Below are 58,256 nucleotides of genomic sequence, written 5' to 3'. Positions count from 1 at the left end.
CAAGAAGCAACAGTTAGAACCAGATGTGGAACAACAGACTGGTTCCAAGTAGGGAAAGGAGTACATCAGGCTGTATGCTGTCACCCCGTATTTAACTTATATGTACAGTACATCATGCAAAATGCTCGGCTGCATGAAGGTCAAGCTGGCAAGATTGCAGGGAGACATAGCAGCAACCTCAGATATGCAGATAACACCACCCTTATGACAGACAGCAAAGAGGAAAATAAAAAGCCTCTTGATAAAGGTGAAAGAGGAGAGTGAAAAAGCTGAACTAAAACTCAACATTCAGAAAACTAAGATCATGGCATCCGGTCCCATCACGTCATTGGAAATAGATGGGGAAACAATAGAAACAGTGACAGACTATTTTGGGGGGCTCCAAAATCACTGCAGATATGAAATTAAAGATGCTTGCTCCTTGGAAGAAAAGCTATGACAAACTTAGCATATTAAAAACCAGAGACATTACTTTGCCAACAAAGGTCCATCTAGTCAAGGCTATGGTTTTTCCAGTGGTCATGTATGGATATGAGAGTTGGACCACAAAGAAGGCTCAGCGCTGAAGAAATGATGCTTTTGAACTGTGGTGTTGGAGAAGACTCTTGAGAGTCCCTTGGGCTGCAAGGAGATCAAACCAGTCAATTATAAAGGAAATCATTCCTGAATATTCATTGGAAGGACTGATGATGAAGTTGAAACTCCAATTTCTGGCCACCTAATGTGAAGAGTGAACTCATTGGAAAAGACCCTGATGCTGGGAAAGATTGAAGGCAGGAGAAGAAGGGGATGACAGAGGATGAGATGGCTGGATGGCATCACTGACTCAATGGATATGAGTTTGAGCAAGCTCCGGGAGATGATGAAGGATAGGGAGGCCTGGTGTGCTGTGGTCCATGGGGTCGCAGAGTCTGACACAACCGAGCAACTGAACAACAGCAACAAACTGTGTGAAGCAGCACCTGATAGAAAGCACTGGAAGGAAATTTACCAACAGTTTAGCAAACAGTGTCTCTAAGTGGTGGGATTTGAAAAAAAAACGAAAAATGTTTTTTTATTTTACTTTACAGCTTCCTATATGTTCTATGACAGAATAGATCACTTTAATAATAAGGAAGTGGCAGTAAATTCTAAAGTTTTTAACCTGTGAGTTTACAGTTGAGAGGGACACATTTTCTTTGGAAGAATCAGTCCGAGACTGAGGACCGCAGTGTTCACTCGTGGGACGAGCAGCCTTGCAGTGCGGTTAGTCATGTGGACGCGGGCATCACACCCTCCTGAGAGACACACAGAGGCAAAGACGTCGGGAAGGGCGAGAACACGTGTGATTAGAAAGTCATGATTGATCTCTCGAGGACGAGAATTTAAAGCCCACTAGACCACTTTCCAATTGATCTCATAAGCATAGTAATTACGTTGGCCATTTTCACGTCTGGGGGAAGAGCAGAGAGGAGGCGAGAGAACGCAGACGGCACTGGCCGGAGGGCACGGAGGGGGGCAGTCACACCACCCGCCAGGAAGCCCACCCCACACGCAGAGCACGTCTGCTGATCCAAGAGAGTGGCCCCGGGAAGACAAGCTACAGACAGCAGGTACTGGGTGAGCCCGTCCGCATGCGACGGGTGGTTATGTAACAGCGACTTCCCGTTTCACTGCGCCTTCCTGTGTTTCCCGTTTGTTATGCACTGAGATGATATCAGACTGGCAATGAGACAAAATCTGAGACTCCTCTGTAAGAAAACAAACCCGTGCCTGGGAAAATGAGCATCGATTTCTCCTAATCCTTTGAGCTGTGTGTTATCAGAGTGATGGCACAAGTGTCGGGGGTGGGGGGGTTGTGGCAGCAGAAGGCGAGGGTGGCGGGGATGAGGCGGCTGCACTGACCGCCCCCCCGCCCCCAGGCTCTGCCGGGAGGGTGAGGAGAGGGACACAAACTCAGGACCACGGCATCACTGCCCCTGGTCCAGGCGTGGGGAGGAGCGCAAGCCAGGGGCCACGCGTCCTAACAGCAGCTATCCAAGTTGCCTTCGAAGCAAATCTGAAAGATCCGATGTAACTGTCATTTTCCCCGAAAACTAGCTGAGCTCCTCTCAGCTCCGTGTAGAGACATGTGATGCCCACACAGACACACGTGTGCACACACTTTCCATATCTACTAGCTCATCATCACATGAGGGCTTTTTAAAAAAATCTTTTATTGAAATACAGTTGGTTTACACTGCTGTGCAAAAACCTGCCATACAGCAAAGTGACCCAGGTATACAGACATGTGTTCTTTTCCACACTCTTTCCGTATGGTTTATTATGGAATGCTGGAGACAGCTCCCTGAGCTCTACGGTAGGACCTGCTTGTTTATCCGTCCTGTCTGTAACAGCTGGCGTCTGCTAACCCCAAGCTCCCAGGCCATCCGTCCCCCGGCCTCCCCAACCCCTGGGCAACCGAAGGCCTGCTCTCTCTGTCTGCTTCGTCTGTGTCGTCCTCTAGATCCCACACGTGGGTGACAGCATGTGGTGCTTGTCTCTGACTTGTTTCACTTAGTGTGGTCATCTCTGGGTCCGTCTGTGCAGCTGCATAAACAGCGTGCTGCAGTCCATGGGGTCACAAAGAGTCGGACACGGCTGAGTGACTGAACTGAAGATTACGCTGCGGCCCAAATGTGGTTAAGGCAGGAGAAGACTTTTACAAAACGTTGGTAGCTGCCGCCCTGCTCACACATCGTCCAGACTCCAAGCTCCCGTGTGGATCCTCAGTCTAGAAGGAGAAAGGGGGCCCTGGCTGAATGCTGCTGCTGCTGCTAAGTCGCTTCAGTCGTGTCTGACTCTGTGCGACCCCATAGACGGCAGCCCACCAGGCTCCCCCGCCCCTGGGATCCTCCAGGCAAGAACACTGGAGTGGGTTGCCATTTCCTTCTCCAATGCATGAAAGTGAAAAGTGAAAGTGAAGTCACTCAGTCGTGTCCGACTCTTCGCAACCCCGTGGACTGCAGCCTACCAGGCTCCTCCACCCATGGGATTTTCCAGGCAAGAGTACTGGAGTGGGGTACCATTCACCCAACCCCTCGGTGAAGCCCCTTCTGGTGAGTTTCCCCAGGTGTGAGGGCTCCTCCAACAAGCGCAGAACCCCAGAGGTGACGCCCCTTCTCCCTGCCTTTCCTCCATGTGGCACGGCTTCCAGAGACCTTCGTTCACTCATACATGGAAATTTCGACAGCGGCATGGGGTCCCTGCCAAAACCTGAGTCCTGCAGGGACCCTGGCCAGAGCCGCCCTCTGGGAGCCTGTCCCCCGTGGACCAAATCTGCTCACTGGCACGGGCACCACAGAAGGGTTTCTGGGGTTCACATGCTGGGACAGAAGGAAATGTCGCAAGAAAAGCACAGAGTCCTGTAAAGCAAATTTATCACGTTCTGTATATTTGACTCTTTCTTTACCAAACGCAAAGGAGAAAAGGAAAGATACACCCATCTGAATGCAGAGTTCTCAATAATAGCAAGGAGAGATAAGAAAGCCTTCCTCAGCAATCAATGCAAAGCAATAGAGGAAAACAACAGAATGGGAAAGACTAGAGATCGCTTCAGGAAAATTAGAGATACCATGGGAACATTTCATGCAAAGATGGGCTCAAGAGGTAGCAAGAATACACAGAAGAACTATACAAAAAATATCTTCACGACCCAGATAATCACGAAGGTGTGATCACTCACACTCACCTAGAGCCAGACATCCCGGAATGTGAAGTCAAGTGGGCCTTAGAAAGCATCACTACGAACAAAGCTAGTGGAGGTGATGGAACTCCAGTTGAGCTATTTCAAATCCTGGAAGATGATGCTGTGAAAGTGCACTCAATATGCCAGCAAATTTGGAAAACTCAGCAGTGGCCACAGGACTGGAAAAGGTCGGTTTTCATTCCAATCCCAAAGAAAGGCAATGCCAAAGAATGCTCAAACTACCACACAATTGCACTTATTTCACATGCTAGCAAAGTAATGCTCAAAATTCTCCAAGCCAGGCTTCAACAGTATGTAAACTTCCAGACATTCAAGCTGGATTTAGAAAAGGTAGAGGAACCAGGGATCAAATTGCCAACATCCATTGGATCATAGATAAATAAGAGAGTTCCAGAAAAACATCTGTTTCTGCTTTATTGCCTATACCAAAGCCTTTGACTGTGCAGATCACAACAAACTTCTTAAAGGACAATACCATCTTCCAGAAGTAAGGAGAACACACCAGTATGCTGAGAAAAAGAAGCAGAATTTTTTTTTTACTCTATAACTTTGATTTTTTATATTTAAAAGGAAACATGTAATTACTTATATATTATATAAATAATTATATTTTAAAATACATAATTATTTTCCTTTTATATTTAAAAAGAAAATACATAATTATTAATGTTTATGTTACCTATTGAGCTAGAATACTTACAATTTAGAAAGTTTTGGTATACTGTGAATATGCACTTAAGGGGTAGTAGCTTTTAAGGTCTCTCCAAGTTTTCAATGCATTGAAATGATTTAATCCATTTCTTTCCTGCGTTTGTGTAACTTCTGTCCCTCAGCAGTTGAGTAAGGGCCAGCTTTCCTGGGCGTCACCATGAACCACAGCATCTCTGGAGATGAGCTGGTGGTCTCCAGCCAGCCCTCAGCTGGAACGAACACATCCTCTCGTGTCCCTGGAGGCGTCGCTGGAGGTACCAGGGGGTACGTTTCTGCAATTGCAAAAGCTTAGACGACTCTCCAAATGCACCTTCTTAGGAAATAAGAGGCAGGCAAACCTGCATGATGCAGAGAAGGAAGAATGTGTGGGCTGGTGGTCCAGCTGGAAAGGAAAACCGGATAAAATTAAAGCAAGAAGGAATACAAGTCAAATTGCCTGAAAAGTCGCGCAGTCACGCGGCGGCTTGCTGAGACCTGGACTTTCCACACACACAGGAGTGAGGCTGCTGCAGGCGTGCACGCCGTGGGCAGTGTGGCTGAGACGCGGGCTCTGGGGCAAGCGGGGCGGGGAGCACCCGGCCCCTGCCGCTCACCGCCCGGTGACCTGGAATGAGTGGCCTCGCCTCTCTGAGCCACCGCGCCTCCATCCACAATGCAGGGCTTAGGCCTGTACCTTCTGCAGCTCAAAGCAGTAACAGGTGCGCGCACGACAGCGCCTGAAACACGGAGAACACACCGCAGCTAGGAATCCTCACTGTTGGAAAACCCCCTGAAGCTTCCAGCTTAGGCCTCAGCAACGAAGGTGTCATAGCACATGGAACTGAAGTCAGGTGTGGAATTGTATCACTGCGTTGGGAGAAAAGAGTTTTGTTAGCAGTTTAAGCCCTGGATGGAGGTTAATGACGACTGCAGCACCCGTGTCCGGCGCCGGTGATGTCCCAGATAACGGTGCACAGCGCCGCGCGTGTAAGAGTCTCAGACACAGGGACCCGGCACGCAGGTGTCCTCACATGCACCCCGCAGAGCTGCTAAGTGGGGAAGCCAGATGGAACTAAACTCTATTTGACTCCAAAGCTCAAACCAGGCTGAACAGGGACTTCCCTAGTGATAGAGCGGTAAGAACTTCACACTGCCATTGCAGGGCGCACAGGTTCAATCCCTGATCAGAGAACTAAGATCCTGCATGTCATGAAGTCAAAACAGAAAGAAAAAAAATTCAGGCTGAACAGAAACAGGGAGAATCAGGGTGAACTGCAGGCCAAGACCCAGGTGAACTAGGATCAGGATGGGTCGGAACGACGGGTTCACCAATGTTTAGTTTTTGATTCTGCTTGTGTGTGAGGCACACAGAGCGTCACCAGCGCGCGTCCCTGGGCTCGTGGACCGGACATGCTGGCGGAGTCTGTGCACCCAGACCCATCCCTGAGCTTACTCTGCTTTCCAAGCCCGTGGAGACCCGGGGGTGTGGGTCCCCAGGTGGGGAGCGTGGGAGGGGAGGGGGGGGAGGGTCTTCTCCTCAACAGAAGATCAGCTCTGATGAAATGAAAGGACAAGTGAAAGCGGGGAACCGTCGACTGGCCGGGTCGTCCACGTCCTCTTCTCGGGGATCGCAGCCCCGGGTCTGGCTGTCGGAAGACAGTGCAAACTCTAGAACAGTCTGTTCCCACCATTATCTTAACTTTATAACATCTTCCTGAACTTCCCAAGCCCCTCAGGGGCCACACACAGACCCTCAGGATAAAGTGCTGGATTTAACACAGGACGACAGGAAGTGAAACACAATTTCCCCTTTTTCAGGGCAAAACAAAACTGCAAGGGTTTTTTCCCTCTGCTCCTGATCCTCTTTCCCCAAACAAACTTCACTTTGTCTTTGGCTTCATCCGGATGCTGTCAGTGTGCCGTCCGTCCTGGCGGGAACCAGCACAGCCTTGGGCTCCGTCCCTGCCTTCTGCTCCCGGAGCCTCAGCCCCCTAGACGGACGGACGGCGGGACTCGCGACATGCTGCCGCCCAACTGCTCGGAGCACAGCCGTGCGGCAGAGGTGGCCACGGCCTCGCTGCTGCTGCTGGAGTGCGGGCTGGGCACGCTGGGCAACGCCGTGGCGCTCTGGACCTTCTTCTTCCGTCTGAAGGTGTGGAAGCCCTACGCCGTCTACCTGCTCAACCTGGTGCTCGCGGACCTCCTGCTGGCCGGCTGCCTGCCCTTCCACGCCGCCTTCTACCTGCGGCGCAAGAGCTGGGACCTGGGGCGCGCGTCCTGCCAGGCGCTGCTCTTCCTGCGCGCCCTGTGCCGCGGGGCGGGCGTGGCCTTCCTCACCGCCGTCACCCTGGACCGCTACCTGCGGGTGGTCCACTCCAGGCTCAGGGTCAACGCGCTGTCCCTGCGGGCGGCCTGGGGCATCTCGGCCCTCGTGTGGCTGCTCATGGCCGCGCTCAACCACCAGAGCGCGCTCCCCTCGGAGGCGGACTGCCCCGGCCCCGAGCCCCGGGAAGAGTCCTTCCGCCACCGCTGGCGGGAGGCGTTCTTCTTCGTCCAGTTCATCCTGCCCTTCGGCCTCATCCTGTTCTGCAGCGTGGGCATCCTCAGGACCCTGCGGAAGCGGCTGCGGGAGCCGGACAAGCAGCCCAAGCTGCGGCGGGCGCAGGCGCTGGTGGGCGCGGTGGTCGTGCTGTTCGCACTGTGCTTTCTGCCCTGCTTCGTGGCCCGCGTCCTGCTGGCCGCCGCGCGGGCCTGCGGGCTCCGGAGCGCGGCGGTCCACGCGGCCGACGTGACCGGCAGCCTCACCTACCTGCAGGGCGTGCTGAATCCCGTGGTCTACTGCTTCTCTAGCCCCGCCTTCCGGCACTCCTACCGCAAGCTCTTCTATACCCTCACCCTGCGGACCCGCCGGCAGCACACAGAGGCCCCGGGCTGGGACCTCAGAGACTCGGACTCCTGAGGACCACCCGCCCTTCCCCGTCTCCAGGACGACTTCCCCAGGGGCGAGCAAGCAGGATGGGAAGTCAGGATTAGGCACTACACACTCCCCACCGTGTTCACCGGGATTTCCTCCAGCGATGGAGCCTCAGGGAGCCGCTACTCAAAACTGAGCCAGTAGCATCTCCGTGACACAATTCTGAGACAGGCTGAATGGCTCAGTTATGGCCCCACACTCACAGCTGAGGAAAGATGCTCTGGTGTCCAGTGAAGGAGGGGGAGGAGGAGGAAGGCGGCATGGCTGGTGTGGTTCTGACTCTTTGGCGCTGGCAAATCACTTTAATTCCTATGCTGGTTTGTAAATGAAAACTGCCCTTTTGCACCTACTGTGCAGACTGTGGTAACCGACATGGGGAAGTGGGGCTTCAGAGCTGAAACCAGGTTCCGCCGGGTGTAAGCGTCCCATGCTCAGCTCTGCTTAGCTCACCACGGTTTGATAAACTCAAGCTTCACTTGCATAAATTATAGGTCACACCCAAGACAGCAAGGTCAGTGCCTACCTTTATTATTATGAGTGCTTTCTTACTAAACCTCTCAAAAGTGCTTGTAGAACTCTCTAAGGTTTGAACGGCTATGTGCTTCTGAGATCCGTCTGCTTCCCCTGCTCTGTTTGAGCCTCCTGGGAGAAGAACTAGGAGTGAGACAGCGCTTTGCGTGTGAGAGCGTGCTTTCCACCCAATGCCCACAACGTGGAAGTCTTGAGCAAGGCGGCTGGGGCCCCGCCAGGAGCAAGGCCACCGCAGAGGAGGTGGGCAGAGCCCCTGGACACCGGCAACGACGGCCTCGTCTCCTCTTTCTCTTAAATGATGTCCCAGATTTGCAGCCCACGCTGCTGACAGAGGACTTAGAATGTCACCTTCATATCTGCCTCATCTCCCGTTCTCTGTTCAAGACGGTGGTGCCGCCCCAGAGAGACTCTAAGATGCTTAGACGAGGCCTGTGGCCCTGGTCCTGGGGTCCACCTGTAGGGCTGGGTCCCGGGGGTCCACTTGGAGCACTGGGTCCGGGATCCGCCTGTAGCACTCGGTCCCAGGATCCACCTGTAGCACTGGGTCCCGGGATCCACTTGGAGCAATGGTTTCCGGGATCCACCTGGAGCACTGGGTCCCGGGATCCACCTGGAGCACTAGGTCCCGGGATCTGCCTGTAGCACTCGGTCCCAGGATCCACTTGGAGCAATGGTTCCCGGGGTCCACCTGTAGGGCTGGGTCCCGGGGTCCACTTGGAGCACTTGGTCCCAGGATCCACTTGGAGCAATGGTTTCCGGGATCCACCTGGAGCACTGGGTCCCGGGATCCACCTGGAGCACTCGGTCCCGGGATCCACCTGGAGCACTCGGTCCTGGGATCCACCTGGAGCTCTGGGTCCGGGATCCGCCTGGAGCACTCAGTCCCAGGGTCTGCCTGTAGCCCTGGGCCCCATGCAGCCCTCACTGGGGCCTCACAAGACCTTTACCTGTACCGCCCCCAGAGAGAGGCTTCTGCTTTTCCCAGAAGGTGGCTCTATGATTGCTGCAGGATTTAAGGTTAGAACTGCTGGAATTAGACAACAGAAAATGGCAAAGCTACCTCCTCTCCCATCTGTATGCCTCCCACGTAGGCTCCTTGCCAGAACCAGACTTGAAATGTGGGCGTGGCCTTTCTACTGCACCCCTGAAGGACGCAGGCCACAGTACGAGGCACCCAGTGTGCCCAGGGGTCCCGGGGAACGCGGGTCCCCCAGCAACACCGCTTTCTTTTCGGAGTTCAGTTCCTCCCGAGTGAACAGAATTTCAAAGGACTTAGGAGGGAAACAGGACCAGATGAGGTGTGATGCTGCTGAGTAAACTCTCTGATGTGGATTCTAAACTGTGTTTCTTCTGTCTCAGAGCAAAGAATTATCTCCATTTTTCTTCCTTTGATGTTACTGCATATACAATTTTAAACGCTGCTTTAAAGAAACAGGGAAGCCTGGCGTGCTGCAGGCCATGGGGTCGCAGAGTCAGACACAGATGAGCAACAGAACTGAACTTAAAGAAACTAACGTTCGATGTAAGCATTTCCCATGTTATGATAAGTTCCCCATAAGCCTTATTGATAACCCAGTTAGGGTTATGGTTAAGAAACTAACCGTCCTTGTGCTGATGACATTTATGTCCCTACACAGGTAAATCCACACCCTTCAAACATGTAGCCATCGAGACATCAGGTACCCTCGGGTGGGGGTGGGCAAAGCCAGCCCACGTGACCGTCCGGACAGGCTTGCTGGCCCACACTGGGCACTGCCTGCTTCCCACACACCGTCCTGCCAGGCACCCTCCACAACGCTGGGGCCAGTGGCTCTGCCCAAACCCGGGGGGCCAAACAGGGAGGTCTCATCACAGAACTTCTGCTCCTCAGGGTCCTGATGACCATCTCCTAGACTCGCTGTGGTATCAGTTCGGGAACTTTTGAAATCTGGATGCCTCAGCTCACCCCGGGGGTTCTGACTCACTTGGTCTGGGAGGCATGGGTAGGTTTGAAGCCCCCTCTTGAATTTCCTCGGGTTTCCCAGGTGGCTCCAGGGTAAAGAACCCGCCTGCCAATGCAGAAGATGCAAGAGACCCTGGTTTGATCCCTGGGTCAGGAAGATCCCTGGAGAAGGCAATGGCGACCCACTCCAGTATTCTTTCTGGAGAAGCCCATGGACAGAGGAGCCTGGAGGGCTGCAGCCCACGGGGTCGTAGAGTCGGACGCGACTGAGCAACAGCGTCAGTCCTGTCGCCGTGCAGTCAGGCTGAGAGTCCCGGGGTCAGCGGTCATGCCTGGGGCCCCTTGACAGCATGCTTCTCCATGACTTCCTTGCCTTGTGACCTGGGACAGCTCATCCAACTGCTCTGAACTTTCCCCTCCTGTCAAACGGGGACAGTAGAGACAGACCACACGGGGCCGTCACGTGGCTGAAACAAGACATGAAACTGTGGGCACAGAGCCTGGCCCAGGACTCGGCCCACAGCAGGGGCTGCCTGGCCGTCTCCACGTGACCTGTTCAGTCGGCAAGCTCTGCTCATGTCCCCACAAGCCTGGGGTCCCTTTGGGGACTCAGCCATTCACCTACATACCCTCAACACAGCCTCCTGAGCCAGGTGTCCAGCAGCTCTGCTAAATCAGAGCTTTATTGCTATTCTCTCCTTCCAGTAATTCCTTTCTGGGTATTTTCTAAGGATCCTGTGAAATGGGACAAACTTTTGTGTGTGGAAGGTTCAGGATCTTCCAGGCATCTCTGAGGATGTTTTGGCCGCCTGGTCCTGCCTCTTCCGTCGGACGCCAGCTCTGCACTCGGACGGGCCCTTTCTTTAAAGACAGCGCACGGAGGCTGTCTTCCCCAGAGTATCTTCCCTGAGTAAGGAAATGACTCAGAATGAAAGTGTGAGTAGACGGTGTGCGACGGAGTCGGAACCACAGCTTTTCTGCTGCCAGGGGCAGGTTTTGGTTTCTCTTCTCCCGTGACTCGCTTCTTGTAACGCGGCGGGTCCCCAGCCTTGCTGTGCGTCTTGCAAATCTCAGCCCTGCCTCAGCTCTGACCCAGATTTCCCTATGAGAGATGAATTTCTTTCTCTGCTCAGATCATGCCGTCGCGCTTTGAAACTCCCAGCCACCTTCTCCTTCCTCTTTCCAGACTGTAGCAGCCGCTGTGCCCGCCTGGGTCACACGGGCTGCAGGTGCAGGCTCCGGCCTGGGACGCTCCCGACTCTGTCCCAGGAGCCCCTCCCCGCTGCCCCTGCCCGCGGCCTGCCTCGCCCTGGCCCGCAGGCCTCCGTGGGCCTCCTGTCTGCGCTCCCCACCCTGGAGGCTCCTTGCACCAGGCCTGGCGCACAGTAGATGCGTAATAAATCTGCAGAATAAATACCTACACAAATCAACCTGATTTTAAAGTTTAAAAATTCACTTTATTCATCGTTTAACAGGGATCTTTTTACAATGGGTAGAGGCCGTCCCCGCAGAGGAATGCTGGACCCCGTGACTCCAGGTCGAGCTGTCTGAGGATTCCCCACAGTGTATCCACAGTGCCTGCACCGTTTTACATTCCTGCCAGCAGTGCACGAGGGTTCCAGTTCCTCCACCTCCTTGCCAGCCCTCATCATTTTCTGGTTGCTTGTTTGCTTTTATAGTAGCCCTCCCAAGGGATGTGCAGGGGAGAAACGTTTCTTTGAAAATCAGGAAACACTTGATGACTTCAGAGACGGAGAAGAAGGTGAGAACCAGGCCCTCAGCGGGTTTGTTCTGAGGCCACCCTGCTCTGTAATCCACAGAGATCTCAGACAGCTTCCACATCTAAGCGGGTTTGTTCTGAGGCCACCCTGCTCTGTAATCCACAGAGATCTCAGACAGCTTCCATGTCTAAGCGGGTTCGTTCTGAGGCCACCCTGCTCTGTAATCCACGGAGATCTCAGACAGCTTCCACGTCTCAGTCTCTTTCTCACTGGAACCGTAGGCCGGAAGACACATGTCCTGAAGGTGGTCAGAGAAGCCACTCCCTGGATGCGAGCTGAGGGCCCCCCGTGCCCAGCCTCAGTCATGAGACCCCCGGGAGCCTGGAGTCAGGGCGGGACGGGCTGCTGTCCCCAGGAGTGCTCCGGCCTCAGCTGGAGGTTCAGCCCCACTGGCCTTCGGCCGGGGAAACTCGAACCCATCACCAGGTGGGGCCCACGTCTCCATCCAGAAAGAGAGATGACCGTTCACTGGAAGGACGGCTGGGAGGGCAGCCAGCCCCCCGGAACCCCGTCCTGACCCGAGCACACCGGACGCCTGGGGTCTTCACTGCACGGTGCCCTGCAGAGCAGCCGTCTGCCGACTGCAGTCAGACAACGGGAGACTGGGAGCTGAGGCGCAGGCCCTTTTCACACCATCCCCCGCCGCCCCCCGGTACCCAGGCTGACACCCCAAGTTCACCAGCCCCGCCGCCTCCCTGGGCACTCCCTGCCCCAGGCTGGGCCGTTGGGGACTTGATGGGAGCTTCTCTCCGTCAGTCCAGCCCCTGGACAGGCGGCACAGATGGTTTCCACGTTCACATTCAATGGGATAGTTTGCTTAACGTGCCAGTCTTTGTCCTGTGACTACACTGTACCTCCCTGTAGGGGAGAGCAGAGTGGACACCATGCCCCAGGGCGTTCCTGGTCCTGCATGAGGCTCAGAGGGCAGAAGACAGAGATGTGAGTGTGCTGCACAGGGCGTGAAAGACGGAGGGGGAGAGAGGGTCCTGGTTCAACCTGTGAGGCCCTGCACAGCCCTGCATGGCCACCTGGCATGTATCGGCCAGCTGGCGTGCACCCCGACACCTGGCTGTGCACCCCGCCGCCTGGCTGTGCACCCCGCTGCCTGGCTGTGCACCCCGCCGCCTGGCTGTGCACTGCACCATCACAGCACCCACCTGGCCACCCAGGGGGGCAGGAGGGGCCTCCCCAGGCTGCCGCTGTGTCTGGTTTGTTAAATCCTTGTCCATCTCAGAATTCTAACAGCTGCCCAAAGACTGCATTCCACCCACAGAAGGCTTCTGGTTGACTCACAAGTAATTTTAACTTGCCTTATACTATAGGTAGTTAAGAAGACCCAAGACTCTACATTTTTAAAAGTCTAGATTTTCACCTCTTCTTTGAAAACTGGCAGACGTGCCAGCCCTGGGCACAGACCGCCCCGCCCCAGGGCCCGCCCCAGGCCCCGCCCCAGGCCTTGGTGGGGGTGGAGCCCCGCCCTGGAGTGGACTTCCCTGCCGGTCCGTCCTGGCCACTGGGTGGCCCTCCTGGTCCCTGCGAGCAGCTATGCCTTCGTGGACTCCAGTCTGCACCTCTCTGCCGCTGCCTGTGTGCTCAGTCATGTCCGACACCATGGACTGCAGCCCGCCAGGCTCCTCTGTCCCTGGGATTCTCCAGGCAAGAATACTTGAGTGGGTTGCCATGCCCTCCTCCAGGGGATCTTCCTGATTCAGGGGCTGAACCTGCCTCTCCACGTCACCTTCATTGGCAGGCAGATATTTTCACCACTGAGCCAGCTGGGAAGCCCATATGATCCAGGCACATCGCTGCCAGGATAGTCCCCTTCATCGTAGTAAACGAACACGGAAATGGCTTCATTGACCTGTGGTGGTGGTGATTTGGTCGCTAAGTCGTGTCTAACTCTTGCGACCCCATGGACTGTTGCCTGCCAGTCTCCTCTGTCCATGGGATTCTCCAGGCAAGAATACTGGAGTAGGTTGCCACTTCTTTCTCCAGGGGATCTTCCTGACCCAGGGATCGAACCCAGGTCTGCCGCATTTCGGGCAGATTCTTTGGCAACTGAGCTCTGAGCAGCAGGCTCACTGACGGACCCTTACCCTAAAGCACTGACCACCTGGGCAGCCCGACCTACGCCTCACTGAGTTTCAAATGCATTTTTTAGTTTCCCTTCTTCGGTCAGTGTGATGGTTACTTGTCTGTGTCCACACGGCCAGACCTGGGTGCCCAGTGACTCATCAGACCCCAATCCAGGCGCTGTGTGGAGGCCTCTGTGGACGGGTCAGCACCTGCCTGTGAGGAGAGGAGCTCACCCTTCCTGATGGGGTGGGCCTCGTCTGATCAGGAGGGGGCCTTGGAGGCAGAACCCTGGGTTTCCTGGAGATTGAGGCATTCTGCGCTCAGACCCGAAGGCAGAAACCCGCCGCAGCCTGTAGCTCACGGGTGTAGAAGGCTTTAAATGAACCCTGCACCTGTGCACACACCTGCCTGCTGCTCAGGGAGGAGCGCCCTCCGCCACTCTCGCTCCCCCTCCGGGTGCTGCAGTGGTGATTTCAGCTCGGCTGTCAGGGCAGGTCGTCCAGAGGTCTGCTTTTGGCGCTTTATTTCCGTTTCCGCTGCCCCTTTGCTCGCCTCTCCTCCACGCCCCCAGCGTCAGCTTCCCCTGGGCCTCCGTTCCCTCCCGTCCGCAGTGCCCTCCTGTCCTCGGAGGTCCTCGCTTCTCCCCGACACATGTTACCCCCACCCCTGCTCTGCTCTGCCATCTTCCTGTGCCCGCGACAGGGACAGTCCGGAGTCCCCAGAGCGCGTGCATTTGGTTTCCGTTTAACGTGAAACTGAACAGTTCTTGGTTAGATTCAGCTCCTATCGGATCGGGCTGTGTGTTCGCACAGCCCCGTTAGACACACGGGCGTTCAGTGCAGAGGACAGGCTTGTTTCTCAGCTCAGTTCAGTTCAGTCGCTCAGTCGTGTCCGACTCTTTGTGACCCCACGGACCGCAGCACGCCAGGCCTCCCTGTCCATCACCAACTCCCGGAGCTTACTCAAACTCATGTCCATCGAGTAGGTGATGCCATCCAACCATCTCATCCTCTGTCGTCCCCTTCTTCTCCCACCTTCAATCTTTCCCAGCTTGAGAGTCTTTTCAAATGAGTCAGTTCTTCGCATCAGGTGGCCAAAGTATTGGCGCTTCAGCTTCAACATCAGTCTTTCCAATGAATATTCAGGACTGAGTGCCTTCAGGATGGACTGGTTGGATCTCCTTGCTGTCCAAGGGACTCAAACCCAAGGGACTTTTGTCCCACCTCTGGACAAAAGCCCAAGCCACTCTGGTAGCTGTATAATCATGTGACACAGTTTTTCACTTGGTGAGAAAAAAGTAGCCAGTTCTCACCACAACCCTACCCGGTTCAACGCCTGCATGAAATACAATCCCCAGGTCTAAGCTACAGGTCTTGGTTAGTTTCGTTGTTGTTGTTTTTGAGTCACTAAGTTGAGTTAGACTCTTTCTGACCCCATGGACTGCAGCACGCCAGGCTCCTCTGTCCTCCACTACCCGCCAGAGTTTGCTCAGATTCTTGTCCATTGAGTCAATGATGCCATCTAACCACCTCGTCCTTTGCTGTCCCCTTCTCCTTTTGCCTTCAGTCTTTCCCAGTATCAGGGTCTTTTCCAATGAGCCAGCTCTTTCAAATGGGCCAATGTATTAGAGCTTCAGCTTCAGCATCAGTCCTCCCAATGAATATTCAGGGTTGATTTCCTTTAGGATTGAGTGAGTTGATCTCCTTTCCGTCCAAGTTATTAAAACTCAAGAAATATATTTAATTATAGAAATTATTTCCAAATTTAAAATACAGGCAAAAGAAACTTTTTAAGCCTGATCAGGAATCTTGGATGTGAACACACTCACCATACTAGAGAAAATAAATGTATTTTACGGATAATTCCTCCAAGCTGCTGTGAGCTCAGCTCAGGGGGAGTTGTGGGCACACCCTTTTGATTTCTAACTTGAATTTCAGTGTCGAGTGGGAGAAACTCTAGAACTCTCTCATGACTCGGTTTTCTCATTTTTACTAGAACTCTGATGCTATCATACTTTTATTTACTGAGAACCGCCCCCCCCCCCAATCCTGCTGCATCCTAATAAGCCTGTAAGCAGTTAGAGCTTTAATTTACTCTAAAATATTCAGTGTGATTCCAAACACCAGCATCATAAAATCTGAAGAGCTGTCTGCCTAGAAAAATACATTGGCTATGACTTTTGCCAACACAAAAGCAAGCACTGTTAAGATAAAGGAAGAAAACAGCAAAAAGGAGGTAGCAAAATTCCCTGGAAACTATGGTAACTCAGCAATTGCATTACTTGAAAATTAAATTCCCAACCTGACATTTAAGGTATGTGTGTGGAGAGCTGATAAAGAGAGCCGGTTCATCAACAGAGAGGCAGACGAAGGGACCCTGCTGTCCTCCGTGGGCAAGAGACTGGAGGGGGCGTCCAGCAGATTCTGATGGGGGGTGGGGTCTCCCAGCCTCCTTGTCCACTCACACCAGACCACAGGAGGGAAGGGCTTTCCTGGGCATTGGCAACAGGGGCCACTCCCCTCCTGCTCCTGCCCACCTGTCTAGTAACCATGGTAACCGCCACTGGCCTGTGGAAACCTTGGTACCCGAGTTCCTGGCAAGCATCTGGCAGCGTCCCTCCTTCAGCTGTAAACCGTCAACAGATTCCTTCCCCCCCAGGTTGGGGGGACAGGGTATGAATGCCACCAGGGGAGAGCGCAGGAAGCCAGCTCTGACTTAACAGGAGACTCATCACGATTCCCACACAGAGGGCTCTGCCTCTGCTCCCCCGGGCCCCTGAGACCCCTGCCATGCTCAGCTTGGGTCCTGCGGGGCCTGAGTCGCTCCTCCCCACCGAGACAAATGGGAACAGCAACACTGGCACTTTCGGCTCAGTTCAGTCGCTCAGCCGTGTCCGACTCTTTGCGACCCCGTGAACCGCAGCACGGCAGGCCTCCCTGTCCATCACTGACTCCCAGAGTCCACCCAAACCATGTCCACCAAGTCGGTGATGCCATCCAACCATCTCATCCTCTGTCGTCCCCTTCTCCTCCCGCCTTTAATCTTGCCCAGCATCAGGGTCTTTTCCAATGAGTCAGCTCTTCGCATCAGGTGGCCACAGTACTGGAGCTTCAGCTTCAGCTTCAGTCCTTCCAATGAATATTCAGGACTGATCTCCTTTAGGATGGACTGGTTGGACTTCTTGCAGTCCAAGGGACTCTCAAGAGTCTTCTCCAACACCACAGTCCAAAAGCATCAGTTCTTCGGTGCTCAGCTTTCTCTATGGTCCAACTCTCACATCCATACATGACCACTGGAAAAACCATAGCTTTGACTAGATGGACCTTTGTTGGCAAAGCTGGCATTTTAGGTGGAACCAAGTGTTCATGGAGAGAAGTATGAGACCCAAGTGCTGACCACACACCAGGCTTTCTGGGTCGGGGATGCAGACTTGGAAAGATGGCTAAGGACAGCTCCTTGGGAAGGCCAGGCTGTTGGCCGCCTCTGACGGGATCTCCAGGGCAGCTGCCCATCCCCAACTGACCTCGAGTGAAGACGAACGCACTGAGATGCAGGAAGACACCCTGGCGAGGTTTGCCCTCTGAGATGCTGGGGCCTCTGTCGCCTGGATGTCCCATAAGCGCAGACTGTGCCCAGCAGGTGGCGGCAGCGTCCCGTCCGGGAGGTCTGCCCCGCAACGTCTCCTGACAAGTCAGGAGTGTGTGCGCTCGGTCACTTAGTGTCCAACTGAGAGAGTCAGTTTCTAGGCAGCTTGATAAGCAGCCCGAGGTCCCCAGGGAGGTGACAGGGGTCTGGGGCTCTCAAGGAGACAGGGAGGGGTCTGGAATTCTCAAGGAGAAGGAATGGACAAATTTTTTTCCCTACATTTCTTAGTCTTCATCACATAAAACTTTTTTCTTTATGCCCGGAGCTGATGATTACACAACAAAATAACTCAGCTTAAACTCTGTACTTTGGCCACCTGATGCAAAGAGCTGACTCATTTGAAAAGACCCTGATGCTGGGAAAGATTGAGGGCAGGAGGAGAAGGGGACAACAGAGGATGAGATGGCTAGATGGCATCACCAAGTCGATGGACATGGGTTTGGGTGGACTCCGGGAGTTGGTGATGGACAGGGAGTCCTGGCGTGCTGTAGTTCATGGGGTCACAAAGAGTTGGACACGACTGAGCGACTGAACTGACTGACTGACTGGCTCTAGGAAGAATGTGAGAAAGCAATCTGGCAATTTTCAGTGAGTTGCAGAATCATAACAGGAGAATATAAGCCCCAGCTGTTCACTCTGAGCGCTGGTTCTGCAGCCTCCCTGCATGTAGAGTCCCTGAGCTCGAGGACAGTGAGCGTGTCCCTCTGGCTCCCTCGGGGCAGCAGGCGCCGCGTGGGAGGAGGTGCTGCGATCCCACCAGTCGACCGCACGTGAAGCCCTGACTCTCCCCATGGTTGTGAGGGAGGCTACGGGCTGCTGATTAGACAGCAGGGGCCTCTGCAGCCTCGAGCCAGGGATCCCCTGTCTGTGCAAACAGGTGGGCGCACAGGGGCCCCCCTCCACCGGCACCATCAGAGCTGCTTCTGCGGCCACAGCCGCTGCCCACCAGCCGGAGGTCCCCAAGAGAAGAGGGTGCCCTCTTGTGTCAAGCACAAAAGTGGCCCGGGTTTGGGGGAATGCCCCTTACGGGGCTGGGGAAGCAGGACCACCCCCTCCCCTGGGGCAGGATGGAGGGGGCAGGTGACCAGCAGAGGCTCCCAGGGGAGGCCCGTCTGCAGCGGGAGCGTCAGTGCAGTTCAATGGGCAGGGGTGTCCGCCCAGGACCACAGCATCGTCATTGTCCGCATCCAGTGGGGAGCACAGCTGAGGACTGAAGCCCACAGCGGGAACGACTGCCCGGGACGCCCTTACCAGGGAGGAGGGCACCACCCGGAAATGAGTCCTCAGGCTTGAGATCAACTCGGATACAAAGAGCCGCTCTGCCTCCAGAAACCTAGTCGTTATGGGCCAGCTGGACTTGTGACCCCCAGATTAACACACTGGGGTCCTGACCCCTCTTCCTCAGAACACGACCATGTCTGGAGCGCCTTCGTGCTAAGTCGCTTCAGTCGTGTCTGACTCTTTGTGACCCCACGAACTGTAGCCCGCCAGGCTCCTCTGTCCATGGGATTTCCCAGGGAAGAATACTGGAGTGGGTTGCCATACCCTCCTCCAGGGGATCTTCCCAACCCAGGGATCGAACCTGCGTCTCTTATGTCTCCTTCATTGGCAAGCAGGTCCTTTACCACTAACGCCGCCTAGGAAGCCCAGATTTGGAGAGAGGATCTTTACAAGCTGATTAAGTTAAACACAATACTGTTAGGGTGGCCTACTGTGACTTATGCGGCCTTATGTGACTGGTGTCCCTATAAGAGATTAGAATGCACACTCCACCCCCTAGGAGCACAGCCATGAGCACATAGGAGTGAGACGGCCATCTGCAAGCCAGCCAGAGGCCTCGGGAAGAACCAGCTCTGCCGCACCAGGGCCTCAGACACTGAGAAGCGAGCTTCTGCTGGTCGAGCGGCTTGGCCTGTGACCCTTTGTTTCGGCAGGCCTCCCCACGAGACACACCAGTAGACTGTACACGCACACACACCATGTTCATTTAGACCTGACTCTGTCCTGATGCCCCGGAATGCCTAGGACTGGCACGCTGGCGGAAATCTGACCAAGATTTTAAAATATTGTACTTTCCTGGCCTCATTTAAGAGCTAGCCTCTCGTCATCAGAAGAAAATCAGTGTACAGTTTGGAGGATAACACTTCAGCCCTGAATTTTCACCTTTGCTAATATATCATATATACATATACATACGTATATATGTGCAAATCTCGGTTATCCAGAAGCAATTGATCAAGACCATCTCATTTACTTCGTAACAGAAACCAAGAAAAATTATCTTCTGGTCAGTATATATTAAAAACACATACATATGCATTTGCAAGAAATCATGCATGTCCATGTGATTAATTTATCACTAACAGCTTGGCAGGCATGAACCCGCTGTCCCTCCAAGTACAGGCAGCTGATCCCCAAACACAGTGGAACAGTGTTTCTAAAGACTCAGAGGAGGGGCAGAAACCACACACTCAAGGTCCAGCCAGACCTGACCGTGAGAGAAGACACGAGAAACAGGAGAGAAGAAGACCCGGGCGCCATTGAAGACCAGTCTGGGGTCATCTAATGTAGAGCAGAGGTGTGATAGTCCGGGGTCGACCAGGGGTGTCCACCTCTGAGCACCCAGTGGCTGTTGACACACCTGTTCTGACGCCCAAGGCAGCAAGAAAAAGGATCCCATTCAATGAAACAAAGTACATAGCATGTTTGCAAAACATCTTTATTCATTATGGCTGAAATCTGAGAAGGGTTACTGCATAGAGAGGCAAGCTTCACCCCTCTGGGGCCAGGTGCAGAGGAGCTGTGCAAGCTTCTGTGTGGGTTAGAAGCACACTTCCCCAGATCGCATCAGGGCTCTGGTCAAACCGAAAGAAGCATCTGAGTGATGCCTCCTCTGCTTTGATTTCTAGAGTCACATGCTGACAGGTTTGAAAGACATGGGACCACTAAACACCTGGGTCCCCAGTCAGAGCCCTGAGACCGGAAGGCGATCCCTACTTCACCCACAGAGCAGTTTTATTTTGCAAAACCAAAACCGTGTTTTGAAAACACAAACTTTGGATCTTAAGAAATCCCATTGAAATGCATACAGAGACACAGCTGAGGCTTGCAAGAAGAGGAGAAACTTTCAAATAACATGCTGGTCAGCGTTAACCATGTCAGTATCTTTGCAGTTCCTGTCGGGATCTTTCTAATACACGCTTTTCGGGGGAGGAGGGCAGGGGGGTTGTTTATGGTGTGGCCATGCAGCTTGGGGAGTCTTGGCTCCCCTATCAGGGATCACACCAAGGTCCTCAGCAGTGAAAACAGAGTCCTAAGCACTGTGTCGCCACAGAATCCCCGCATCTGTGCTTCCAGGGGATGTGCTGATGCTTCTCCCCTTTGTTGGTGGTGGTGTTCAGTCACTGTCGTGTCCGACTCTTTGTGACCCCACGGACTGCAGCACGCCAGGCCTCCCTGTCCATCACCAACTCCCAGAGCTTGCTCAGACTTATGCCCATCAAGTCGGTGCTGCCATCCAACCATTTCATTCTCTGTCATCCCCTTCTCCTCCTGCCTTCAGTCTTTCCCAGCATCAGGGTCTTTTCCAATGAGTCAGCTTTTTGTATCGAGTGGCCAAAACATTAAAACACTTTCAAAAACTTGAGTTCTATGAACTTTCTATGAAGTCAAAGAGAGTTGTTATTCTGTAGTTAACCTCAGGCTTCAGGTAAAACCACTTTACAGCAGCAGATACCAACATGACCCTTGCTCTCTGCCAGCTAATTTGAAGCTCGTCACGACCAGACTCCACACACCTGTCTTTAACACCACGATGGGAGGAACAAAAGCCCTTTCATCATTGTCTCGGCAATTTCCCGGTTCTTTCTTTAAAAGTATTCTAAACAATTAAATTTTTAAAAACTACTTTTTTAAAAAATTTAAACAACCAACTCAAACTGGCATTTCCCTGGTAGCTCAGTTGGTAAAGAATCCGCCTGCAATGCAGGAAACCCCAGTTCGATTCCTGGGTTGGGAAGATGCCCTGGGGAAGGGAAAGGCTACCCACGCCAGTATTCTGGCCTGGAGAATTCCATGGACTGTGCAGTCCATGGGGGTCACAAAGAGTCGGACACGACTGAGTAACCTTCATTCTTAACTGTACTAGAAGCCCCAATTTTATTATGTTTTGTTAAACAAGTATTTATTAAGCACCTTCGTCTAACTGATTTTTAGAGGATTGCCGTCATGGAGAGAAACGCAGCACGCTGTGCTTCCTGACGTCCTGTGACGACCGCAGCCGCCTGACCCCTGGGGACCAGCGTCACCAGCACTTACGTGGCCACCTCTTAGGTCTCTGAGCTTGTTTTTTCTTCTGCCCTTTCACAATCTCATGCAAGCTGAGTGTGTCACAAGGAAATGAGATAAAGCTCAAGCCAGCCCATTTTGCTGCTGTGATGACCAACAGTAACCATGGCAACGGAAAAACGTTTAATCTTTTGCCTAAATGAGTTATGTGAGGGCTTTTGATTGTTCCTGTTTTGTTTTGCTTTTAAGCCATGGGATGTTTTGCAATGACCAGAACAAACTGTGGTTAAAGGCTTCTTTGTGAATATTCCTGAAAGTGTTTGCGCTTATAAGCAGTTCATTGTCATCCAGCGCTTCCCAAAGCCTGCTTTGTGGAATGCTAGCCATCAGGGACAGGGGCAGACGGCATCCCCGGTCGGATGAGTTGGGGGTGCTGCCCGTGGGAACCCCCCGGCACCCGGAGCACCCGCGGCCCTGATCCTGCAGGAGCAACCCCACTGGCTTTTGCTTCGTTTCCACGCTCCCCACGCATCTCTGTCCTGTCTGCGCTGGGCCGGGGGCGGGGTCACATGGTGAAGGGCGGGGGGGGGGGGGGGCGGGGGGGGGGGGGCGGGGGGGGTCACATGGTGAAGGGCCGGAGGGGGGGGCGGGGTCACATGGTGAAGGGCGGGGTGGGGGGGGGCGGGGTCACATGGTGAAGGAAGACGGGTTGTCGTTGTCCGCGGTCTCGCTGTTCTGCCGGGAGGTGAAGGTGTCCGAGTGCAGCCGGGAGCAGGAGAAGCCCGGAGCCTTCTGCTTCTTCCTCACGCACCACAGGTCCTTCATGATCTTCAGAAAGTAGCTCCGAAACTTCTGGCCGATGAAAGCGTAGAGCGCGGGGTTGAGGCAGCAGTGCAGGAAGGCCAGCACCTCGGTGACGTTCTTGGCGTAGCCCAGCAGCTTCTCGCTGCTGCATGAGCGGCCCGTCCGGCCCAGGTTGACGGCGGTCACGAGGAGCACCATGTTGTGTGGGATCTGGCAGGCCAGGAACACGAGGACCACTGCGATGATGACGCGGATGGCCCTGTGCCGCTTCGAGTTCTGCGCCTGGACTAAGGTCTTGACTATGAACGCGTAGCAGAAGATCATGAACACCAGCGGGATGAAGAAGCCGAAGAGCAGCTGCAGCCCCAGCATCAGCAGCTTCCAGCGGATGGGCTCGGACACGGCGTGGTACCGGGGCTCGCAGACGTCGCCGCCCTGCAGCTTGTACTTCTGGTTGAACGTGAAGGTCGAGCTGGAGATCAGGATGGACACTGCCCACACGGCCAGGCAGATCAGCTTGTGGTGAGCCAGGGTTCTGGAGCGGAGCCGGAAGGACTTGGTGGCCTGCACGATGGCGATGTAGCGGTCCAGGCTGATGCAGGTCAGCAGCAGCATGCCGCAGTTGAAGTTGATGGCGTAGATGCCCCGGGTCAGTTTGCACATGGCGTTGCTGAAAATCCACTCGCCGGTGGCGTGGTTGACTGCCCAGAATGGGAGGGTGAGGACAAACAGGATGTCCGCCACGGCCATGTTCAAGAGATAAACGTCCGTCATGGACTTGGCTTTCTTATAAAAGGCGAAGGTGACCACCACCAGAATATTGCCCAGGAGGCCGCAGACGCATATCAAGGAGTAAGCGACCGGCACAAAGAGCCCAGAGAAATTTCTGACCTCCTGCAAGGAACACAGAAAGCTGTCGTCATCCAGTAAGTAGTCTGAACTGTTAGCTAATCCAAAGTAGTCCTCATTTGAATCGTAGACGGTGGAATTCTTTGGTTCCTGGAAAGTGAACAAAGATAGAGTCAGCTGCAGTGTAATCTTCTAGGAGCAAATTGACGGTATTACCCTCCCAGGCAAAGTAAAAAGGATACTCACCACTCTCATCCTGGAGCTGGATCTGGGCAGAAAGGCTGGGCCTGGGCTAGAAGGGAGTGGACTTTTCACCTCCTTGGGCTCACAGTGGAGAGAACAGGAGGGACGTGAACCTAAGGAAGAACGAAAGCAGAACGCACCACAGTTGAGTATTCTTGGAGAGCCAGAGAGTTTAGGAAATAGAATTCTTCCCATTTCAACACAAGAGTGCACAGCATGCTATTTTATACAGAAATACTCATTTAGAACTGGTGTCAGTAACCTCTTTCCATGGAAGGCCAGACGGTAAATATTCCAGAATCCGTAGGCCGTGTAGTCTCTGACACCACTGCTCAGGTCTGCTGGCAGAGCCTGAAAGCAGCTTCCGACAGCTGCGTGGACGAAAGGGCAGGCCAGCCGCAGGCCGTGGGCTGTGCTGCGTGGACGAGAGGGCAGGCCAGCCGCAGGCCGTGGGCTGTGCTGCGTGGACGAGAGGGCAGGCCAGCCGCAGGCCGTGGGCTGTGCTGGCCAATCCCCCATCTGGAGTGTAAAAACGGGTAATACCAGCGAAACCACAGGTTCACTCCGCAGAAGAATATTCTTGAAGAATTCAGTTTAATCGCAGTCAACAAGATGCCACTGAACAAAACCTGTGGAAGTGCAGATGTTGCTAGGATACTTATAGTTTATAGTCCTTGCTTGAAAATGTTATATATACTATTAAAGACTGCATGGCTTCCCAGGTGGCGCTGGTGGTAAAGAGCCCGCCTGCCAATGCAGGAGACACAAGAGACCTGGGTTTGATCCCTGGGTCAGGAAGATCCCCTGGAGGAGGGCATGGCAAGCCACTCCAGTATTCTTGCCTGGAGAGTCCCATGGACATAGGAGACTGGCAGGCTACAGTCCCTAGGGTCACAAAGAGTCAGACACGACTGAAGGGATTTAGGAGCCACAGATGTGTCCAAAATACACTCTCGCTAGCAACCACTGATCTGCTGGGGCAAACACACCCTCATCTTCAGAAACCAGGCCTCAGGGAGGAAGGCTCAGGCTGGTGTGGTTAGGGAAGGCTCCGTGGGCAGCACACTCTGGGGCCCTGGAGCACCAATCTCTGGCAGGTGACCACTCTGGCTGAAGAGGAATGCTGAGCCCTGGGTGTTTGTGAAGCCCCAGCCTGGCCGGGTCGGCTTGACCACCACTAAACAACCCCAATGGCGCTGAGGATGTGCTGGGAATGCCAATAGGGAGCCGCAGGGCTCCAAGCTCAAGGAGCTCACCGGGAGGCAGGTGCAGGCTGGAGCTGGGCCTTGCAGGAAGGCCTGTGAAATCCCTCACTTTGAAACAAACAGGCAGAGGGGAAAGGAGGACTCGGCGCTCTTCCCACACTCCCTCATCCCTCTTTACCTGGTGTGGTGCAGCGCTCTGCTTTATCAGCCCGCCACGGACAAAACCCTGGCCTGGAAGTCTGAGACTCCTGTGAAACGAGCGTTCCCTCTTCTCCTGCAGCTCCCCCGCGCCGTCGGCCCAGGAGGCCAGGAAGAACAGAAATGCCAGGCTTGGATGCTGAGACGGAGAAGGAGGCCCCTGCCCCGAGCCCATTGGCTGTGCCAGGCCCGTCCTCAGCTGTGGAGGCCACACCGATACCGGGGGAGGGATCCCGGGTACGCAGAGGTCACCCTAGAGGACTTCCTGCACACGCTTCTTATGTCACATGACTCTCCCACTGCGGCTTCCTGACCACACACCAGATGGCCTAAACCCGCTCCCTCGCTGCTGCCCGGGGCCCGGACTCCACTCTGCCTGGTCCCCGCTCTGGACGGAAGATCGCAGGGACGCTTGGCTCACCTCTGCACTTTTGTAGCCGCCTGCGGAAGACGCGCAATCAGAGCTTCTGTGTTGCAGAAGCATATGAGGAGATAAGCACCCATCAGATCGCCAGATTAAATGTATCAGTCGAAATATGACCTCAAGATTTGTGCTTCCGGCCACGAGGGATTAGCAGAGACCAAGTGCACTGTACTGCATCAAGCAACCAAAAACGCCCACAAAATGTATCAAATCACAGTTTTCAGACACTGGGTGATGGACGGGGACTGTGGTCTGAGCTCTGTGAGGTCCCCTGGTTCTCAGTGGGAGCAGTTTCCGTGTGCAGAGCAGGGCCCAGAGAACAGCCTCCTCACGGCGCTGAGGACACAGGGGTCAGAATCCAGGGAGACGGGCAGAGGAGAGACAGCCCCACACACAGAGAGACAGGGGCCGCAGAGCTGTCCTGAGAGGAAGGGGAGCACAGCCAAGGAAGAGCCCTCAGAAAGGGCGCAGGGCCACCCGCAGACACCTCACGGGCTGGAGACAGGCCTCCTGAGGGCAGGGCGGGGCTGTGACAGACACCGGCTGACGGCCCCCACCACATTAAACCTCAGCGTTTAGCCCAGCCCAACACTCTGTCTCACAGATTTTTTTTCCCTCTCTTTGCTGAACTGCCCTTCGAAAGTGATTATTTTCTGGTTAGAACTATACTCTGCCCCTGCTGTTTACTTCTTCAAGAAAACACTCCCTCACGGCCCTTTCCTTCGGAGCATCCTTCGTTCCAGAAAGGTCAGAGAGCAACAGCCTCTAGGACCAGCAGAGCCTCTGACGGCTGACAGCTGGATGCCAGGTGGGACGATTCTGAAACTTTGCTGAGGTGAAGATTACACACCAGCACCCTCATCTGCAGCCCGATTTCCCTGGACTGTGAGACCCTTTTCTCCTCTCTCAAGGGAGGGCACCGGCTTGAGGGCTCAAGCCCCTGTGGCCCCCTTTGCCCGGCAAAACAATCAAAGCTGCTCTTTTCTGCTTCACCCAAAACTCTGTCTCCGCAGAGTTTTATTCTCTTTTATTCGGCTGCAGTGAACAGAGGCTGGGTTTCGGCATTAGCAGCGACCACGACCTTCCAAGTCCCAGGACCCTGGGAGCACCCTCAGTAGGGAACCGTCTCAGGAGTAACGGGGTTAAGATAAGCCGGGTTAAGATAAATGCCTCTCCAGACCTGCCAGGACAGAGCCTGAGAGAAAGTCTCAGATGAGCCATCTGATTCCAATCATACAGCTACCTTCAGAATGAAGGAATCCCCAAATTAAAGATATACGACCAAGTTCAGCCTTCAACATGTAAAATTCATAATGTCAGGTACCCAACAAGATGTCTAGAGCGCTGTAGACTGAATGCTTGCAGCTCCCCAAGGTTCACACGCTGAAGCCAAATCCCCAGGGCGACGGCGCGTGGACGTGCAAGGCCCCCGCCCGCGCCCCCGGGGGGATCAGCGCCCTCATAAGAAGCGCCGCGTATGACAGCCCACTTCCTCTCTGCTCGCCGTCCTGTGCGGACTCCGTGAGAAGATGCAAACCAGGAAGCAGGCTTTCATCAGCCCTGGATCCGCTGGGGCCCTGACCTTGGGCTTCCCAACCCCCAGAACTGAGAGAAGTAAAACGTTTGTTGTGGAAGTCAGTCGGCCTGTAGTAATTTGTTATTGCAGCTCAAATTGATCTAAGGCACAGACATTCAGAATGACGGGAAAGTGACCCGTGAGCTACACAAGCAGACAGAAAAATGGCAGAGATGATGGAAGTAGCAAAACAGAAGCCCCAGCAGCTGCTATAAATACACCATACATGAGTCTGCTAGCCACTCAGTCGTGTCTGACTCTCTGCAGCCCCGTGGTCTGATGCTAGTATAAATATAGTGAGGTTCCTGAAGTGGCACTAATTGTAAAGAACCCGCCTGCCAAAGGAGGAGACATCAGAGACACAAGCTCGATCCCTGGGTCAGGAAGATCCCCTGGAGGAGAGCAGGACAACCTGCTCCCGTGTTCTTGCCTGGAGAATCCCGTGGACAGAGGAGCCTGGCGGGCTACAGTTCACAGGGTCACAAAGAGTCGGACACGACTGAAGCCTCTTGGCACGCATGCACGATAAACCCTGCACATGATCAGGAAGGCAGAGGAGAGCGCAGACACGATGAGGATGCCAGGAAAGGTAAAGAGAGACTAAAGAAAAATCCTGATGAAATACGCAATGTGTAAAATGAGATCACACAGACTGCTGACTGCCCTGCTGGGCCAGGGGTTACGACTCTGTGCTCCCACTGCAGGGGGCTCAGGTTCGATCCCTGGTCAGGGAACTAAGATCCATAATACCCCTCAGGTGCAAAAAAAAAAAAAAAAACACACCGATGGGGATTAACATCAGACTGAACTCTGTTGACATGCACAAAACAATTGTGATTCTATATTCCAGCAACATTTAGAAATTGAAATTGAAAAACAAATTATAATAGCATCAGAAAACATGAAATCAGATGTTTATGGACACATTCCCCCCTTCTCCATACCCTTAAAACTATAAAACAACACAGAGAGAAATTAAATAATCTAAATTAATGGAGATATATATTTATGATCAAACAATTCAATATTGTTCAAAGGTCAGTTCACTCCAAATTGATCTACAGAGACAAACAAACCCAAGTGAAAACGGTGGCAGGGGTGTTTGTAGAAATTGACAAGGTAAATTTAAAATGATAAAGAAACTCAAGGGATTTAAAATAGCCTAAGCAACTTTGAAAGAGAGAACAAACATGTAGGACTTACAGTACCCGGACTCCAGACTTGCTACGAAGTTGCAGTAGTTATGACAGTCGGGTGCTATAAGAGAACAGATCCATGAAGCAGCAGAGCAGAAAAGAGACTCAGTTTTTACTAAAGGATCAAAGGTAATTCAGGAGGAACAACAGTCCGTTCAGTAAATAGAGCCAGCACAGCTGGATATTCTTGTATGAAAGTTGATCTGTACCCCTTATCTCACACCACAGGCAAAAAAAAAAAAAAAAAAATCAGCACAGGTTACAGCTCTCTATGTGAGAGCTAGAAGCACAGAACACCCAGAAGAAAGCATCGCAGAAAGTCGTCATGCCCTTGGGGATGGAGGAGATCTCATATAGATGGCTCAGAACTGATAAATTGTAACTCATCAGAATTTAAGACTTCTGCGGCTTTGAAAGACTTCAGAAAATGAAAAGACCTTGAATGGGGAAAAAAAATGTAAATTTGTATCTCTTCGCTGCAGCCAACATCTTCAAACACTTACAACTCAGTGAGGACTCAGAAAGAATCAGGGGAAAGATGTTAAGTCGAGTCACCAAAGAAAACACACGGACGGCAAAAAGCATACCCAAAGGCACACCGAGCCCTTAGTTCTCAGGGAGATGCAAGTTAAAACCGCAGTGAGCGGTCATGTCACGCTCACCAGACTGGCTGAAATCAAAAGGGCAAGCGACAATGTGGAAGAGCCGGCCAAGGGCGTCCCCCCAAGCAGTGGGGCCGTGACGCAGAGACCGGCTCTGAGAACACAGGGCCGGGCCTCTCGGGTCACACACGCACACACTCACCACTTGAACCGCAGCTGACCCCTGCGTTCACCCAGGACAATGAAAATGAAAGACACGCAGTCACAGGCTTGTTCTCAGGGCCCGGGCTGGAAAGAACCCCAGTGCCCATCGGCTGGCGCCCCAGACACACACTGGGCCCCAGTCCACGGGCAGCCAGGGGCTGCTGAGCGCCCGCAGCGCCAGGGCATTTTTCTGGGTGAAGAACTTAAACCTGTATGCCCAGGTTCTGCGTTGTTCCGATTATACGGAATTCTAGAAGAGGCCGGACGACAGTGGTGGAAGCCGAGTCGGTGACGGCCGTGGGTGGGGAGTGGGGTGAAGGGGCTGCCAGAATGGCCCGGGGGGCCTTTCTGAGGTGCCCGAGACGCGCCCCATCAGGATGATGGCCGCTGGCAAAGCCCACTGAAGGCTGCTTTCAGTCTGGGGGCATTTACTGCTGCCATCCGTGCCTCAAGCGGCATAAAAACAAGTGCACGGGGTCCCGTATCAACGCACTGATGCTGGCGACAGGTCCCCATGAGGACCGAGCGGGTTGTGGAGGGTCCGTGCGGGGGAAGGGGTAGAGATGACCCCAGAAGGAGGAAGAGGGACAGGTTGAGGGGGAGGGGCTGGGGCAGAGCAGGAGCGGAGACCCCGTGCTGCGGGGGGCCGTGGGGCCTAGGGGCCCCGGGGGAGGCCAGACCTGGAGCGTCGACATGGGCCCTGGGTGGGCGCCTGGGTGGGGCGGGGTCAGCTCCTCGTCCCGTGTGGAGACAAGGGGGGCAGCCCTGCTGAAACGCAGCCGGGGAGGACCCAGGGCACTGGGCCCAGCTGGACCCCCACTCAGGGAAACTACTTTTCAACTGCACTGTGATAGATAATAATGCTATCGATCTGTTATTAACGATGATAATAGTTCAATCAATGATTGTGCAACGGCTGCTGACGCTGAGCATGCAAGGATGCACCGAAAATAAGCTCCAGACCTTCAGGCCACACGGGGGACACTCTCAGAAGAGACTTCAGAAGCCAGGCCGGAATCACGTCTGTTCCTGAGTGAGTCAGTGAAGGGCATGCTCAGTCGCTCAGTTGTGTCCAACTCTTTGCGACCCCATGGACTGTAGCCCGCGAGGCTCCTCCGCCCAAGGGATTCTCCAGGCAAGAGTACTGGAGGGGGCTGCATGTCCTCCTCCAGGGGATCTTCCTGACCCCGGGATGGCACCCACATCTCCTGCATTGGCAGGGGCTTCGTAACCACGGCACCACCCGAGAAACCTTGAGACATTATTTTAATTTCCTTTGATTGACTTTTTTTCTGATTAAAACGGCAGAATGCACCACAGTAACCCGCATCTGTAAATCCCCTATCTTTCAGGGATAGTGTTATACAGCTGTTGGGAATAAGCATTATTCAAATGTGGACGATGACGGATGCATCGCTCTTGTGGTGAAGCTCCGTGTTCTTGGAAACACGGCTTTCGAGTCCTCGTGTGCGCCAGGCACGAGCAGTACCTGGAAATGGTTCAGCCTGCCCCAGACCACTGCCCTCATTACAAAATCACGTCAGCTCTGTGACGGAATCGTGCTGGTGACAGATGGGCATCAGCGTCACCACATCGGGCAAAGCGCCTTTCTTTCCCCTCAGGTAATGACCTCAGATCTTGAGGAGCAACAGTCAGCTTTTTGGAGAAGGATTCTGTCCTTTGTAACAGACGGACTCTCTGTTGTTCTTATGAAAATTGGTAAAAACACTAAGATGTTTAAAAGGAGACATTTCTGTACCTGCTTTAATGAACAGAGAATAAAACAGACATGTGGAAATCTGTCACAACCAAAATAGAAAACTGAAATAATGCTCAATAAATGTTAAAAGTAACTGACGCTCCATTCTTGGGCCAGATTGCTGTAAGGTTTAAGACGGGGTGCGGGATAGCGTCGTCGAGTCTACAGCGGTCAGACTTACAGAGGAATTTAGAGTTGTGCTGTGGGAAACACTGCTGGCCAGAAGCAAGGGAAGCCAAGCGGCCGTGATGGTGCAGAGAGACCCCGTGCAGCAGACCGGGGGCTCCTCTGCAAAGACGGGGGCCAGGGAGGGGCGAGATCACTGGCCCCCTGCAGGGAGGCCATTTGAGAGGGTCTAGGCTTACCCGCACCTGCAAGGGGTGAGAAGGCGGCCAATGAGTAGAGATGGCATCCAAAGAACTGACCGAACGTCAGGAAGATTATTTGAACGGTTTGGCAAGCTGGGCATGAGCTGCCTTGGGGGCCAGCGAAGCCCAGGTCAGGCGCAGTGGTCACTGCTCAGGCGCGTGTGAGCCAGGTCAGACCTGCCCAATCGGAGTCTCTGGTGGAGTGCTCTTTGGAGAGGAAAGGGTTAGAGCGGGTGCCCCTCTCCTCTCCAGCTGGGGGCCGTGGGGGCAGGACGGGCTGGAACCTTGCGAGGCACCTTTGTGAGGGGAGGGTCTGGCTGAGGAGCTCTGAGGCAAACAGCCCCCTGTGCCCCGGATGCTTCGCCACCAGTAAGCCTGGAGCTGGGGCTGCTGGAGCCCCATCCACCGAGGGTGTGGGGCGGGGGAAAGATAGCTTCCAACCGGGCAGTGAGCGGGTAAAGACGCGGGCGCCCGGGGATGGTGCTTTCACATGTCCTGCTCACAACAGGAGCCCGTGCTCGCCTGTCTTTTGAGCCATCAGGGCAGGTGGGCATCAGATGAGCTCGAGAGCCCGCGCAGGGCAGTGGCGACCACTCACCCCCCTTCACAGCGTCTCCAGTGACTCTAATGCACATTTGTGTGAGCGCCGTGGCTTCGTCGGGGAGTCCAGCCTCTAACAGCTATAGCGCTGGAGTTTAGATCAGCATGTAAGTCAGTGAGCTTAGATCAGTGAGTCCCTGGGAGATGCTCTGGCTTCACAGAAAGCAGGGGTGAGGATGGGCCGGGAAGAGAAGTTCTGGGGTTAGTTTTGGGAGCTGCCACCTCCTGCCTCCTCCTTCTGGAACATCCGCGTCATCGTTTATCCCCAGGGGCTCCTCAGAACCTGTGTCGCCCTTTGGAAAAAGCTGACGGAGAGGAGTCCTTCCTTCCCTGCTTCCGCCCTCCCTCCCTTCCTTCCGAGACAAGCATAAACGTCAGGCCCACGAGCCGTCTAGCCACGAGTTGCCAGCACTGGTCGGAGCTCGGACCAGTGCTGGGAGGACATCCCCAAGGCAAGGGAGGCCTCCCCTTCGGTATCAGCTGGTCTCCATGCCAGGCTGCGGCCAGGAGTAGATGCACCCTCAGAGACTGCAGGAAGGGGACGGCGAACAGGCCCTGCACCAGCCTCGGCGGAGTCACTTCTCATCGAGGACACACAGAACTCATGTTTCTAAAACTCAGGCCATCGAATGGCTTCTCTTCCTTTGGCAGAGGCACACAGCAACAAGCTGAACCTTTGCACGACTTTTGCACTGAAGGTTTGAGGCCATAAATGACAAGTAGACGTGCCAGAACCCAAGACTGAATGGAGCCTTGGGGAGCGAGCCTCTGCCTTCAGTTGTCACACCGCGAAGACTCAGGGAAACCTTAGCGCTACTTAATTAGACCAACATCTTTAACATGGTGTTCACAATGCTAATTTACATTTCATCACGATTAAGCAACGTGGCTGCCTTGGACCGCTGTCATTAGGTACTGTGTACTAAAGAAGGCACCTCCGAAACGAGCAGCTAACTGACTGCCTCGCTCAGGAATGCAAAGAACACCTCACGGCACGTGTCCTCAGATCAGAACAGCAGTGCAGAGGGCCGTGGCCCTTCCCCCGGCCCAGCTGCTCTCAAGCCCACCAGAGGCTGCCCCCACCGCCCCCCGGGGCCTCCATTGCACAGAGGCCTCTTCTCGGGACTCTGAGGGCTTCAGAAACCTGCTCACAGGTAGAGGACAAGGACACAGAATGGCTCAGGCCCTCAGCAGGCAGTGTCTTCGCTGGGGCCAGGTAACCGAGGACGGGCTCGCAGGGAGATGGATTACTGGTCGGCTCTTTGCTGGGGCCAGAAGCGTGTGGGGCAAAGGGGAGCAGGATACTGGAGAGGAGAGGGGAGGAGGGGAGGAGGGGAGGGGGAGAGGGAGAGGGGAGGGGAGGGGGGAGGAGGGGGGGATGTGTCCATAAATATTTGATTTCATGTTTTCTGATGCTATTATAATTTGTTTTCAATTTCGATTTCTAAATGTAGAATCAGAGCCGTAACCCCTGGACCAGCAGGGAAGTCACCTGTGTGTGTGATCTCACTTTACACATTGTGTGTTTCATCTTCAGGATCTTTCTTCAGTCTTTTTGTATCTTTCTTGGCATCCTCCTCATGTCTATGCTCTCCTCTGCCTTCCTGATCACGTGCAGTCTTTATACTGCATGCGTGCTAAGAGGCTTCAGTCGTGTCTGACTCTGTGACCCTGTGAACTGTAGTCCGACAGGGAGGGGAGGAGGGGAGGGGAGGAGAGGAGTAGAGGGGAGGAGGGGAAAGGGGGAGGGGAGGGGGAGGAGGGGAGGGGAGGGGAGGGGAAGCAGGGGGGAGGAGGGGAGGGGGAAGGAGGGGAGGAGAGGAGGAGAGGAGTAGAGTGTAGTAGAGCAGAGGAGGGGAGGGGAGGAGGGGAGAGGGGAGGAGGGGAGGGGAGGAGGGAGGAGGGGAAGAGACGAGTAGAGTGTAGAGAGGGGAAGAGGGGAGGGGAGGAGGGGAGGGGGAGGAGGGGAGGGGAGGAGGGAGGAGGGGAAGAGACGAGTAGAGTGTAGAGAGGGGAAGAGGGGAGGGGAGGAGGGGAGAGGGGAGGAGAGGAGGAGAGGAGGAGAGTGTAGTAGAGCAGAGGAGGGGAGGGGAGGAGGGGAGAGGGGAGGAGGGGAGGGGAGGAGGGAGGAGGGGAAGAGACGAGTAGAGTGTAGTAGAGGGGAAGAGGAGAGGGAAGGGGGGAGGGGGGAGGAGGGGAGGAGACGAGTAGAGTGTAGAGAGGGGAAGAGGGGAGGGAGTAGAGGGGAGGGGAGGTGTCGAGGGGGTGGAGGGGAGTAGAGGGTAGAAGAGGGGAAGAGTGGAGGGGAGGGGAGGAGGGGAGGCGGCTGGAAAAGCAGGAGGGGTGGGCAACAGGCCACCCGCAGCCTTTGGTCCCTTTGACCAAGGGCAGACTCTACCCATGAAAATTAAATATGCAGAAGCATTAACATTTATCAAAGTATTATCAGCAAGGAAACCTTAAAGTTTTCATTTAAACAAATTAAACAAGCTTAACCGTTTGCTAAAATTAAAGCAGACGGTTTTCAATCTGTGCTTATTCTCATAATAGTGATGCCCCCAAGACAAGGAACAGGAACAAAAGGTGTATGTGTGTGTACACGTGTGTACATGGTGAGTACGCACATGCTCGAGCATACATGTGGGTACATAACTCTGCGCGCGTGTGTGGATGTTGCATTGCGTGTATGGGCATGTGTATGTGTGTTATGTGTTACATGTGTGTGTGGCGTGTGTATGTGTGTGTGCACACATGGAGGCATGTGTGTGTTGTGCATTACATGTGTGTGTGGCGTGTGTATAATGTGTGTGTGCTATGTGCACACATGGAGGCATGTGTGTGTTATATGTTACATGTGTGTATAATGTGTGTGTGCTGTGTGCACACATGGAGGCACGTGTGTTATGTGTTACATGTGTGTATGATGTGTGTGTGCTGTGTGCACACATGGAGGCATGTGTGTTATGTGTTACATGTGTGGCGTGTGTATAATGTGTGTGTGCTGTGTGCGCACATGGAGGCATGTGTGTGTTATGTGTTACATGTGTGTGGCATGTGTATGTGTATGTGCACACATGGAGGCATGTGTGTGTTGTGTGTTACATGTATGTGTGGCGTGTGTATATTGTGTGTGTGATGTGTGCGCACATGGAGGCATGTGTGTGTTATGCGTTACATGTGTGTGCTGTGTTACATGTGTGTGTGGCGTGTGTATGTGCGTGTGTGCTGTGTGCACACATGGAGGCGTGTGTGTTATGTGTTACATGTGTGTGTATAATGTGTGTGTGGTGTGTGCACACATGGAGGCGTGTGTTATGTGTTACATGTGTGCGCTGTGTGTTACGTGTGTGTGTGGCATGTGTATGTGCGTGTGTGCAGTGTGCACGCGTGGAGGCGTGTGTGTGTGTGTAGGCCTGTGTACACGCATGTGCATGTTTGCTGAGGCTGGAGGGCGGGTGTGCACGCTTTATGCTCTAATCACACAGTGGGCGTTGGGATCCCTGCTGTATGTCTATGACCGTGCTAAGTCTCTCAACATCCCTTTCAGATGACTTACACCCACTTTACAGGCTTTCCTCGTGGCTCAATGGGGAAGAATCTGCCTGCCAATGTGGGAGCCACAGGTTCACTCTCTGCCCTGGAGAAGGGAATGGTAACACACTCCAGTATGCTTGCCTGGAGAATTCCATGGACAGAGGAGCCTGGGAGGCTATAGTTCGTGGGGTCGCAAAGAGTCAGATGTGACTTAGTGACTAAACAACAGCATACCCGCTTTACAAATGAGAAGACTGCAGCTCATTCTAATTCACCTTGTCTCCAGCCGGTCTTACTGAAGGACTATACAGTTCCCACAAGATCTTAAATAATGTCCTTACTTTAAAACATTATAGACATCAGAGCCTTACATACCACAGAGGTAGGCATTCAATGCCATGCCACTGCTGTCTTAACTCACTTGACTCACAGGCACACAGCGTTTTATCCTTTTTTAGATGAATGTCAGTGGAGCTGAAACTCTGGGCTGGCTTCCTTCTGCTTTTGCATAAACGTGGTTAAGAAAGAAGCCAGAAGGTTTTTTCCAGTGAGTTGAATATAGGTTTGTATTTTTTTTTCCCTTCTGGTTCCTTTTGCTTCTTCAAAAGCTCATTTTACCTTTTCTTTTTCATTTACAGTAATTAATGTTACACCTCTAATCATTTCAAGAACTAGTGACTAATTCAGACTTGGCACTGGTTTCTTTCCAGTGCTGATCACTACAATATCTGTTTTCTGCAACTACCTGGGCTTTGGAGGAATCGGTGGAGACTGTCTTAAAGACCCCCATGCACCCTTTTATAGTCATGAGACGCTACCTCCCTCGTCACTGTGGGCTTTGCAGCCATTATCAGAGCTTTTCCTGCGTTGTGCTGAGTCTCATAAAAATTTCCACCGCATCAATTTCTCTTAATTGACTGCCTGACAAGCTCCTTCCCAATCAACCTCCAACTATTCAAGACCCTCACTCGAACTTTGTCCTAAATCACCTTTCTCATCACCTCCAACACATTTTTAGCTCAGGTTTGGCTTTCCAAACTCTTTGTGGCCTTATCTAAGTAAAGAACTACACTTCTCCCCAGACCGATGCCCCACGGATGTCACATTATGAGGCAATGACCAAACTGCCCAAGCTCTAGTGCGAGACAGGATGAAATCACTTGCTGTACGTTTAGGGGGAAAGCAAGCTTCCCCCACAGCACTAGTCCTCAAAGTGCAAGGACGCTGCACGTGTGGAAGTGAGCGTGCTTTATCAAGTGTAAACACAGACAGCACGCCAGCATCCTGGAATCCTCAAGAGGCAAGCAGATCCATGTCTAATATTCCTCAGACGCAGGATCAGAGAAGAAAAGACGTTTTTGAAAGGGGCTTAGCAGGCTCACCTCCAAGAGGCCGTGGTCCGGAGCGCACGGTTCCGCTACACGGCCCTCACACAGGCGCAGGCATCCCCTCTGTGACCTCTCGCCAGACGCACTTTCTAATGGTCATTAAGAAAAAAGCAGTGAGGGGCCAGGATTAACCAGAAGCAAATTGCTGAATTACCACTTCCTATGTAAAAGGAACGCCTATTTGCCCAAATACAGATGGTTAACCATCTATATCCTGTAGGTTATAAAATGATCATATGACTCCCTGGAGCAGCAGTAGAGCTGATGAGAAGGGAGGGGCCTGGGTGGGGTTATCCCTGCAAGAACAGCTCTGAGCTGCCTTTCAAGGTGTGGCAATGACATCGCGCTCAAACATGGCTTCTCCAGGCCAGCGACCTCTGGGAGCAGGGCGGTATCATGTGCTGCCCGGAAAGATGTACGAGGGTTTAGAAAGGCCATTGAGCACGGTGGACGGAGCCTCTGGAGCCCCCTCCCTGTTCGCCTGAAAGCTGAGCGCCACAGCCAGGTTCTGACCCTCCGCAGCCCCAGGCCCTCCTCTGCGCAGTGAAGGCTGCGGTGCGCAGCCCCAGATGGCCACGGGGCAGCAGGCACGGCTCACGAGACTGGCAGGGAGGACAGCGCCTGGAGTGGGGCTGAGCAGTGAGTGGGCCGCTTAGGCGTCTCTGACTCTTTGGGACCCCACAGGCTGCAGCCCACCAGGCTCCTCTGTCCATGGGATTCTCCAGGCAAGAGTACTAGAGTGGGTTGCCATTTCCTCCTCCAGGGGATTTTTCCAACCCAGGGATCAAACCCAGGCCTCCCACATTGCAGGCAGACGCTTCACCCTCTGAGCCCCCAGGGGAGCCCAGGAGTGGAGAAAGTGCTCAATAAACTCGAGTTTTGGGAGGATAAAAACCCAGGTGGATTAGTGGTAAAGAAGCCGCCTACAATGCAGGAGATGGGGGTTCAGTTCCTGGGTAGGGATGATCCCCTGGAGAAGGAAATGGCAACCCACTCCAGGATTCTTGCCTGGAGAATCCCATGGACAGAGGAGCCTGGTGGGCCACAGTCCATGGGGTTGCAAAGAATCGGACACGACTGAGCAACTAACACACACACACACACACACACACGGTGTTGTATCCTCTGGGATCAAAAACATCTTGTGTGGTGATGGATGCTAGCTAGACTTATGGTTCATTTCACAATATATGTAAATATCAGATCACCGTGTCAGGCACCTGGAACTAATACAATGGCAGATGTCAATTATCTCTCAACTTAAAAGCACACAAGACCCTAAACAGCAGGACACGTGACCATTAGGAGGTGGCAGGTGAGAAGCCTCCCGAGTGCGTGTCGCTGGATCTAGGGATGGATGTGAGGAAGAGCATTGCGATGAGCCACTAGGGGAGCTCGTTTTTCAGTATAAGTGGCTTTAAGAAATCAGCAAAAAAGTTAAAGAAAAAATATTCACCATCATGTAGTGAGTCGTTATGATCCAAGTCTCAGGAAATCGTTTCATAAAAAGACTGAGAGCAAAGTGCTACTGTTGTTCAATAGCTAAGTCATGTCCAACTCTCGGCGACCCCGGGGACTGCAGCATGCCTGGCTTCCCTGGTCTTTGCAAGGTTTTACAGCAAAGACCAACAGAGAGCAAGGCCGGGTGGAGTCACGCGTTCCCTCCTTCCGAGCCTTGCCCTCCCATCTCGTGCTAAGCCGACCACGCTGCCCACGCACAGCCCCCGTCCCTCGGCTGGGTGCTGACCGAGCATCGGTCAGGGTCTCCGTGCTGTGGACCCCAGAGCCCGGCTCGCCCCAGGCCTCGGCCACCCTGTGGCATGGCCCCGGCCCCCTTTCTGTTCCTCCTGGGAATTGTCGGAACAGAGCGGGACCCTCTCCCTGGACCTCGCGGGCTTCTTCCCTGTCCAGTTTCTGCTCATCCCTGCCCCCCCTACCCCCGACCTGCAGAAGAAGAGCCTTTCTCCATCTGACTGAGAGGCTGGACGACCTCACGGCCCCAGGACCCCGCCATCCCAAAAATGCTCTTCCCTCTCTCACAACAATCCTTTGGAAGGACGGTCTCTCTGGGTCCTGACTAGTCTTGCTCTGGTGGGTCTTGAGGTTCTCCACTGACACGGTGTCCTGCATGCTCCTCTGAAAAGAACCCTCCCCGTGACATCCTGAGCGGTCCCTGACCTGGACGACTAACGCCCGAGGGAGAGGAGGGGACCGTGTCCTTCCCGCCCCTCCATCGCACCCCTGCTCCTCACCCCACCGCCGCCACCGCCTCCTCTGAGACCCTGCTCCTGCAGGCGGAAGCTGCTGGAAGGGCTGCCCGCCATGCCAGCTCCTGGCTGAGGTCAAGAGCCAGGTCACCGCCAGATCGAGGGACATGGGTGTCACACACCCTCTAACCCACCAGTTCCCCCTGACGTCCCCTTCGACAGTCTTATTTGGCGAGAGGGTGGTAAGGTATGTCCTTTTGTGGCTCAGTATCACCCCGGCCCCAGCCTGCCTAAAACAGGAAAAATAGACTTGAGTTTGCTGAGGACCCCGAAGGGCAGCGAGTGGGGTTCAGCACGCCGACAAGAGCAGTGCCAGGAGGCAGCACCCGGAGACGAGGGGCCTGGAGCGCCTTCCCTTCCCAGACACGGGTGCTGGGCCGCCCATCGGGGGAGCCCAGGGCTGGAGGGGGCGCCCCCTGAGGGACCACTGCCCCTCGCGCACCTCCTCTGTGCCAGGCGGGAGCCAGCCTGCAGCGGGTCTGGCCCTGGTCTCTGACGGGCTCCAGCCCCGGACGGTGGCCTTCCCACCCACCCCGGGGCTGCTCCTGGGTGGGACTCAGGGGGCCTGAGCCATCCTCCAGTGTCCTCTGCCCCCAAATTCCTTCTGCTTCGAAGTGATTCCAAACTACATGCCATCCTTGAGAAGCTCAGACCCATCTGTCTTCTCTCTCTAGAAGCGTCCCCGTGTTGGGACTGTCCTGGTGGCCCAGTGGTTAAGAATCTGCCTTGCAGTGCAGGGGACGCTGGCTCCATCCCTGATCTGGGAGCTGAGATTCCACGTGCTAAGCGCCGCCCCACAGCTAGAGTCTGTGAGCCGCAACGCAAGGCCCCACATGAGGCAACAAAGCCACGGCGCAGCCAAAGAAATAAATACTTTCTTTGGAAAAGCAAAAACTTCCCACGTTAAAAATCTGTGAGCTCTCAACACTACTTCAATAAGATGCTGGGGCTCATTTGCATGATGTGCTGATGGACCTAAAGAGCAAGAGGTCCACCCTAGGTCGTGCGATTTATATAAACGGTTTCCAGTCTGAAAGCCTGCCAGGAAATGTGAACAGTTCATCCAGGACAAAGCCCAGGGGCTATTTGGTAAATTAACATCACAGCCAAGTGGGGAGTGCTTTACCCTTTGAGGTGAGACTGTGTTGAGTCCCGGGGACCCTCCTACTAACTGGGGTGGAGAGGCAGCTCCTCCAGGGCAGGATCTGTGGAACCAGAAAGAAGGGAGTCCCAGCCCCGCAGAGAAGACAAGCTTTCCCCCCTAGGAGGAAGAAGAATTTAAAAGGGAAAAGAGGAACTTGGGAAATGTGCATAGGTTATGAACAAACCCACGTGCACACGGCTATATTTAACATAAATAACCAACAAGGACCCACTGTACGGAACAGGGAACTCTGCTCAGTATTATGTAACTACCTAAATGGGAATTTGAAAAACAAGAGACACAGGTACAGATATAAACTGAGCCACTCTGCTGTACTGTATGCTGTGCTTAGTCGCTCAGTCGTGTCCGACTCCTTGTGACCCCATGGACTGTGGTCTGCCAGGCTCCTCTGTCCATGGGCCTCTCCAGGCAAGAATCCTGGCATGGGCTGCCATTCCCTTTTCCAGGGGATCTTCCCGACTAAGGGATTGAACCCAAGTCTCCCACGTTGGGGACAGAAGCTTTACCACCCCGCCCCCAGCGCAACTGCTCCCCAGTAGAAAATAAAACTCTTAAAAAAGGAAAATAGGAACTTGGGGGAATGTGCATGGACTCTGAGCAAACACATTCCTCATTATAAAAGTTAAAACAATTTTGGGCAACAATTTTTTAAAGCAAGTTCTTCAGTCACATGGGCTTCCTCACCACGGATAACTGCGTGTCCCTCTAAGGGATGACAAGGGTTTCATATATTTTCAACTTTGTGGCTGATTTCCAAAGACGTGTGACACACGGGTGACCCGTGTCTGCTGACGGGCAGGTGGCCCATCCGGCTTTGGTGTCTCAGGGGACCCCGGGCCTCCCTGATAAATGATCAGTTCCGAATCTGACGTTCGCTGGCAGCTGTGTGGGCCCAGCGGGGGTTGGTCTGCAGCGTCATATTACTCAGCTAATAAAAAGAATGCATTTGAATCAATTCTAATGAGGTGGATGAAACTGGAGCCTATTATACAGAGTGAAGTAAGTCAGAAAGAAAAACACTAATACAGTATACTAACGCATATATACGGAATTTAGAAAGATGGTAACGATGACTCTATATGTGAGACAGCAAAAGAGACACAGATGTATAGAACAGTCTTTTGGACTCTGTGGGAGAAGGCGAGGGTGGGATGATTTGAGAGACTAGCACTGAAACATGTATATTATCATATGTGAAACAGATCGCCAGTCCAGGTTCGATGCATGAGACAGGGCGCTCAGGGCTGGTGCACTATGGGATGGGAGGTGGGAGGGTGGCTCAGGATGGGGAACACATGTCCACCCATGGCAGATTCATGTCAATGTATGGCAAAACCACCACAATATTGTAAAGTAATTCAGTTCAGTTCAGTCGCTCAGTCATGCCCAACTGTGAACCCATGGACCGCAGCACGCCAGGCCTCCCTGTCCATCACCAACTCCTGGAGTTCACCCAAACCCATGTCCATCGAGTCAGTGACGCCATCTAACCATCTCATCCTCTGTCATCCCCTTCTCCTCCTGCCCTCAATCTTTCCCAACATCACAGTCTTTTCAAATGAGTCAGCATTAGGTGGGCAAAGTAATTAGCCTCCAATTAAAATGAATAAATTAATTTAAAATAAAATAGAATTAAAAAAAAAGAGAGAGAGACTGCAGCTCACGAGGTCAGAGGGGACATTGACCCTCTTCTGGAGTCTGGAGCGGTCTCCTGACTTGCTGGGCCAATCGCTCCACCGGCCGTGACAACCTGGGGCTTCGGAGGCTGGGTCACAGAAGTCCTGCGGCTCCCCCCGGCCAGGCGTCCTTTGGAACCCAGTCCCCGTGCTGCACTGAGGAGCCCAGGCCCCGGGGGGAGGCCACGTGGGGGTGGCAAGGGTCCCGCTGAGACCCCGGGGGACAGCCAGGCCACGGCGCCTCCCTGACCCGGGTCCCCGCCAGCCTGACTGCAGCTGCATGACAGGCTCCCGAGAACCACTCCACTGAGCCCCCGGCCCCAGAGCTGAGGGAGGGGGCAACAGGTTACCGTTTGGGGCACCACAACCAGAGGTGGCCGGCCGAGCAGCCCTGAGTGACTGGGGCTGTCGTCCCACCCAGAGGAGCAGCCCCTCCTGAAGTAGAGCGGCGGGTCACAAACACAGAAATCACAGCAAAACCGGACTTTGTTCAAAAAGCATCCTCCCAAGAACGCCAACAGGAAGGCTGGGCAACCTGGGCTCTTAGTCCGTTCCAGCCTCTATGAGACGCTCTTTGTCCCTACTGGGAAATTTGCTGGCAGGATGCTAGAGGTGGGGGAAATAAGATGTCTGAACAGGGATGTTGTTGGGGCAGTGAAGCGGGCAAGGTTGACAGCAGAGGGTCTCACTGGGGCGCCTTGGGGCTGGGCCCTGGGTGTGTCGTTTCCTCTGCAGAGAAATAAGGAAACCCTCCTCACTGAATCCTGCCAGCAAATTTCCCGCTAGGGACAAAGAGCATCTCATGAAGAAGTGAAGAAGTGAAGTCGCTCAGTCATGTCCGACTTTTTGCAACCCCATGGACTGTAGCCCTCCAGGCTCCTCCGTCCATGGGATTCTCCAAGCAAGAATGCTGGAGTGGGTTGCCACGCCCTCCTCCAGGGGATCTTCCTGATCCAGGGATTGAACCCGGGGCTCCTGCATTTCAGGCATCTCACTGAGCATCTCATTGAGGGGATTAATTGCCAGCCGTGCTGACACCGTGTGTCTTGGAATTGACCGAGATTCCAAGTTGCCCAGCCTCCCCGTTTAGGGCACGTGCTGCGGAGTCGATGTCCTGTCTCTCTTCGCCCTGAGCATTGTCCTCCGGGGCAGTGAGGGGCTCGCCCATCTCCTTCGCCCGCTGTCAGTCACTAGCTCAGAAAAACCCCCTGTGCTCTCTGGCGGGGCTCCCCAGTCTCTGGCCCCCAGTGGCTGCTGATCTGAGGTACCCTTGAAGCAATAATGGTAGAAATACAGCACACACCATTGCCATGCACTAAAGTCAACCCGAAATCTCCCCCACTTCCTCTCTGTGGAGGGGCAGGGGCTAAGTTCCCAGAACTGACCCTGGCAGGGAGCCGTGCAGGAGGGAGGTGGCCCAGAGCCAAGAGCCGCTGGCAGGCTTGAGGGCGCAGCCAGCCGGCCTGGTGTTCCCCTCATCCTGCTCTCTTCATCCTAACGGGAAGCCGGAGGGTGCCGATGCCGTCAGACTGAAACTCAGAGACGTGGCAGCTTCCTCAAGGGCACACACCTCAGAGCTTCCAGCCATGCCCGCAGGCTGCGTGCCTCTGGGATAAACGTGGAGAGAAAGGATGCTCTGAAAAGCCAGGAAGAAGCCAGAGGAGCAAGGAATGAAAATGATAACTGCTTTTCCACCTCAACAGTCGTGGGGGGATCAGACCTGGACGCTTACTTCTAGGTTTCTAACGCATTTCTACACAGAAGGACGGAAAGTGCTCGAAGAGGAAGGAAATGAGACTCATCCGAGGTGCGGAGACTGAGGTCTCGTGTCACGGGGGAGTCTTGACTTCAGATCTGGGTCAGCCACGTGACGGGCATTCCTCAAATCGGTCTCTGGAGGTCCGTCTCCTCCTTGATAAAGGGAAGAGGAGGCTCGTGGAGGATGAAGGTTCGGACTAGTCACACACCGTGCGGGTCCTCCTGTGCGTTCGGCTCCAGCAGCCGGCCCCCCACCCCTTCCTCCTGCTCCTCTGCTCCCCACTTCTCCTTCCCTGCCGTCCCACAGAGGAGCTCCAGAACGCAAAGCAGGGGCAGTTCTGGGCAGGAGGCCACAGCTGAACTCAGAGGTGCTGATGAAAGCTTGGGGGCTTGCACTGAAGCCCAGGAAAGTGTTGGTCACTCAGGCGTGCATGACTCTGCGACCCCATGGACTGTAGCCTGCCAGGCTCCTCTGCCCATGGGACTCTCCAGGCAAGAGTATTGGTGGGGATTGCCGTTTCCTCCTCCAGCGGACTTCCCAACCCAGGGATGGAACCCGGGTCTGCCCCATTGCAGGCAGACTCTTTACCCTCTGGGCCGCCAGGGAAGCCAGGAAGCAGAAGGACAAATTGAAGTGAGGAGGAAAGCAGTGGCCAGAAGCAGCGGTCACTCGGAAGTCAGCGCGGTGTCAGTGCAGCAGGCCCGGAGCCACGTGCTTGGAGAAAGCCCTGCAGAGCCGAGTCTGAGGGCTGAACACTGGCCTTCGCTGTAATCACTGGCGCTTACAGTGCTCTTGGAAGATAAGCTTTCAGTATGAATGTCTCAGTGAAAGCATTATTACAAGAGTCTAAGAAGAGAGTGTGGTCTCAGGAAACAGAGACCACAGATGTAGAAAAAAAATTTTTTTTTAATTGGCAGTGATAAACAACAAAGTCCTGCTGCATGGCTCAGGGAACCACATTCAATACTCTGTGATAAAGCGTAGTGGGAAAGAAAATAAAAACGAATATATGTATGTATAAACGAGTCACTGCTGTGCAGCAGAAATTAACACATTAGAAGTCAACTATACTTCAATTTAAAAATGAATAAATAGAAAATAAAACTAAAAAATTGGCACTAAGACCCAAAGAGACAGATGGCACTGCAGAGGGCAACAGGAGCAAGTGAAACTTGGTTGAACCCCAGGAGTCAGCGGACCCCCCTGTGGCCCCCCACCCATCCTTGGCCCACATCTGATTTCAGCTGCAGCTGTGGGGCCAGAGACTGCCCGCCCAGACGGTCCCCATCTCAACACCCAGAGCCCTGATTTCCTGACTCCAGGCTTTTCTGCTCAGCCCTCGGGTACAGCCCAGGAGAGCAGAGGGTTAGGGCCCTGCTGGACCAACGAGGGGATGGGAGCCAGCCTTCAGCCCTCAGAGATGGGGTCCAGGGTTCCTGCCAGCATCGCCATCCCGTCCTCTCCTCATGGGCTGTCAGGATTAGGGTGGCCAACCAGCCTGGCTTCCCAGAACCTGGAAATGGCAGGGCAGTCCCGAGCGGGCCAGGACCTATTGGAAGTAACCACACAGTCCTGTCCCAAGGCCACGGACACAGAGCCCAGAACCAAGGTCCCCTCCGGAACTGACTGAGGCCCTTTGTAACGGTTGCCAAAGGCTCCCCTGATCTTCCCAGGCAGCTCTCTGATCCCAAATTAGGCAGAAACACCCACTCTGGTGCTCAGCCTAGCTCATCCTCACCAGTCACCGAATGCCACCCTTCCGGCAGGAATTTTCCTTGTCTTGAGGCTCTACAAGTTGACTGCTAACTCACGAGGAGCATCAGCTCACCCTTGAGCTGGCCTGACCCGGCGTCCTGGCGACTCTCCCCTGCCTGTAAGGAGGTCGGCCGGGGCGCTCCCAGCGCCCTCATCACCTCTGCTCTTTGTTCGTAGTAAGCTCACTCACTTCTGACGCTCTGGGTCTGGATGACCACGGCAGTAACGGCCTCCAGGCAGGGTGCAGGAGCCTTCACGTGCAGGCCTGCTTAGCGCAGAGCACAGTCAGGGAGCAGGAGGGGCCTGGAACCAGGACGCACCGGGAAGGAGGGGGCGGCCGGCTACCCCAGGGCTGGAGAGGGGACCACGGGGAAGATGCTGGCGTGGAAAAGGAGCAGCCTTGTTCTCAGTCGTGCCAGAAGGGAGGCCGTGGGCCAGAGGACCTGAGGGCAGGAGGAGGCAGTCTCCACAGGCAGGGGCAGGGGGTCAGACGCCCCGGCCACCCGGCCACGGAGTCTGGGCTTCCCTCCCTCTGAACTCCCCGCATGTGCTGCAGACAGGATGCCTCCGCTGCCTCGCGTGCCCAGGGAAAGGGGGCTACCTGGTCTAAAAAGCAGAGTCCTGGGAGGTGATGGAGGGAGAGGGGAGCTGGGAGGAAAGAGTGATGGGGTGGGAGAGGGGTGTGCAGAGGGGGACAGGGACGGGGCGTGGGGTTCGGGTTAGGGTGGCGGGGGCAGGCTGTACGAGGCTCCAGGAAAGCCGGCGGGTCTGGGGGGAGCAGGGAGGTGAGGCAGGCTCCTCAGGGACGCCGGAGCCTCTGGAATCCTCTCCTCCTGGCCGCTGACTTCGGAGCTCCTCAAGAAGGAAGAGACCCCATCACCCAGACACACACACTGGTGCCCTGCGAGGGTCCCAGATGCTGGTCACAGCCACTATTTTAAAAATGACATGGCTAGAACCAATATTCACTCTCTTTCTAAAGCCTGGTGTCTCTAAAGTGGGGGAGGAGAGGAAGGTTTTCAAGGTTGTGGGTTGACCCCATGAGAAGAGAGACTTCTTTGCAAAAATTTTATATGGTGCCCCAACTTTTAAAGTTCTAACCCTGAGCACGATATTCTAGATCAGCCTTATTCTTACCAAAGCTTCTAAGCAAAAATAGGGACAGGACAAAACTGTAAAGCTACAGTCCTCCCGGAACACAGGGCGGGGCAGAAATACACTGAAATGGTAACAGCGGGGGCTCAGGAGGTAGAGACGCGAGAAGAGTAACTTGAGCAACTTTGTTTCTGCGTCTTTGCCTTTCCATGTGCTTAGTAAGGAGATACGTGGTTGTACAACTAAACGGTCTCTGAGAACAGGAAAAGGGCTAGTTGCAGTAACTGTTGCAGATATCATTCAGGTGAACCGCTGGAAAATTACACCTGCTAGATAGCTCCTGATAATCTCCTCGCTCTGAGTGCCCCTGTAGTCACAGCTTTCACGTTGGTTTCCTGAGCAGTCAACATGCTGTTTTCCTTCAAATCAGATCCAGGAAATGGTGAAAGGAGTTGTTGCATATGACCCCCAGTTCAGAACAGGGAAACCTGTGCAAGATTATTATGACCAAGGAAAGCGCTCCAAGTAGCATTAAAGCTACCTTCCAGTGGGACTGGCTTTTCTCAGACTTACTTTGAAACTCTTCATCGAGGGCATGACTAATTTTACCAGAACGGATAGAATTAGGTCACAGAGTGGGGAAGACAGAAAGACCCCCGTTTCACATCAAGAAGGCGCAGGGGGCTTCCCTGGTGGTGCAGCGGTAAAGAATCCAGTGCAGGGGACACGCGTTCCATCCCTGATCCAGGAAGATCGCACGTGACTCAGCGCAGCTCAGTCCAAGAGCCACGGCTCCCGCGGCTGGGTGCTGCGTGATGAAGCCGAGTGCGTGCAGGGGACACGCGTTCCATCCCTGATCCAGGGAGACTGCAGGTGACTCAGCGCAACTCAGTCCAAGAGCCACGGCTCCCGCGGCTGGGTGCTGTGTGATGAAGCCGAGTGCCCCTGAGGCCGAGCCCCACGGCGAGAGAAGGCACTGCCAGGAGACGCTCAAGCACAGCTAGAGAGAGCCTGAGCGGCAGTGAAGACCCAGGATGGCCAAGGAAATAAAATTTTTTAAAAAAATAGATGGCTGACACTTGCATACCATTCTCAAAGAAAAACAGAGCGGGAAGGCTCTGTGCCAGCCTTAGTGCTGGCCCCTGCAGACCCCCATCCGAGGCCAGGGAGCCCCCCACCTCACGGCTGGGGAGCAGAGGCCACCGCCGGCCAAATCGGGGAGGAGGGGTGTGAACGGTGCAGCCTGTGTTAGAGTCCGGAAAGCGACAGAAAGGCCGAAGGAGGCCAAGCCACTTCATGGCATTTCATTTAATTACACACACAAGACCATGACTTTCCGTTTCCTAAACCTCTGTTTATCTGCCAGAAGCAAACCTGAAAACCACACATCCTTTAGTGCGGGGACCTCCACGCGAATAATTCTGGTGTCAGATAAACCCACAAGTAACATCGACAGCCTCCTTCCTTGAGCCCTCCAGCCTTAGTAAGGACCTCCAGCCTTAGTTCCCGACGGTGCCCGCTGGGGCGCGGTGGGGGCCGAGCGAAGAGTCTGGGGCCGCCACTGATTCATTGCGCTCCTCGGTGACCCAGATTCAAGCCTCCTTTCTCAGTTTGTCTAACGGGAACCTCCAGGCTGACTTATAAAGCTGCTACAGAAATGAGAAAGGCCCGGGTTGTGATATGCGACAGCAAGCCGGCTGCTCCCCGGCTGTCACAGCAGCAGTCACTGAGACGGCCGGCGGCCGCCGTGGCCTCCTCTGCCATGACCAGCCTTCGGGTACAGGACTCCTCTGCCGGTGAGAGGGGCTTCCAAGCACGTGGGCTGAGTATCCGGATGACCTCTCCAGACCCTGACCGAACAAACCCCGGACGGTCCCGCAGCCCCTGACAGCCCCGGCGCGGCTGGGCAGGAGAAACCAGAGGGTGCCCGCAGTCTGCAGCCGGTCATCCCTTCACCCGAGGATTTCTGGCGCTTGGTGTGATGAAGGGGAGACAGAGCACGGGGAGGAAGTGCCTGCGATTCCATCCAGGAGAAGGACGCTGAGGAGGGTCGTGTAGAGGCCTGGCCCCACCCCCACCCTGGGGACCCCCGATGGCGGCGGGGGACCCTGCCCTGCGTCTGCCCGCCCAGGACCCGCCCCGGTCCCTGTGCCCGCGCCCCCAGGCCCACGGCCACTGCTCCCTGTCTCAGCACTGCTCCGCCGTGTCCCTCCTCACCTTCCGCCCAGACCGCTCCCTCCTCCGCCTCAACACCCCCATCTTTTCTTTGTTACCTGGTCTCTTTCTCAGGCCTCCAGCTCCTCACTCGACTCCCAAAGCTTCTGTAAAAAGCACAAAGGACTGTGCATCCTAGACCTTGGTCCTCCCCAGTAAGGCCTCCTCTTTGGATCCTGCGACCTCGTCCGCCGCTGTGAGCCCCACAGGCCGAGTGGACCTAATGAAGGAACACGACGGTGTCTGACTCACCTTGCTCTTGGGGGAAGGTAATTCTGAATTCTCTTTCAACTGAGGTCGATCAGCTCCAGGACTAAGTGTTCTAAAATTTCAGATCTGATTTATAAGGTTCTTGCTCAAACGCTCCTCCTAGTAAAATCTCCGTCCTCCAGCCCTGCCTCTGAATTCCTTTGTGGTCACCCCTGTGGATGTGATTTTCTCCTCTGCAGGGGCCACGCAGATGCCTGGGGCCGTCTGCTGTGCCCTATATGGCCCCAAAGTTTAGCACACTGAGTTGTCCTCTCTGTGTTCTAGGGTGTTCCCACCCAACCTCATCCTCTCCCCTGCCTCGTTCCTCCCGGGGTCTCACTCAGCAGCGACCTTCCCACTTGGAAACGTTTTGCTTCTCTGAGCTCTGCCCTGGAAAACCAAACAGTGTTACTTATCAGAACAGCACCTAAAATAAGAGTCAGTGCATCTCGATGAGCCCCTGAGGGTCTCCCCTGGGAGAAAAGCTGTGGGGGATGGGCTCTGTGGCATCTATTTTAGCTGCAGAGGCTCTTTTTTGTTAATTTCCTCTTTCTCAGTTTGTCTTAGAGGGTTGATGCTATTCGATAAGAGACCTCTAGGTAAGTGAGGGCTCAGGAGGTTTGATGTGTTTAATAAGAGAAGACCGAGCCAAAGATTAAGGCAAATGCCTCGGTGCTGTCATATGAACGGAATGGCAGTATTTTTTAATGACATAAATGCATGAACCCACAGCAGAGTGAAACTCATCACCACCTATTTGTCACTTTCACTTGAAAGATGGTTGTGTCACAAGAACGTCTTCCCATGAAGGGCAGCACCGTCCAGCCCCTTGAAGCAGACCCACGAGCACGTCCACCCATAGGGGCACACCCACCGCGGGCCCTGCTCTCCTGTGGAGCTGGCTCCAGGCCGCCTGGCCTTCTGCCCGTCTCCCTGCCCCGTCCCTAAGCGCCCCCTCTGCATGGGAGCAGCTCTGCCCCGTCCCCTCACCTAGACACCACCCTGTGCTCTAGGGCAGTTCCTACCATGGGTCACCCAGGCCAGCACCCTCCCCTCCACCAGGCCTGCGCCCCATCTGCATTTTAACCTACCAGCACCCCGTTCTGTGCATGATGCAGCCCAGCACAGGTGCAAAGAGTAAGTTAAGGAGACCGCATCTGGTTTGGGTCTGTAGAGTCTGTTTCTCCTTCACAGTCAAGGCTCAACTGTGAGATCGCTCATTCAAAGGTGGCGGTGGCTTATTAGGTTCTTTGCCAGTGTTTCCACAGCCTTTTCACAAGGGCTGGTCAGCGTCAGCAGGTCCTGGAGGCTTGAAGGGACTCTGCTCCCTCCACGCTAGCATGGATGGAGTGGCTTTTTCTAACTCTTTAATCACACCTGCTCCCAGGACTGCAGTTAGAATACAACGTAAGATTGCTGCTGCTGCTAAGTCGCTTCAGTCGTGTCTGACTCTGTGCGACCCCATAGATGGCAGCCCATTAGGCTCCCCTGTCCCTGGGATTCTCCAGGCAAGAACACTGGAGTGAGATTACATAAGCAGTAATGGTGACATCTCTGGAACAGCAGCCAGCACGTCCTGGACTCAACCAGCCAGTGTCTCTCCTCCTCTCCCCAGGGCGTGACTAGGAGGTCTAAGTGAGGACCAGTGTCTGAGGGGACGATATGGAGCTTCTCAACACTATTTTACCTTCAACACACTAACCAGTCGACACAACAGGGACACAACGTTTTCTAAATTCCGAGATGAAATAAAAACTTACCGGCAGAGGAGTAGCTCCTTATTCCACAAATGAAGGGCCGCAGAGCTGTCCCTCGTGAAGCTCGGGTCTCTTAAATCTTCAGACTCCTCTTCTCCAGGGTAAACCCCCGGGCTTTGTACTGACGGAAGTGGCCCAGAGGCTGAATTTTTAGTGCCTGCTCCTCGGGTGTCCTGGCGCTCATTCTGTGCCCACGTGCTGGGCGGTGTGGTGAGCGCCTCACCACAAACTTTATTCCTCCAGTACATACCTCAGGTCATAGAAAGGCAGAAAATAAGACGGGGGAAGGAAGGCAAGCTTATGCAACTAGGTCACTTAATAATTTCAATTTTAGAGAAAATTTTTTTTCTTGTTTCAGAATTATTGGTCTGTGGAATATTTTTTATTCTTCTTGGAAATTACAAATTAATCAGAATGATTATAAAGTTCTCTGAAAAGTTCCACATAATACCTAATGAACTTTATAGACAACTACTCACATTCTGGACTGTAAAGAACAAAAAGCGTAAAAAAAAAAAAAACCACATGACTATGCTTTAAAAGTAAAAATGATAAATAGAGAATCAGCACATCGCAAATAATGTGGGTCAGTGGTCAGCTCCAAAAGAAGGCGTAACCCAGCCGTAAAGGAGGAGTGTCACCATGGTCTATAGTTTGCAGCCGTGACGTCGTAACCTGACCTGTGAGCATCTGTACCCCCAGAGCAACTGTTCAGTCTGGGGACAGTCCTGTAATTTGAGGGGAATCTGGGGTACCTTCTCTGAAACCTAGAATAGAATGAGTCGAGCCACAAACCCCTCTGTGGAAAGTCCTAAACTGGCCCTTGAGAGAAACACCGGTGACCCTGATGGGCAAGAAAAGAGAAGCTTCCTCCTTGGTTTGTCCAGCCGTCTGCTTTCTTTTCCGCATGACTATATGTAGTATTGTTAATGTCAATTAACATGTCTAATAAAAGTAGAAGCAACTTTTCATGTTTATCCTTTTGCTTAATGCTGACAAATGATTTTGGCAAAGCATTTTCCTGAGGGAAAGAAACAAGCACACAAGGATGTTTTCGTAGTTTTCTCCAGAGCCTATAAATCAGGAGCAGTGGATTTGAAAATTAAACCACAATTCATTTATGCTTTCAGCAAATACTTACTGAGCTCCATTATGTGCTGAGAAGCTTTCTAGGCCAAAGTGTTGTAGCTGTGACTGAAACAGATAAAATCCTTCACTTTATGGGGTTTACATTCCAGTCGCGAGACATGGGCATGAACAAAATAAATAAACAAAACGGTGTACAATACGGTAGATGGTGATAAGTGCCTTGGGGAAAATCAGGCAGACAGGTCAGCCAGCGATCACCCATCAGGAAAGGTGTCCCTGGGAGAGGGGCATTTAAGGACACGGTGTCCCCGACGCAGACAGACGCCCACCCGACACATTCAGGGGAAACCTGGGAGGTCGTGTGGCGGGAGTGAGCCTGGGAAACGGGGGGACTGTTAGGCTCCAAGCGGCTGAGGGGCCAGGTTCTGGAACCTTCCAGTCTGCTGCCATGACTTCACCTTCTCCTCGGGGGAGATGGGAAACTTCCGGAAGGTTTTGAGTGACACTGCATGTTAACGGCTGTCTGACTTACATTTTAAGAAGATGACTCTGGGGGCAATGTGAAATGTAGATGAAGGGGACCTAGGTGGAGTTAGGAAGAACATCCCAGTAAGATATGATGTGCCTACATCAGAGATACAGGCAGTGAGATTTGCTGACAGACTGGATGTAGGATTTGAAAGGAACAGAAGCACTAAAGGTGACTCCAGGCGTCTGACCTGAGCAGTCAGGCATTGCTGCCCTTCCGTCACTCGGTCACATCCAGCCTCACGGACACCCTTCCGTCACTAGGTCATGTCCAGCCCCACAGACGGCACAGTCAGGCATTGCTGCCCTTCCGTCACGAGGTCATGTCCAGCCCCACGGACGCCCTTCCATCACTAGGCCATGTCCAGCCCCACGGACCGCACAGTCAAGCATTACTGCCCTTCCATCACTAGGTCACGTCCAGCCCCACGGACTGCAGCATGCCAGGCCTCCCTGTCCATCACCAACTCCCGGAGCTTGCTCAGACTCACGTCTATCGAGTCGGTGATGCCATCCAGCCATCTCATCCTCTGTCGTCCCCTTCTCCTCCTGCCCCCAATCCCTCCCAGCATCAGGGTCTTTTCCAATGGGTCAGTTCTTCGAATCAGGTGGCCAGAGTATTGGAGTTTCCGCTTCAGCATCAGTCCTGCCAATGAATATTCAGGTTGATTTCCTTTAGGATTGACTGGTTTGATTCCTCACTATCCAGGGGACTCTCAAGAGTCTTCCCCAGCACCACAATTTGAAAGCATCAATTGTTCAGCACTCAACCTTCTTTATGGATTTCTTGCTGTTCAGTCGCTCAGTCATGTCCAACTCTTTGTGACCTCATGGACTGCAGCCCACCAGGCCTCCCTGTCCTTCACCATCTCCCAGAGTTTGCTCAAACTCATACCCATTGAGTGGGTGATACCATCCAACCATCTCATCCTCTATCACCCTCTTCTCCTCCTGCCCTCAATCTTCTCCAGCATCAGGGTCTTTTCCAATGAGTTGGCTCTTTGCATCAGGTGGCCAAAGTACTGGCGCTTCTGCTTCAGCATCAGTCCTTCCAGTGAATATTCAGAGTTGATTTCCTTTAGGGTTGACTGGTTTGATCCCCTTTCTGTCCAAGGAACGCTCAAGAGTCTTCTCCAATGCCACAGTTCAAAAGCATCCGTGGATGGATTTGATTATATAAAATTGCAGAAGAAGCAGGTTGAGGGTGGAGGAGAATATCAGGAAACTCATTAGGAGCTTGAGAAGTAAGAGATGCCTATTAGACTATTCCAGCGGAAACATCAATACAACAAATAATTGCTTACCTGAATATAAAGCTCCGAGGACAGCGCTGGCTGGAGAAGTAAATTTAGGAGCCATGAGCTCTTGGGTGGATGAGATCACCAAGGGAGAGGGCATAGATGGATAAGAGAAGAGGTCCGGGGCCTGAGACCTGGAGGCCAAGCACATATGTATTTCAAGAAGGGGAAATGAATCAACTGTGTCAACCCTGCCAGCAGACCAAGCAGCCCCGAACGGAGAGGAGTGAGCACCAGATTCAGCAGCGATCGCTGCAACCGTTACAGTGTTTGCTGAGCGGTTCAGTTCAGTTCAGTTCAGTCGCTCAGTTGTGTCCGACTCTTCGCGACCCCATGAATCACAGCACGCCAGGCCTCCCTGTCCATCACCAACTCCCGGAGTTCACTCAGACTCACGTCCATCGAGTCCGTGATGCCATCCAGCCATCTCATCCTCTGTCGTCCCCTTCTCCTCCTGCCCCCAATCCTTCCCAGCATCAGAGTCTTTTCCAATGAGTCAACTCTTCGCTTTGAGGTGGTCAAAGTACTGCAGTTTCAGCTTTAGCATCATTCCTTCCAAAGAAATCCCAGGGCTGATCTCCTTCAGAATGGACTGGTTGGATCTCCTTGCAGTCCAAGGGACTCTCAAGAGTCTTCTCCAACACCACAGTTCAAAAGCATCAATTCTTCAGCACTTAGCCTTCTTTACAGTCCAACTCTCACATCCATACATGACCATGGGAAAAACCATAGCCTTGACTAGACGGACCTTGTTGGCAAAGTAAGGTCTCTGAGCTGTAGAGGAGCCTAACTGGAAGAGAGTGGGAGACAGGAGAGAATGCAAACCCTCGCTTCAGGGAGCTTGCCCAAGGGGAACGAGAGAAATGGGCAGGAGCTGGAGATGACGCTGGAATCCAAACATCTGTTGTTAAGATGGGAGAGATGAGTGGTCTTTACATACTGGTGGGCATGATCCACTGAGGAGGGAGATGTCATTGCTGCAAGGAGGAGAAGGGAGGAGCACTCCCCTCCACTTTGTGTGGACAGAGGAGGCTGGGGGCTGGCAAGGGACTTCCTCAGCAGCACCCACGAGCACCACACGTAGGCGATGTGGCCGTGGGCACTCATGCCAGTTCTTTTCTGATTGTTCCTTTGTTCACAGTACAAAAGGAAACCAGGTCATCAGCTGAGACTGAAAATGGAAAAAGAGGCATCAGAGCTTTGACAAGAGAGGAAGACGAGTGAACAGCCATCCAGGAGCAAGGGAGAACAGACGGGGTAGAGAATGGCATGACCGCCAGACAGCACATGTGAGCAGCTGTGAATTTCAAGTGAGACCAGTAACGACACGTCCTTTTCTAGGCACAGTCATCGTGTGGGCACAAGAGCTGCAGAGAGCCGAGCTCAGCCGGAGCTGTGGTCAGCCAGCTGAGTAAGACAGAGGGCCAGTGGGCTATGCAATAGAAGCGTCCCATTGCCTTCTAACCATCCAAGATCACTCCAGCCTGACGTGGTCCCGGGATGGCCCTAGACAGATGCCTTGAAATGGAGCATAGTGGTCAGCACTGAGTTTCAGACATAGGTCTGCTGAACCACACAGTTGACGTCGGTCTCTGTGCTCAGTGTCTCTGACATTGGTACCCAGGAGACATTCCGGTGGGATGTTAATTGCCCTCCTTGATGTCAAGTGCAAATTTAACAGCGTGGTTAATTAAAACCCTCGTATGCTTTAAAAATTGATGGTGGTTTTTAACATCTAAAACCTATTTAAATTGTATTTTTCTTTATAAACTAACTTTGCCCCTGCAAATCTCAGGGCAATAAATTATTGATTTTGGCAACCATCAAGAGAAGCCACACTATCTTTTCTATCACGACACACTCTTCTCGTGTGCCTCTTAGGTTCAAAGGGCTTCTGTGTTCTAACAGCGTCCCTGATCGTTCAGGTGGTAAAGAATCAGCCTGCAATGTGGGAGACCTGGGTTTGATCCCTGGGTTGGGAAGATGCACTGGAGAAGGGAGAGGCTACCCAGTCCAGCATTCTGGCCTGGAGAGTTCTATGGACTATATACAGTCCATGGGGTCACAAAGAGTCAGACACAATAGAGCGACTTTCACTTTCACTACGCCATGTGTGAGAGGCAAGACAGAGTGGGGCCTTCCTCCCTGGGGTAAGGAACTTCAACCCAGATGCCTGGGTGCCCAGGAACATCGCCAAGAGCACAGCCCTTCTGACGGCGGAAGACTCGCCTCCCACCCTCCGACTCCTTCGTGTCTTTTCAAAGCCATGCAGCTGGCTGCGCTCTGAGTGCTCTTGGCCATGAAAGCACCGATGGAGAGGACCCGGGTGCTCTCTGAAGGGCTGTAGGAACTCAATCTGCTATGAGAAGTGACTTCCTAACTCCAGAGCCGTCCTCAGGGGGCCCTCAGAGACCCTCTGCCTGGCTCCTGGGCGCTCACCTGGCTGCCTCCATCCCAGGCAGGTCCATGGGCCCACCCACTGGAAGGGAGTCGGTCAGCCTCGGAGCCATGTCAGGACCCAGGGAGAGGGCGGTGCTTCCCCGTGCCCCTGTGGGACTCCTCCAGCTCCAGGTGAAGGTCCCATGGCACATCTGTCTTTCAGCCAGACCTCCTAAAAACTCTCCCCAGAGAACCGATAACCCTCCCACCAAGCAGGAAGCAGGGAGTCCTACTAAGATAGACTGCAAGCTGACACGTTCCTCTCAGGAAGCGTCAATTCTGTAGAGACGTGCTGTGACACACACCTGTCTGCATGACACCCGACACTCGTGACGTTCAGAAGTTCCTGCATTCGCATTCCTCGTATCCTTCCGGAAGTAACGGCGTGGGTTCAGTGATGAACCCGCTGGCGGGGAGACTGTGTCAATGCATGTTCAAGTCTCCTCCTCTTTAAAACCAAAATTCACTCAAACTTTGAAATTTTTCATCAGGGTAGAACGATGCATGTTGGAACTGGGAGAGCCTGCAAAGATGGTAACTGGGTTATCTATTAGGCGCTTGCTGTATGCACATGGTGTATACCTCATCTCTAGTGCTCAGCCTCCTGAGAGGTCCCCATGACTGTGCTCCTTTACTGACGAGCACACACTGATTCAGAAAAAACAGACCTTTTGTTCTGATTCCCACTCCACCCCCTCCAAGAGGACTGAGAACTGTACAGCGTAGGAATATCCCTTCCAAGGAGGTCTCAAGGTCATCTTTCACTATCATAAACTTGTAAATTATCTTTTGACAATATCTGCCATTGCTGAAAAAAAAATTAGTAAGAGCCAAAAAAGACATTCAGCTTGAAAGAAGACAGCAAGACTGGTCCATTTACGAATCACATTTCATCACCAATAAAACATTCATTCAGCCAGAAGACCAAGAGATGCTGTAGCAAGTGACACGATTTTCCCCACGTTCTTGTATCCAGATGACTTACTTTACATTCACTGCTTCTACCCACCAGGCTGTAGAACACCTCCACTAGAATCAGAGGGTGCTCCTAATGAGCCCCAGACCAAGACAGAACTTATGAAATACATAAACATTGTCACAACTTCATTTTGGGATAAACGTATCCTTCTGCCTTAATAAATATTTTTTTAATACTTTCGAAACATACTTTACAATTAAATGTTTTTCTTCTTGTTTGTTGAAATACACAATTTCAAGGATGCCAGTGGGATTCTAGCACAGTAAACAGAAAAGCTACTTGGAAAGAAGGCTTCTTGCATGTTGTGAAAAACCAATGTTAATTACAAATTCATTTATTCTGAAAGAGTAAAGTAGATCTACTTTCTCCCTACTAGAGCAAAACAGAACAATATTGTAGAATTGGTGATATTTTAATAAGAATCATCAACTATTATAGAAAAAAAAAGTACATTTGAATTGGGAAGGTGAGTATGTGAAGCCAGATGCCAGGAGTTTGGAGATTCAGTGTGAATACGCTAACAAAGATTTATTCATGGCAATTACTTCTGTTAATACATATCGAGATGTAGTTATTTAGAAATATTGCCTGTCAGCATCTAATATCACATATGGGATTGCCAGAATTATTAATTAAAAGCAGAGTTTCAATTGTTAGAAAGAAGGGCTGAATCTTTCATCCGCTTGCTTTCTCTCCCACCTTCCTAAGAAAAGGTGCCGGTTTGAGGTCTTGACTCTGAGTAAGCTGACCACTCCCACACTTGACCTTATTATTTCTTATAATTAAATCTCTAAGCAGCTGTCACATTAGGGCATCCAACAGGAGCTGTCAAGAACCAGGTTTTCAGTGGTTTTCCTTGTTTCTGTATGTTAGTGCTTCAGAACCAGTGTGTGTCAAATATTAAAATTTTAATAAATAAAAGGTTAATCAAGGTAATGTCTGACATTAAACAGACAGTGATGATAAAAATAAAATATTGATTCCACTGGCTGTACCATTCAGCCAACAAACATATGTCTCTCATCTCCTATTCTTGTTAAATAATTTCTTCCAAACCCTCTTTTATGTTTCTCTCCTTTACGAACATACTATTTTACCATTTTCCTTATCATCATCATGTCTTACCTCTCTAAGTGGGCAGAAAATGTGAAGAAACTTTCTGTGGCCAATTTGCGCTCTTAGGAAGCAGTGGCGGGGATGGATGGAATGCCAAGGCAGGGAGAGTCAGAACCTGTGCACTTCACCCAGATCCACGCCCACCTTCTAATCCTCGAGTGTTACCACTTGCCTGTAAGGTCGTTCAGAGCAAAACGGGTCAGCTCCAGAGTCACAGGCCGCGCTCACATCCCCAGTCTCCTCCACCTTCGGTTAGCATCTCAGTCT

General features: G+C 53.3%; 2 protein-coding genes across 5 annotated transcripts; one reads left to right on the top strand and one right to left on the bottom strand.

Annotated features, from left to right (window-relative positions):
• Positions 1-6,191: 6,191 nt before the first annotated feature.
• GPR31 (G protein-coupled receptor 31) lies at positions 6,192-11,306 on the top strand. The gene has a single exon (XM_019967683.2). The coding sequence runs from the start codon at positions 6,438-6,440 to the stop codon at positions 7,374-7,376; it is 939 nt and encodes a 312-aa protein (XP_019823242.2). The 5' UTR covers positions 6,192-6,437; the 3' UTR covers positions 7,377-11,306.
• A 10,981-nt stretch (positions 11,307-22,287) lies between these two features.
• On the bottom strand, positions 22,288-49,755 carry CCR6 (C-C motif chemokine receptor 6). 4 transcript variants are annotated; one of them, XM_070796512.1, is made up of 3 exons: positions 48,594-49,755; positions 23,553-23,662; positions 22,288-23,456 (listed from the first exon to the last, which is right to left on the bottom strand). In XM_070796512.1, exons 2-3 carry the CDS (start codon positions 23,559-23,561, stop codon positions 22,341-22,343), a joined length of 1,125 nt encoding a protein of 374 aa, XP_070652613.1. In that variant the 5' UTR covers positions 23,562-23,662; positions 48,594-49,755; the 3' UTR covers positions 22,288-22,340. The 4 variants fall into 4 exon arrangements, with proteins under 4 accessions (XP_070652613.1, XP_070652617.1, XP_070652616.1 ...); XM_070796516.1 differs by having other exon boundaries at positions 48,787-49,755; XM_070796515.1 differs by lacking the exon at positions 48,594-49,755 and adding an exon at positions 36,598-37,289.
• Positions 49,756-58,256: the final 8,501 nt, after the last annotated feature.

Source organism: Bos indicus, chromosome 9, assembly GCF_029378745.1.
Source record: "Bos indicus isolate NIAB-ARS_2022 breed Sahiwal x Tharparkar chromosome 9, NIAB-ARS_B.indTharparkar_mat_pri_1.0, whole genome shotgun sequence".
NCBI classification, from domain to species: Eukaryota; Metazoa; Chordata; class Mammalia; order Artiodactyla; family Bovidae; genus Bos; species Bos indicus.
This window is presented reverse-complemented; position numbering and strand designations above follow the sequence as displayed.

What these genes read in the sequence shown, in the direction of transcription:
- GPR31 (XM_019967683.2), top strand. Translation starts at nt 6,438, where the DNA reads ATGCTGCCGCCCAACTGCTCGGAGCACAGCCGTGCGGCAGAGGTGGCC.